The 59,846-nt window shown below is 45.4% G+C and overlaps 1 long non-coding RNA gene across 2 annotated transcripts; it reads left to right on the forward strand.

Moving 5' to 3' along the window:
• The first annotated feature begins 28,551 nt into the window (after positions 1 to 28,551).
• On the forward strand, positions 28,552 to 49,751 carry LOC309872322. 2 transcript variants are annotated; one of them, XR_014315779.1, is made up of 4 exons: positions 28,552 to 28,682; positions 29,839 to 29,962; positions 36,218 to 36,300; positions 49,643 to 49,751. It is a non-coding gene; the product is annotated as an uncharacterized lncRNA (long non-coding RNA). The 2 variants fall into 2 exon arrangements; XR_014315780.1 differs by lacking the exon at positions 49,643 to 49,751 and adding an exon at positions 36,572 to 36,688.
• The last annotated feature ends 10,095 nt before the right edge of the window (positions 49,752 to 59,846 follow it).

Consider the following 59,846-nt stretch of genomic DNA (forward strand, 5'->3'; position numbering starts at 1 on the left):
TTTTTTTTCTTATCACATGATGCTTGTACATATTTTTGTAGATATCTTTAAATAAAGATATTTATGTTTAGCACTACTTCAAAAATGCAGAAGTTATTAAATCCACTGCTAGATATGGTTCTTATTTTTTTTAATTTTTAAAAGATTTTATTTATTTATCTGAGAGAGAGAGATCACAAGCAGGGAGGAAGGGTAGAGGGCGAAACAGACTTCCCAATGAGCAGGAAACCCAACCCAGGACTTGATCGCAGGACCCTGGGTCCATGAGCTGAGCCCAAAGGCAGCCGTTCAACCACTAAGCCTCCCAGGCCCCCTAGATATGGTTCTTGAATATGTCATACTCCATCGCAAATTTGTTTTTCTTATATTTTGATGACTGTGTTTAAAATCTAAGTATTTTGTTTCATGAATCTAAAGACATTATACTGAAATAGGTATCTTAGCTTCATCAGACTACTACTGAACAAATAAGATTAAGAATTTCTCCCTAAGCTTTCCTTTCACAACTTATGTCTTTAGACCCTCAGGAGATGCATCATGGGTTCACCAGGTGCTTATATGCAACAGCAGGAGCTGTGGCCCAAAATACCTTGGACGTATGTCTTCAGTTCAATCCCTTTTATCCATATTTCAAACCCTTCCCCTTTTGATCCCTATGACTGCCCTCTGCTGAAACTCTCCCAACCCTACTCCAGTTTCTTCTTATAGTTTCCAGAAAAGCCTGTAAAAAATCTCTTCTTCACCATTCTTTTATCTCATCTTTAGTCCCCAACCACAAGGCAAGGTCAAGGTGAGTTTAACTTAGCAATACCTCCGTATTTAATTTTTTAATTTTCCTCTGGATTATGTTACATCTCTTAAGCTGTTGGCAGGGAAGTGAATTTCACCCCACTCCCTTGTCTACCAATTCTTACTTTAGAAACTATTGCCTGACTCTGATACAAAGTCTTCCTTCCATTAAGGTTGGTTCTGTCTTCTTTCCCAGATCCACTGTGAGACAGTTTCCATGACCCTTCCATAAAGTCTTTTCTCCTCTACACCAAGCAGCCATTGACTCCTCAGCCATGGCAAAGATCTGCTTGGTCTCCAGACCTCTCCTCACCCTTGTGCCCTCTATAGGCTACTGTTGGGGCCCAGATGGCAGAGTGATCCATCAGGCATCTGCCATATGCCACCCAAGTCAAGACTTTGCTCATTTCACTGAGGATACGTCATGTGTGTCTGGGCAGTCAAAGATGGGATTGTTTTATAGATGCTTCATTAATGACCAGTAGGGATGATCCTACTGGTCAACTAACCATTTATTGATTCACTTCACATTTAGGATCTTGTCCAGAATGTCCCTATCTAGACATATTTTTATCACTACATACTATGGTCTGGATGTTTATGTATCTCCTTCCCCAAATTTTATATGTTAAATTCTTAACCCCATGGGGATGGTATTAGAGATGGGGCCCTTGGAAGGTGATTAGGTTCTAAAAGTAGAGTCCAAATGAATAGGATTAGTGCCCTTATAAGAGAGCCCCCAGAAAGATCCCCCACTCCCTTCCACCATGTGAGGACACAGTGGGATGCAGTCACAACCCATAAGTGGGTCTTCACCTGAACCTTACTGTGTTAATGCCCAGATCATGGACTTCCAGACTCCAGAACCATGAGGAACACATTTCTGTTGTTTATAAGGCTTCTAGACTATGGTAATTTGTTAAAGAAGCCTGAACAAACTAAGATACTACCTGTAATGGACCCAGTAGATTCCCCATCAGAACTCACTGTCCCAGCTGCTGAGAGCATTTCTGGCTGATTGCCCTGAACTGTTTTCTCTCCCTGGAAACCATCCTTAGCTGGGAGACAGCTACCTCACCCAAGAGGACAGTCACATGCAACGACTGGTCACTGGGAAGCAATAGAGGCTCAGAACACTCCTTATGACATTAGACAACTGTTAAGGACATTTCCAGCTTCAGAGCTCTGCATCGGTCAGCGGAGGCCTCTGTTGAGACTGTGTTGCAACTCAGCTTCTCCCAGTACCTGATCATGCTTCCTTCCTTTCCACAGAGTTTGATACCCGGAGCTCCCGTAGATCATATGCTAACACCTCATCTCGACTTCCGGGTGACCCCAACCTGCAGCGCTCCTCCACCCCATTCTAGGGCCCTAACCCCACCAGACCTTAAATATACCACTTTGATCTCCTATTTACTATCATACCTCCAGTACCTTCTACAAGTCTTGGCACAGAGGAGGAATTTAATAAATGTTTAATCAATTAAATTTAATCTGCAAATTTGACCAGCCTGCCAGCAATACCCTCCTCCAAGTCTCTAGTAAGAATTTTGCCAGTCAATAGGCTAGCTGCCCGTGGACCAAACCAAACAACTTGTTACCTAAAGAGCCATCTAGCGATGCTCTTAGGCAGGTGTCTCAGGCCACACAGACAACTACCAGAAGGCCAATAGCAAGAGCCTACTTCCCTGAGGTCCTGTCACCCCAGATCCCAGGACTCAGTGAGACCAGTTTAGACTAGACAAGTGGGCACTGAGCCTAAAGCACCGCTCTTGTCCTGCACAGAGGGATTTCTCTCTGAGGCTGATTCTTAACCTCTGATCTCGCTTGCTTTATCATTAAATCTTCTGGGTTTTAACCATATTATTTTTGAGCCATGTGAATTTGTTATTGTTGTAGGTTTCACATGATCAAATATTGGGTATTTTATATACTCAACCTGAGTATTATCTCAGCTTAACTTTTTATTATAAACATTTATCCTTATTGAATCTAATTTGTCTTAAAATTTGTTTTTTTGTATATTAACTTCACCTTTTTTCATTTTTACAGTTTTATCACTTTGTTCTTTTATTTATTTTTTTAATTTTGGCTCAAGTTGCCATTTTATTATTAGCATATCCTTTTAAATTGGCTTCAGATTACAAGGCCATTTTCTGTCACCATCACAATCAAAGAGCTGAGTTCCTTAAAACCCTTGAGGACTGCTGGGAATGTGATAATCAGTCTCTCCATTAGGAAAAGACTATGTCTTCTTCCTGCCTGCCTGTGTGAGGTATTGCAATAAAGAAAAAATAAAATATTAATCCATGTGCTTCTGCTCTACTTTAAAGCACTGGTCCTCAACTTAGCTATCCATTAGAACCACTTGAACTTTTTTTTTAATTCCAGTATAGTTAACATACAGTGTTACATTTTTCAGGTGTACAACATAGTGATCCAGCAATTCCATCCATCACTCGGTGTTCATCACAATAAGTGTACTTTTAATCCCTTTCACCTATTTTACCCATCCCCCTACCCACCTCCCCTCCGGTACCCACCAGTTTGTTTTCTATAGTTAAGAGTCTATTTCTTGGTTTGTTTCTTTTCTCCCCTTTGTTCACTTGTTTTGTTCCTTATATTCCACATATAAGTGAAATCATATGGTATTTGTCTCTCTGACTGACTTATTTCGCTTAGCATTATACTCTCTAGATCCATACATATTGTTGCAAATGGCAAGATTTCATTTTTGTCGTGGCTGAATAATATCCCATTGGCTATAAATACCACATCTTCTTTGTCCATTTTCTATAAATGGATACTTGGGCTTCCATAATTCGGCTATTGTAAATAATGCTGCAGTAAACATAAGGGTGCCCGTATCCCTTTGAACTAGTGTTTTTGGATTCTTTAGGTAAATACCCAGTACTGCAATTACTAGATCATAAAGTAGTTCTATTTCTAATTTTTTGAGGAAGCTCCAGATCATTTACCATAGTGATTGCACCCATTTTCATTCCCACCAACAGTGCACAAGTGTTCTTTTTTCTCTGCATCCTCACCAATATTCTTTTCTTGTGTTTTTTATTTTAGCCATTCTTTTGGGTGTGAGGAGATATCTTATTGTGGTTTTGATTTGCATTTCCCTGATGATGAGTGATGTTAAACATCTTTTCAAGTGTCTGTGGGCCATCTGGATGTCTTCTTTGGGGAAATGTCTATTCATGTCTTTGCCCATTTTTTAATTGGATTGTTTTTTGGGTGTTGAGTTGTATAAGTTCTTTATATATTTTTGGATACTAACCCTTTATCAGATTATGTTATTTGCAAATATCTGCTCTCATTTCAGTAAGTTGCCTTTTAATTTTGTTGATTGTTTCCTTAGCTGAGCAGAAGCTTCTTATTTTGATGCAGTCCCAATATTTTATCTTTGCTTTTGTTTCCTTTCCCTCAGGGGACTTTTCTAGAAAAAAAAAAAGTTGTTACGGCTGATGTCAGAGAAGTTGCTGCCTATGCTCTCTTCTAAGCTTGTTATGGTTTCAGTTCTCACATTTAAGTCTTTAATTCATTTTGAGTTTATTTTTGTGTACAGTGTAAGAAAGTGGTCCAGTTTCATTCTTGTGCATGAAGCTGTCCAGTTTTCCCAACACCATATGTTGAAGATGGAATTCTTTTTAATAACAACATTCAGCCACTCTCAATTACATGAGAATCTTCGAGTCGAGTCCAGGCAGTAATATTTTTTAAGCTCCCCCAGATAATTCCAATAGTGGTAAGTTTGAAAACCACTGGTATATGACTGCTATTCAAAATGTGGTCCATGGACCTGCAGCACCACATCACCTAGAAGCTTATTAAAAATACAGAACCTTAGGCCCTACCGCAAACTTGCTGAACTGAAATATGCATTTAGCAAGATCTGTAGAGGATCTGGGTGCATACTGAAGCTTGAGAAGCATTTGTTTAAAACACGCTTTGATGGGGCTTCCATCTTAACCCTTTGTTTTTTGAAAAAATAATCTTTGGTCTGGAGATTTGAGAATTCTGCATCTCAAATATTTGCAAGGTCAATCATCTATATTCTCATCTCAATTCATCCTATCCCAGAGGAGATAGTGATTTGGTTAACTGAAATATTTCTTTACCAGTTGGACTAAAATATTTCTTTCCCAGTTGGACTAAATTGTTTCTAATTAAAGAGATGGAGAATGTTGAATTTGTCAGAAATTCTCTTGGGGAGAGTATCATGTTTCTTTGGAAGGTCTGCCTGGAGAAGCCTGTTGCAGTGGAACAGAGCAGCCCTGGGCAGGACCGTCAACAGGTGCCAAAACCTGAGTGGAGAAAGAAGAGCACTCGGCTACAATGAGGGGTCAGGGAGAAGGAGACACAGGCAGAGGAGAACTTTCAAGATCAGTGGAAGATGGTACATGATCCCTCAAACCTTCCATAAGGGTGATAATCTTATGGGTGTGGAGGCAATGTGGGGGAAGACTGTGAGAGGTTCTCAGTGTGCCCAGGTTGTAACAAGGAAACAGAGTATAGATTTAATGTTTGGATGCAGAAATTAGGACCAGAAGGACCATGAGGAAGGTGGCGCTCTAAGGTCAACAGAAATCACCCAGAGAATGCTTTGGGCCATCAGAGGCCATGACACTAGGTGGTTGGGTCCAGTTTATTTTGATCTATAGGAGTGGGAAGGCCTTAGCTGAGGAATGGGTTCAATATCTTACTTCCCCCCAGATCTCTGGAGACAGGATAGTTTGCCCCCACTGATAGAGGCTGCCTGGAAACTGTTTTGGAAAAGCAAGCAATTTCTGGCTTCCCACAGAAGCTCCTATCCCCGAAAGGTATTTCCAACCACATTTCTACTTCCAAGAGGGCCCTGAGGACAGCAAGAGCTCTTCCCCATCTGACTCCAGGCTTTCTAAAAGTAGGTGCCCAGTTGGCTCTTAAAGTTTGGCTAAGGGGTGGGGGGAGACAGGGCTTCCATCTATGGATAGGATGGCTGTGCTAGAAGGACTGCCATCCTAACTCCAGCTAGGAGGACCTGAGACTATTTCTTCTCATGGGGAGAAGTTTGGACCATCTCTGCAACATTGTACCCCCTCCAGTCTTTCTCACTCAACCAAACTGATTGCTCCCTTGCTGCAGGGTTTGGTAGGAAGAAGGAAGTTTTTCCCCTCCTCCCCTACTCAGTGGGACTCAGGACAAGCCTGGCCTTCATACCCAGCATGCTTGCCTTTAGACTGTTCATATACTGGCCAAAACACGTCAGCAGCAAGCACACCATCCTGGTGCCAAGGGGGTGTTTATAAAAATTGTCCAGATGCTTATTTCTCTCTTCCAGAAATTGCCTTCTGTCTGATCCAGCTTGCAGATTGGTGCCAGAATACTGGGTCTTGAAAAACTGTAAAAAAAATTTATCAACGTCCTACCCAGAAGTTTTCCCCTACCACCATCCATGCTTCAAACCACTAAGTACGTTATTCTAAATTGTTAGAGGTGAGAATTTCAATAATATATAGATATTTCCTTTCTTTTCTTTTCTTTTTTGCCTCTCTTAATTGTAGTAAAAATACGCCTAACATAAAATTTAGCATTTTTTAAGTGTATGATTCGGTGGCATTAACATTTTATTTCAATGTGGAGTCCATTTGGATGGCTGGCCATCTGCCAAGCTTTGCGGTCTCTGTTTAATTTCCAGCCTTATTTTCGCTTGTAGGACAACGACCAGAATGGTGCTCTCTGATGACAAGTTTGTCTTCTAATCTGGCTTGGGCTCCCTGATATCATATTGGTGTGTCCGGCCAGACAAGGCTGGCTGGTGGGCCCCCGGGGAAATCTGTGCATCTCAGTGAAGGACTCATTTGTCTTTGATGTGTTCTCTCTCCCTCTCCCTGTCTCCCCACCACCACCTTCGTTTGGGTTCTGCCTTGACCTGTGACTCATAGACTTAGCGTGGGCTCCTGTGATTTCTGCTTCCACCTTGATAGGCCTCTGAAGGACATCGTGTTGCTTAAGTAGAGAAGGAAAGTAAGATATCCCTTGTGAGATGTGGCAGAACACAGAGACAGTTAACTACAAATTCAACGCTCCGGACGCACTGACTGAAAGAGGACATAGAGCCCTGAAATGTAAATCTGAAGAGGGAAATTAGAGTAAAGATGAAGGTGCCAGGATAAGTGAAGTAAGTTTTGTCCTGAAGAAAACAGGGAGCCATGAAAGGTGTAGGAGTATTCTCAGTCAGTCTGGGTAGAGAAGAGCTTGTTTATAAGGAAAGTTGGCTACAGTCTGAGGTGCAGGCCTCCTGAGTCTAGATTGTACCATTAAAGCTGAAGAAGAGAGACCTAGGGAGTCGGTGGGTAAAACCCAGGAAGGACCAACCCAGAGAAGGTGACTGGTGACTGGGAGTGGGGGAGAAGAAAGGTCTCTAAGGGAGCAAGACTGAGAGAATGGAGGAGCAAGTCACAGAAAGGGACAGCGTGCTGAAGAAAGAGCTCGGGCAATGGAGCAGATATCTGTCAGTCCTTGCTCATCTCTCTTCCACAGTCACCTCTCCACAGGGAAGGGCGCGCCTCCGGAACACCTACCACTCACCAACTGTGGGCTTTTCTGACTGTGGGAGCCCACTCAGCCCACACACAGGAATGGTCTCACGGGCTCAGAAGTTAATTTACCACAGCAGCAACCCTCTATCCATGATAGACAGGAACGGGGGACAAACAGCCCAGCTCCCTCATCACTCAGGTGGGAAGACACCAAAGTGCACTGTCTCCCAGAATTCTCCAGGAGGACGGAGCCCCCGTTGCCCACTTGGGAACTGAGTCAGTGACACACCCTTCATTGGCTGTTTTCCTTCTCCTGTCAGAGTTTCTTTCACCTCCCAAATAAATTACTCACACCCTAGTCCTTGACTCTGCCCTCTTACTAGGGGAGCCCAACCCAAGGGAAGCTTCCCTCTGGCATGTAACCAAAGACCCTAGATGTCCACTCAAGGTGTGCAACACTGAGCCCTCTCTCCCCTCCACCAGCCCTTTACTGTGGCCTTCCTGGTCTGGTTATCCCAGCCAGAGGAAGATAGGGGCATGGGGGGCTCCACAGTGGCAAAGTACCTGGACCCGTGGCCCACCTCCACAACCACCGCCATGGAGGAATGCAAAGCTGAGAAAGGGCCCTGGAGGCCTGGAGCCCCCTTCACCATTCTCCAGGGAAGACAATATGGATGTGGATATCGAGGGGCTCCCACTGGGGACAGCCAGCAGATTTCTCTTACTAACCTGGCATGATGCTCAGATTGCTTTGTTTCTCTTCATCAGACTGGAGTCTTGGGGACTCTGCAAGAGTTCACCGCCTCAGCAGTGCTCCCCACTCCCAAGTCCCAGGCAGCGAAGAAAGAATTTGTTATTTTGATCAGAGAGGAAAAGCTGAGCAATACTGGGGCCTCCCCTGACAGCACTGGGGCCGCCCACTCTGGGGCCCTAGGGCCGTGAATGGCCAGGTTTAACCCATTAACTTGCCTTGGTGCCGAGGAAAGAACTGACAGGCTCTCAGACTGCTCTCCATATCCACCATTACCGGGAACTGGCACTGACCGGAAAGGAGTGTGCTGAGGGGAGGTCATCTGGATGCAAGTAAGAGATGGCAGACCGGTGAGTGGGAAACGGCCACTAAGCCCAATCTCAGTCCCTCCCAGGCTGAGTCAGGCCCTGCCACTGGGGGGCTGAGTGGCCATCTGAGCAGTCCTGGGGGCTGCAGACCCTTGGGAGACATTTACCCCTTCCCTCAACGTGGCCCCTGATACTGTGCTTCCCCTCCTCAGCTCCTAACCGGGATGATGTCAGGAAGTCCCCTTGTCCACCATCATGGAGACGCCCTGGCTGGCACGTTGCCTCTCAGTCCCCTCCCTGCCACTCTCCAGGGGCCACTGGCATGTTCCTGGATCTCCTCCAAGCCCTCCAGGGGCCCGTGGGAGGCTGGAGCAGAGCCGGGCAGGGATATCTCAGGGCCTTTCAGCATAGCTGAGCCTCACCGTTATTTGGACTTTATCATGACCTCTCCCTGTGGTGCAGGGCACTCTCCAAGGAGAGTTCCGTCCCCTCCCCCTCCCCCAGGGGGCAGCAACAAGCCCCCATCTTCTCTGGAGTTTCCAAACCTATCCTGTCAGGTCTATACAGCCCCACCCCAAGGATTTTGATCAAGGGGGAAACCAGGGAGCACATCTGAACTCTTCAGTGTCCCTTCCCCTACCCATAGCTCCTTTCCCATTGCCCCTACCAACCCCACCATGGGACGTGACCCATATGCCCCACACCATGACTTCGAGTGGGACACATTGAGCCTTCCCAGTAACGTAAGGGAAACTTTGGGAAATTTAGAAAGCCCTTTCATGTCTCAACAAAGCCCAGCTCTGGCAAGCACAGAATCCTTATCTTCTGTAATTCTTGTACTGAAGAGACTTCCTCTTCTTCCTTCCTGAAGAGACTCCTATTGAGTACGAAAGCTAAACACTGACTCCTTTGTCTTCCTCTGGGTTCTGCCTTCACCTGTGAATCACGATGAGTAGAACTGTCAGCAACAAGGATTGTATCCTTGCATGTGAAGGGTTAACATCAGATGTGGGCCCACTTAGGAGTGACCTCGGCCTCCCTCTTCCCACAGCCTTGTTTCCTGGAACCTCAGAATAAATATGAAACTTTACGTGTTGGCTTGCAGACCTTGGGCCTACCCGACTCACACGATATGAAAAGCTGATGAGAAGCTGAAGCTGCAGGTTCTGTGTCAAGGTGACCCCCAACCACCTTGGCTCCCACTGTGGCAGCCATACCCACCCCCATGTGACCCAGGAGACCAAAGGAGCTATGAATTTGGGGACCTGCTGGTCATCCTGATACGAAGATCTTAGGTATCCCGTGTCTCCATTTCTCAATCCTTCTATGAAAATAAGTGTATTGGTCAGGGTTTTCCAGAGAAACAGAACCAACAGGATGTGTGTATACATAATAGAGATTTATTTGAAGGAATTGGCTTATGTGAGTGTGGAGGCATGATGCGTCCAAAATCTGATGGGGGAAGCTGACAGGCTGGAGACTCCGGGAAGAGTTACAGTTCACTTCCAAAGGCAGCCTGCTGGCAGAATTCCTTCCTGCTCAGCGGAGGTTAGTCATTGTCCTATTAAGGCCTTCGAGTGATTGGATGAAGCCCACCCACATGAAAGGCAATGTGTTTTTCTCAGAAGCCACTGGTTTAAATGTTAATTTCATCCAAAAAAAACACCTTCACAGAAACATTCAGAATGTTTGACCAAATATCTGAACTCCAGGGTCCAGCCAAGTTGACACAAAAATTTGAACGTCATACTCAGTAACCATAGTAAATAAGGCAATTGATTACATCCCATGAATTTGACTGTCAACCTCAATTATGACCGTAATCATAACCTATAACGACTAAGGGCCATCACTGCTGGTTTTCTGAGTGCTGATCTGCTCCAGGGTCCTTGGGAGGCTCACTGGCCCAAGAGGGGACTATTTCTTCCCCACCTGACCACTAGCATCTACAGTTGTGCCTGCAACTCTGCACGCAGATTTTCCCCTACTCCTGCCCTGACGCTTGTTTTCCTTGCAGACCCCACCTGAAGCCGAGCTTGGGGATGGGCGCCCACTATCTTGCTAACTGCCCAAAAGTCGCCCCTGGCTGACCGGGTCCTTGAAAGGCCCTAAATGAAGGTCCACAGCTCTCTGATAAGACAACAAATCTTCCACTCTGGTTTTAAAATGAAAACCCCTCTCACGACACACAGCACTTTACAGTTTGCAAAGGACTTCTGCATCTGGTATCAGTTTGAGCCTTCCGAAAGAAGGTGAGAAAAGTCTCAGTTCTGGTCTGAACTGCTGCCTGGGGCAGCCAAAGATGGCCCCCACACTAACGCATAGCACTTGCTCATGCAGCCATAGCTACGTGCGAGCTCAGGGTGAGGCTCAGAGATGGCAGCCATGGAGACCCCTGTGGCACTCAGACACCCCCTAACCCCAAAGAGAGCCCAGGCTGCCAACACTGCCCTGAGGACAGAGCAGCCACCCACGACCTGGCACTCATTCAGTGGTTGTGTCCCGAAAGATCAGGATGTCTGGTTTGGCTTACAGCCTTGAGAAATGAACTTAGCTCATGTCATCAAGAAAGCTGGGCACAGGGCTGGAAGTTACAGCAGCTCTTCAGTCCCCCAGCTGGCAAGACAGCGTCTGGGAGCCCTGGGTTCTCCATCTCTAAGCCCCATCTGAGCCAAATGGACAGAAAAAGGAGTAGCAGGATACTCCTGTGGTTGTGTGTTGTGTGTGTTTGTGTGTGTGCAGCTGTGCACACAAATATATGTACTTGTGAGTGTGAATAATCATAAGCACATGGATATGTATGTGTATGGATAAGTATGTAGAAGATGTGTGTGTATGTGTGTGTGTGTGTGTGTGTGTGTGTGTGCGCGCACACATGTCCCATGAGGTCAACTTCAGGCATACCTGAGACTTGAAAACCCAGCTGAAATTACTGCTAAAGAAGATAATGGGCCCAGCCCTTGGCAAGGCCCATAGGTCCCAGGGAAGCCTGTGGTCCCTACCTTTGGAGAGCATGTGCCCCATGCGGCAAGTGGATGCACACCAAATACTCAGATTCTAGGACACTGTGGGGACTGTTCTAGTTCAGAACCAGAGTCAAGGCTATGAAAAAACTTCCACAACCAAGACTGTGCATGTGGCCCCAGAGCTGGAGGGATTGGGAGAGACTGTCCTGCCCTCTATCGGCCTTGGACTACCACTGGGTCAACCCCTGAGACAGCAAACAGAACAGCAATCAGGGGAACCAAAGGGTCCCAACCAGGGGCCTACATGAGAGTGGGAACCACCCTTGGAAGGGCTAGCCAGCAGTGTCCACAAGCTCAGTGCCACAAGGGGTGCGTGTCCAGGGCACAGAGAGCAGCTCACCAAGAGCCCAGCTTCTTGCCATCCCCCCTCAGCTCCCCATCAGTCACAACATGGCAGGAAACACCATAAGCCCAGAGGCAGGTCTGTCCCCTGACATCTGTGGGGCGGTGAGATGAAAGGACAAATGGAGGCTTCTGATTGGAGCCCATGTCCTTCTCACACCAGGCCCACACCATGCACGGCTGCTCCTGGTCCTGTGTGGACAACTGAGGCTTTGAGGCCAAACTCTGTCCATAACCCCGCCTCCCCAGGGGAGCTCACCCACAGCCCTGGCTAACCTTGGGAGGACAGACCCCAAGAAGATGCCCACACAGCAGCAGGAGGAGGCCATGTAAATAGGGAATTCCAAAGTCCTGCTTACCCTGTGACCCAGAAGTAAGGGAGGTGACAGGGTGTCAGGAACTCCTGGTGGGCAGTTGTCCTTGGCGCAGTGCAAGGGAGGAACAAGAAGGTGGCCCTCAAGCAGCACCAGAGGCTCCCGGGCTCACACAGAAGCTGAGTAAGCAGTGGAACAGGAGGCCCGGTCTCCCTATTGGATAGTCAGAGGCTTGCCCCAATCAGCCAGTCCTCCCGAGGGAGGGCAACTGGGCCTTCCAGAAAAGGCACCAGGAAGAAAGGGCTTTCATGGTGCGGACTGCACAGGTGGTATCTATGCTTCACACAGGACCCCCAGGATGTGAGTCTCTGCAGAGCCACCTGCCCACTGGGCAGCCCTGGCCAAGGCACCTTCACTCTCAGAGGCTGGTTCCTCATCCGCATAGTGATATGCCTATGAAACAGGATAAATCATAGCACATGTTCAGCCCACCCAGCATCATGAGGCTTTAAGAAGCTGTGAGCTCAGAACCAGCTTCTCCTGCTGTACTCGCACCCAGGATGGAGGGACAGATGCTGGATCGGGGAACAGACATCAATAGGCCAGACCCCAACCCAATGCCCTCTACCTAGGAACCTGACTTCCAGTGGCCCTCTGCCCTGCCAGTCTCCTGGATCCCTACAGTCACAGGGCTTGCCAGCAACTCTGCGGGGAACACTCCCACCCAGGGGAGCCAGAGACCTGTCTCCTGTGAGCCCCCCAGAGAGGCAGGAGGGTTAGCAGGAATCTAGGAGTCCCCTACGGAGGTGGACATTTAATGTTTCCCATATGGTGAGCTTGGAGTTGGAGCAACCACAGTACTAGAAATATTACTCAGCCCTGACAAGGCCCCTTACCCAGAGATGGAGTGAAGGGGCAAGGCTGAACTGGTGAGAGCCGTAAACTTGAAGGTCAGAAGATCTGGGATCCAGTTCTGACCACCTGTCTCTCAAGTTGTGTGACTTCAAGCTGTAGCAATGGAGGATTCATCTTGGGTCAGGTTTCCCGGAAGCAGAGCCTGAGGCAGGGATACCAGTGTATACCAGTTACTGGGTGGAGGGAGGGGTTCTCAGATGAGTGGAAGTCAGGGACTCAGGGGTGGGCAAGGGAGGGAGCTGAGCTGGGCTGTGGTCTGGTCTCAGCTGGAATTTAGCTTCAGCCTGACCCCACAGGGATCTCTGGAGCATGAATAGCACCACAGAGTTGCCCCTCCCAGAGGCAAGGAGCCTGAGCTATTATTTCCCCAAATCAGTAAGTCATTGACCAAAGAATGCCCACCGGTGTGGTCACACTCTCTCACGTGTCTTTCACAGGGCAGCTCCTGTCAGCCAAGACTAGTCTCCCAGAGAATATTCCAGGGTGAGCTCTCAGTAGCCAATGCTTGCAGCTCTTGGGGGTGGGTCCTGTGGCCTGGGCCCCAGGAATATCCACTGCAGAGTTGTAGGAATTCGTGAGATGCTTGATATGAGCACAGCAGTGCCCACACACACATGACCCTCATGGTGTCACAAAATCAAAATCCTAAAATCGGCTGTGCAATAGAGCTAATGTTCAATTTTGCTGATATCGGCAAACACACTCTTCTGGTACCTTCGCCAAGTCCTTTCCCCAACCCATCCCCCTTGCCTAAAGCACCCTGTAAGAGGGGCAGGGCCTCATGGTTGTGCTCTAAGGTTCCTTCCAACCCTCAAGCTCAGAATTCAAAGTTCTACATACTTCTGGGTTGAAGACCCTGTTTTAGGACCTCTTACTCTCCTAGATGTTAGCATAACAAGAAATACAATGCAAACTTTCTGATCATATGGGAGGCCTCCCAGAATGACACCCACCCCAATCTACTTGCCCCAAATTACCTACATCCTCACTGGCCACGCATGTTGTCTAATTTCCCACCATTCCAAAGAGTTTCACTCTTTCTATAAGGCCTTCCCCCTCCATGTTTATTTATATTTCAAATGCCCTTGAGAGGGGCAGTATATTTAGTATGCGATGGCTCAGTGATTTAAGAAGTAAGTTAAAAGGTGGGACCAGCAGATCCTCCACAACTGGAGGGTTCTGGGAACTAGCTGAGAGGGACTCAAAGAGGAATGGAAGGAACGCTGACAGTGGGGCCCAGGACGGGTGTCTGTGGCAGAATATAAAATGTGCAACATTCTCAGCCCAATTTCCACCAATACACCCAGACCACAGCTGTGCTGCTCTGCTGGACCCTGGACAGTACCCTGGCCTCTGCTTCTTCCCATCTCGCACACCAACACTTACTTCTCCCATGTCCCATCTCCCAATCACGCAAGCGTCTTCGCTGTCTGCCAGGGACGGAAGGTGAATAGGTAGGTCAGTTAACCCAAGACGTTGCAGGACCAGCAGCAAAGGGCAGTAACAGGACCTTGGGCACTGAACTGGGGGTCACACTCGGACTCTATTCCCTTCCGGCACATGGCCTGGTGGGCCACTGTGCTGTTTGTAACCAAGGTCGGTTGCAGAAATTAACAGAAATTTCTCCCCTCCCTGTACTTACACCCTTACAAAGTGTGCTCCTCCCATCGAGAGGTGAGGTCTTCCTCCACTCCCAGTATCCAAGTTGGCCATGTGAATTGCTCTGACTAATGAGACAAAGGTGATGCGAGCAGTGAGTTGAAAAGGGCTGGGAGGTGGCTTTGCTTCTCCTGCTGCTCTCAGGAAAACTACAGCCACCACCGTGTGAGCAAGCCTGGGCCAGCCTTCTAGAGAAGAGACCAGGGGGTTCCGGCACCCCATCCTTATACCAGCCAGTGGCTAGCCATTCGCCAGTCACGTGAGCGAGGCCACCAACCCTCACTGACTGCAGACTCACAAGTAAGTTAAGGGCAACAGAGTGGCCCAGCTGAGCCCAGCCAGAATTAGCAACTCCTAGAGATCATGAACTAGGTACATGGAGTTGTTTTAATCCACTCACTTTGGGGGCATTTTGTCACATGGCAGGAGCTAACTGACACAATAGTGAATTTGTGTGGCCAGAGAAGCAGAGAAACACGGGACTGAGTCCTTGGACCAGATATACATCTCTCTCTTGGTTGTACCACAGTCTTGGATGAGTCATCTCACACACACACACACACACACACCCCAAACCTCAGTTTCCTCATCTTTAAAATGGAGACAGGGTAAATGACCCTCTTAGAGTTGTAGTGCCTGTTCTTACATGGTCCCAGGTTACTGCCCATCCTCAACCTTCCGGGTTTCGTGTCCTCCTCACAGAAATGCCCCCCCCCCGCCGCCGGCCCTCACCCCCACTGGACCCCAGGGGACTCCTAGAGAATGTGTGACTTCCACCACAGCCTCAGTGTCCACCCTTCATGGCCGATCTAAGAAGGGTCAGAGGGGCTTGGTATCTGGTGGGTGTGAGCGTGGGAACGGTTTCTAGAAAAATTTATGAAAAGCAAAACACAAGCTTCTCCCCTGGGAAAGTAACAAGGAAACACTCAACTCTGGTTGAAAGAGAAATTTTTGAAGAAGGAAAGTTTATTTAGAGAATAACCAAGCCCCTAAATCAACAAACTGTGGCCTTATCTCTGAGTATGTTGGTCATTCTGATTCTCTCTGCTCTGTTGACCACTCTTGGACAGGCTGGACCTTGGGGCAGAGCCCTTGGGCCCAAGGTGGCTGAGGAGGCAGGGCCCTGGGGACTGAGCCTTGGGTCCTGCCATGTGCTGAGAGCCACGGGTGGGGAGGACGAGGTGCCAGCATGTGGGATGTTGTGGGCTGCTCTGCCGGCTTTTATTTTTAAATCTCCTTATCATTTCTCTGGAGATTTTTTTTTTTAACTGCCTGGGGCTGTGTGCTGAAGGAGGTCCAGGCTGTGTGCCCCTATCATCGTTCTGTGTCCCCAGGGACCTCATCCCACACAACATTGCTCTGTGAAGACGGAGAGATCCTAGGCACTGAGCCTCGTTTTAGTAGGTTTTTAGGACTGGCTGAATGCAGGCAGGACTCTTTCAAACAAACCTTATCTTTGAAAAGTTCATAGACTAAAACAGTAGATTCAAGGTAATTATTCCATTTTCTAAATAATCTGTAGTTTGACAAAAAGGACCAGATATTTATCCTCTTTCACGGGATGTAAACAAGAGCATCTTATTTCACACTGGAGACTTTACCAAAACTAATCTACTTTTTGGAGCTTACCTTGGAGTGGAAAACAAGGACCTCAGTGGGAGGCAGCATGGAAGGATGGCACCTGCAAGGCACCTGGGGTCCAGCTGTGGCCCCCCTCCAGGGACAGGTGTAGTAAGCTCTGGCAAGGACCTCTGTCTCCAAACTTCTCGCCAATCTTCTCCCCAGTCTACCCTCTCCGGGGCCTGTAGTCTTTCCTGAGACTTGCCATCTTACTGACAGGGAAGAATTCCTCTCTCCTTTGGATCTCCTCAGATGCAAACCCTACGAAGAGGATTCTAGAGCGAGTACTTTACAGGAAAGTGACTCTGGCAAACCCTGTATGGTGAGTGGGGACGTGACATGGGGAAAGGAAGAGAAAGCAGTCAATGCTGCTTATTATCATTTACACTGAATATGAATATATCTATATACTATACAAATATTGAAAGCAACGGTCCAATCCCTTTCTATCCCACTTAGATTCATTCTAGAGCATGAGGCAGGAAAGGGTGAGGGGCAGTGAAGGTAGAAATGTCACTTTGGTGCAGGAGAAATATCACTAGACTAGGAGACAAGAGTCCTGGTTCCAGGCCCGGCTGTAGCATTGGCTTGTTTTAATTTTCTTTTTGCACCTCGGTGTCCTCATCAGCAAAAAGAACTTATTACAATGAGAACCATTTGATCTCTCAATATTCTGCAAACCAAGGGGCAGTTGCAGAGAATGGAAACTACTTGAACCGAATCAAGCAAAAGTGGATTTATTGCAAGAAACTAGGTACTTAGAGAACTGTTGGGAGGGCTAAAGAAACATGACAGTGAAGACAACATGTCTGCAGCTCAGGAGAGGAACACCTTCTCATGCCGCACGCAGAGGAACACAAGACCTCACCAAGGTCTGCCTCTCAACACCCATGAAATTAGGGACTCACCATTGGAATGCCCTGCCGAAAATCCCAGCATCTCCATGGCCAAAACCTGCTGGCCAGAAGAACCTATGGAAGCAACAGAAAATTGGCCTTTGTTTCAATCTCATTCAGAACCCCTGCTTCATGGGAGTCTGGAATTTGATTTTCCAACCCCTCCGTATAAAAAGGGTTCTAGAAGGAAGTTGACGTGGACAGTGAGTCCAGTGCACTCTAACCCTCCCAGGAGCTTTGTGCCAGGCCCCCTGCAACACACCTGAGATTCAAAGAAGTAATGGACACAGTCCTGTCCCTGAAAAGCTTACCGTCCAACTCTGTAGCCTAGAAGTACAATACAATGGGGCTGTTCCCAGTTAAAAGTTGGCATTGAATGATGTGGGGAAAGAGAGGCAGGAAAGGGCCCAAGGCAGGGGGCTGGGCAGATGCCTCCAGGATGACAAGAAATAGCTCAGAGAGGAAAAGTAGCTCATATCACTCTGGGAGGGTCGGTCAGGAAGAGAGGCGATCTAAGGAGAGGTAGCAACAGAAGCAAGAGCACAATGGATGATTAGGGATTGGAGAAACAGAGCCATGTGGTACGCAGGGCCAAGGCAGGAGGTGCACAGGCTGGGGGTTGGGGTACTAGTTCAGAGTGGAGAAAGGCAGACGAAGCAAGGTGTTACAAGCCATGGAGAAGATTTTAGAAAGCATGGGACACAAGTCAAAGTTCTTCTTCTTCTTCTTCTTTTTTTCAAGATTTTATTTATTTGAGAGACACAGAGTGAGTGTGAGAAAGAGGCAGAGAGAAGGAGCAGAAGGAAGAGCAGAGGGAGAGGGAGAAGTAGACTCCCCACTGAGCAGGGAGCCTGACACAGGGCTCCATCCAAGGACTCCAAGATCATGACATGAGCCAAAGGCAGATGCTTAACCAACTGAGCCACCCAGGGGCCCCACCAGTGAAAGATTTTAAGCAGAAAAGAAATAGAAGCATAATAAGCCTGGTATCATGAGCCCTGTAAAGAGAAACCAGAATTCCAGAATTCCAAAAGACCAGACCAGGAGATTCCAGAGTTAGACATACTAAAAGAAGAGGGACAGGAATGGGGAGTGGGCAGCACCGTGGGGGAACTGAGGCCATATGGAACACCTCTAGTCCAAGGTGGTGGGGTCGGCAAGCACAGCTTGCTTAGCGCCTCATGTCCCTGGGTCAGGGTGAGAGGCCACAGGTCAAAGTCAGTGCCCAGTGCAGTTTCACTAAGCAAGAATACCCTCAGTGACATGTCCCTTCATGGAATCCCTGCCTCATCCAAAATGGATGGAAAGTTCTAGAGGTGAGGAGTGAATTGGGGAAGAGAGAGAAGGGAAGGGGGACAAAGAGAAGGCAAGAAAAACAAAAACCTGTGACTCAATGTATTCCCAAACCACGCTGACTTGTACTGGGACATAATCCCAGCTCAGAGCCCAGCCCACGTGCCTTCTTCAGAGCTGGTCTTGGTCCCTCAAATCCTAAATAGCTTTTCTGCAATCCCCTGGGACTTGCAAAGAGACCCTGTCAGTGACTTGCACCCTCAGTCTTTGGGAAACTAATTTTCATCCATGAAGAAAGAGAACTGTGCCTCCCTCCTCCACATTTCCCATCCCACTGCTCAGGAGCCTTTCACTACCCAGGAGCCTTGTCCTTCCTTCCCCAAACACTTCTGTGAGGGCACAAGGAGAATGAGTGTCCTCATGGGAACAGCATCTGAGATGGAGATCGGGATGCACGCAATCTAGTGGAGGAGGGATCTCAGGAGAATGAGAATGAGAGAAGCAAATGCAGCAGATGACAGAGCTAAGCGAGATCGTGATCTCAGCTGGAATCCAGTGGGGACTTTGGGCATGAATGGTACCACTGAGCAGACGTACCTTCAGATAAGAGGGCCAAGTTTTTAGTACCAGTTAAAAGTTGCCCTTCCCCAGCAGAGGACATATAACCTCCAAGAGGAGGTAGTTCCCACTCAGCGGAGGGCAGTTCTTGGGAGAAGGAGACCTCGTGAGCCTCTGGCCACCAACACAACAGCTCCACGGCAATGGCGAAATCATGCCCCTTCCTGGCAAAGGAGTCTGGGCAGGACACCAATAGCATCCAGTGTAGGTGAAACGCTCATTTGATCAAGGTCACTGCACTGGATCCTTTTCTCCTCACCAAACATCTCTCTTCCAGGAGATTCCTTGTAAAAGTCAAAAGAGCCCCAACTTTGAGGCAAACAGGTGAAGAGTAGAACTGGTCCTATGGGCCTCTTTCACAGGGCTGTGGGTATGCCCTGAACCCAACCAGGTCTTCTGAAACACAACTCCTCCAATTTTCCACTTTCTGGCTGAGCCCCAGTCCCAGGAACCTGTGTCCCCCAGCACAGCAGCTGCTTCACAGAAGAGTTCACTCAAGTTGCTCTGTGGTCCCACAGATACTCAGCTTGGCTGCCCCAAGCACTGGGAGAGAAGTTCCTTCCCATTTTTGAGTGTTCTTTTAGATAGTTTTACAGGAACATGGCTCTTCTGACTAAGCTGCAAAGTAACCATGTGAGCTACTTCTCCAATTCAACATATGCTATAGAGCACTGACTTTCACATTGTCTTAATCATTCAGGTCCTATTAGTAGAAGTCTATTGTCTGTCTCAAGCAGGCTCCTCCTTGCAAATATTCTAAGGAACTTGGAGCCTGAGTCAATTTAAAAGTGTTCATTCTTGCTTCTAAATACCAGAGAGAACTGGGGTCCCACCAATTTGTGGGACTTAATTTCCTGTTATTTGTCGGTGTCCGAGATGGGGCCTTTCCATCCTTGTCCACAGCTGTGGACCTCACTTGCCCAGATGCAGTAAAGGCCTCATGTTTGGGATCCAGGGCTGAGCCATCTTAGTTTCCAGCCCTGCTCACTCACCAGATGCCAGGGCTGATCACCATGACAGAGGGATCCCAGCTCTACAAACACTGAGCTGAACAAATCTTGCCTCACCAAACCCTTGGTCTTCACACTGAGTCCCTTCCTCAGCTTAGTGAATTTCAATTCTGAAAACACATTGCTCTTCCCAGCCCCTGGGCTTGGTCCACCCCCAACAGATTTCCATAACTTTGAATCTCCAGGAACAGACATTGAAATCTTTGTCCTTTTTCTCATGAAAGATCCTGAGACCATTATGCAAATAAGTTCTTCTACCAACCTAGAGCTCTGCATACCAAGGGGAAGCCTTCCCTCAGTTCTGTAAAATGAAAGATTTAGAACAGGTACTCTGTAGTCCTCTTCTGTGTTGTTCATCAAATGTTCTGGGTCTTCCCTCTTTATGGTTCAAAACAGAATTGCATTTCTTTGCCCTCTTGTGATCCAGGTGCAACATGTGATCAGTTCTGGCCAATGAGGTGTAAATATAAGCAACTCATATCACGAGGGCTGGCTACAGAGTTTAGAGCACCCAGTGCAAAATAAAAATGTAGGGCCCCGATTTTTACATTACTAAGAATTTCAACATGACGGGGCACCTGGGTGGCTCAGCTGTTTAAGCAGCTGCCTTCAGCCCAGGTCATGATCCCAGGTGCTGGGATCGAGCCCCACATCAGGCTCCCTGCTCAGTGGAGAGTCTGTTTCTCCCTCTCCCTGTGCCTGCTGCTCCCCTACTTATGTGCACACTCTCCCTCTCTCTGTCAAATAAATAAATGAATAAATAAATAAATAAATAAATAAATAAATATAATCTTTAAAAAAAAAAAAAAAGAATTTCAACATGGCAACAGCGGAGCATTAAAACAAGCATGGAGGGTTGCCTGGGTCACTCAGTTCCTTAAGCATCTGACTCTTAATTTTGGCTCCAGTCATGATCTCAGGGTTGTGAGATCAAGCCCCACATCAGGCTCCACACTCAGCTCGAGGTCTGCTGGAGATTCTCTCCATCTCCCTCTGCCCCTCCTCCTCCGTTTCTCTCTCTCTCTCTCTCTCTCTCTATCAAAAAATAAATAAATAAATAAATAATAAAAACAAAGCAGGCCTGGAACCATTCTGAGCCCGGAGTCTTATACACAGTTTACACACCCATGAAGCTGGCTTCCCATGCTACTTGTGACTTGGAGCATTTAATTACCTATGTGAAACATTCCAGAGATCTTTCTTTTCCTCCAAAAGAGCAACAACATTTAAGACTGAGGCTGCTTCAACAAGCTGGATTCCTGACAGCTATAAGGAACAGAGCTCCCTCCTCCCCAAAACACAATGGACATGTAACATAGCAATCAATAAGCCTTTGCTGTTGGAGTGTTTGTTATGGCAACGTAAGTATCCCATCCTGACTGAAGAACGCCCTAACCCAAGTAGGTTTCTCCTTGCCATATATTTACCTCAGTTACACAGCCACTCATTTACCCTTTCTAAGACCAGAAAAATAATTGTCTGTACCATCTTGTCAATCTAGTGAACAGCTAGTTCGTTCACTGAATACAAATCCATAGCTGGTTATGGACCAACCACTTGTATCACTTCAGCAGGTAAGCCCTAAATAATTGAAATTATAGACATTCTAAATACTTTAAAAATCTCTGGACTCTTGTTATACCCCACATTATAAATGCCAACACAAAGGTCCTAAATAAAATGTTTGAACTCACATACCTGGAAGTACAGATATAGATTAAGCTCTGGCTCCTTTTTGTAGAGATACTCTCAGCTCTGTCCTCCTCTGTGGGCACTTTGTTCTCAGGCTAGCTTCTCAAGGTGGCAAAGTGGTGCCTGCAAGCCTCAGGGCAGTGCACTTCTTTGTTCAAATTAATGGAAAACACCAAGAACCTTTTGTATAACCTTAAAAGCCCTTCTCTTCAGCCTCATTTGACCGAGCTAGGTCATGTGTCTATTACTAGACTAAGAAAAATTGCTAGGGGAAGGTCAAGTGCTGATTGTTTCATTCATCAACATTTATTGAACATCTGTTGAGTGTAGGGCATTACTCTAAGTTCTGTGACTACAGAAGCTTAAATCCATCTTCTGGAAATATATATTAAGAGAGGATGGACTTCCATAAGTGGCTTAGAGCAGTAAGAACCATCCCATCCTCTTCCCGTCTCCAGTGGGGCTGAGATGTGCTTTCTTTCTTTTTTTTTTTTTTTTTAAGATTATATTTATTTACTTGACATACAGAGATCACAAGTAGGCAGAGAGGCAGGCAGAGAGAGAGAGAGAGGAGGAGGAAGCAGGCTCACCGCTGAGCAGAGAGCCTGACTTGCGGCTCAATCCCAGGACCCTGAGATCATGACCTGAGCCAAAGGCAGAGGCTTTAACCCACGGAGCCACCAAGGCGCCCCTGTGATGTGCTTTCTTGATTGACATGGACTGGGGGTATGGAAGTAGGGGGCAAGCCACCAGCACAATGCTAGGGTTCTGCCAGTGAATGGAGGTAGGAGCAGATATTGGGTAGAATACCAACTGTGACTACTCCTTTTTCTGAAAAAGATTTATTTTGTCAAGCATGTTAAGACCTAACTTTTCAGTAAGATGGCCTTTGTGTAAACTGCAAACAGGAATGTCAATAGTGTGAACTCTTTTGCAACATGTTCACAATATGTAGGAAAAGCTATAAAAATTTTATGTCTACGTGATTTTATATCTAGTGATTCCAAATCCCTAAATTTGCTAAGCAGTTGCCATAACTCTCTCCCAAATCAAAGCCAAATTCCTCTCCTTAACAAGAAGTCACTCTTCACTGTTGAGCTCCCCTCATTTCTGCGAGCCAAGCCCTTAAAACTCTTCCACACTTCCTCCCTTCCTTTCTGCCTTGTCCCTAAATAATCTATTTCTTTCAAGGTTTGGCCATGACACCAACCTCAAGATCCAGGGCTCTTGCCCTCCATTTCTAAAGGGACCACTTACTGATCTTATTTACTCCATTGTGGAAATACTGCCCACTCATTATAGAAAATATGAAACAATAGAACAGCCAAATAAATAAATATAATCATCCACACCCAGCAAATATTTTGGTCTATATCCTTTCAGTCTTATTTCTGTGTATTTTTATGCAGTCGAAATCATGGTGCATAGGTAATGTTATGTCTTGACTTTTACTCTTATGTAATACTTATGCAATATAACATTCCCCATATTTTTACAGGATCTTTATAAAGATTTTATGGTTTAATGATAATCTGTCCTCAGATAGTCTGTAGTTCATTCAATCTTTTCCTTTCTGTTGAACATTTGACTTGTTTCCAGTTTGTTGCTACTATAAAGATAATGAGCATTTCATGCAAGAGAGTTTTACCAAATTGTCTCTTTGAAATAGATTCCCAGATATGGAATGACTAAATCATTAGATATAAAATTTTTATAGTTTTACCCACATATTGTGAGAATGTTGCAAAAGAGGTCACACTGTTGACATTCCCATTTACAATTTATGTGAAAAGCTGTTTCGCTGCATGCATTAGGTTCCTATTGCTGCGGTAACAAATTAGCACACATTTAGGGGCTTAAAGCAACCCAGATCTCTTCCTTTATAGTTCTGGAGGCCAGAAGGTCCAAAATCAGGTTGGAGGTTCTTGGGGGAAATCCATTTTTTCCCTTTTCCAGCTTTGGGAGGCCGCTGACATTCCTAGGCGTATGACCTGTTCCTTGAATTACTCCAGTCCCTTGCCCCGATCCACACATCTCCTACTTCTCTTTTGTAGACACCTCTCTCTCTGCCTCCCTCTTATCAGGACACCTGTGATGACACTTAAGGCCAATCTGGATAATTCAGGATAATCTCAAAATCCTTAGATTAATCACATTTGCAACACCCACTTTGCCCTAGAAGATAACATTCAAAGGTTCCAGGGCTTAGGACATGGATTTCTTTGGAGGTCATTACTCAGCTTAACCATACTACAGTCTCACCAACATTGGGTATTCCTGTTTTTCCTTTACCTGGGACTAATTTGAGAGGTGGGACATTAAAAGTACCAATGGTGAGTGAATTTGCATTTTATTAATTTAGCCATTTAAATTTCTTCTCGTGACTTGTCTGCTCACTCATGTACCTATTGAGGTATTAATATTATGCTTACCAAATTCAAAATTACTTTTACGTATTAAGAATATCAGGGGCACCTCAGTGACTCAGTTAGTTAAGCATCTGCCTTCAGCTCAAGTCATGGTCCCAGAGTCCTAGGATCAAGCCCCGTGTTGAGCTCCCTGCTCAACGGGGAGCCTGTTTCTCCCTCTCCCTCTGCTGCTCCCCCTTCTTGTGCTCTCACACTCTGTTAAATAAATAAATAAAATCTTTTTAAAAAATAATCAACCTTTGGCTTGGTGTGTGTATTGCCAATATTTTAATGTTTGTGTGTTTTCAGCAGCTATTTTTATTTTCCTTTTATATCTCTTTTGCAGTTTGTGTTTTGATTTACATAGAGAAAGGTTTTCTCTGTTGGGGGTACAGTTCTCAGTTTCAACAAAGGCACAGAGTTAATTGAACTGCCCTCTCTCTATATTGGTGATGCGTATACTCTCCAGCTATTATCTTGATTTTTGTTTAATTATGATGGGGTGGGAACAGGAGGAAATACAGACAGAAAATTTTATGTTATGTAATAAAATTTTTAGCTTTTATCACTTCCTCCAACTTTTTTAACCTTATTAAGTATTCCCCAACTAGAAATACCTTCATGCTTTTATAGTTTTTTTTGTATTATATTTGGTCCTTTAATCCATTGAAATTTATTTTGGTGTATTGTAAGATGAGACTCTAAATTGATTTTTTTCCCCAAGTTGTAAAGCTTTTGTCCTAGCACCATTTATTGAATAATCCATTTCTTCCCTACTGTTTTATGAGTCCTCCCCAGGGAGACATTTAAAGGTACAATTTCAGGAGACTAAATAAACTCTTACAGTTTTTTTTTTAATGGAATTTTCTTGTTCTAAAACACAAAAGAAACCTATGCTAAGTTAAAGAACATTTATTATTAATTTTTAACGTATCCTGGATTCCCATGCCAAAAATAAATTAAAAGCAGTTGGTTATTCTAAATCATCAGTTTTTCTTCAGCTTTATAGTGGAGTTAAGTGAAAAATGACAAGTTTAGACAACAAAACTAGAGGTTACCTGAAGGGGTCTCATATAACTTCTGGGTAAAATTTGTAATTGGTGATTGTGTGTGGGCATGCACGTGTGTGTGTGTGTGTGTGTGTGTGTGTGTGTGTGTTGTTTGCTTAAGCCCTTGGTCCTCAAACCATGATCCCCCAACCAGCAGCATCAACCTCAACAGACAGCTCTTAGGAAGTTAGGATCTCGGACCCCACCCCAGCTTAATGAATGGGAATGGGAATTTTATCAAGATGCCCAGGTGACCCGTGGGCATGGGAAAGTCTAAAAAGCACTGACTTCAGCATGGCCTTCCTGCTTCAGCTGGCTAGGGCTTCCATTATGTTATCACATTCTAGCTGCAAAGCAGGGTCTTTAAACCACAGTGAAGAAACAGAGACCCACCCAGGTAACTCCATTCAAGGGAACTGAGAAGCTCTGAGGCAACCCTAGGGACTGAGTTGCGTGGTGCTCCTCTCAACCCAAAGAGGTTCATCACTCTTGTATTTCACCACCAGTGCGTCTTGGCCACGAGCCTATCTTCTTTTTCCCCCTAATACATATTGGCAGGTTCTTTCCATAGCTTCCTGGTAAAATTCCATAAAGAGATTATCTGATTGTCCTAATTATTCACTTTACTCTATTAAGCTGAACATTCATGCCAAGCTTTCTCATGGCCAGGCTGTATTGGGCCCCTTCCTTATCATCAAGGGTGATACAATTTCCTTTAGAAGAGCCCATGGGTGTGGAATGCCTAAGTGTTGTCACACACACTCTTCTCACACTTTAAAGTGGAGGGAGGAGAGCACTGTGGTCCACCATGGCCTGAGATCTGAGCTCTGTGCCCAGAGATGAGCTGAATTTGTTGATACATTCACAGCCTCTCCCAAAAGCACTTTTGTGTGTGATTGGTAGAGACTTACCTGCCTCTAGAGTGAGAGGTTGCTGAGTACTCCGGAAACTCAGCAAATGTACTAGCCTACTGGTATTATTTTTGTATCCAAGTACAGCTGAAACGCAATGTTACATTAGTTTCAGGTGTTCAAAGTAGTGACTCCACAAGTTTATACATTGTGCTATGTTCACCACCAGATGTAACTACCACCTGTCTCAATACATTGCTGTTACAATATCATTAACTATATTCTTTGGGCTGTTTCTTTTCTTCCCATGACTTACTCATTCCGTAACTGGGAGACCATAGCTCCTACTGCCCTTGACCCATTTTGCCCAGCCCCCATCCTCTACCCCTTATCACCATCTTATCTGTAAATCAAAATCACAGTCTTGTCCACAGCCATCCATTACTTGATTACTAAAACCACCCAGATATAAACTTTTCATCTACCTCTTTTGCTCTGGTGTTTCTCTCCAGGCCCCAGGCCTTTGGTTCTTAAGCCAAGCCCATCTTGTCTTCTCTCCACATGTAAGTTAATGCCTCCGCTACTCTGAGATATTAACTTCCATATCAAGGACACAAAAGTGAGCTTTCCAGGTGGCTGGGAAGGGCAGAAGCTGGTACTTCCCAAGGGTTCATCTCAGGCCTAGCCTCTGCTCTCTCCATGCCAACATTCAGGAGTCCTTTTGGCCAAATAGGACACAATGGCTAGTGACCATTTACTGAGCATCTGCCAAGCTGAGGAAGAGACAGGAGGAGATCTAGTCTCCACTTTTGGAGAGTTCACCATCTGCTATGAGGATAAACCAATCAACAGCAAAGAGAAAAGCAATTATAGACAAACAGCAGTTTTTACTTAAAAGTAGTTAGACAGGAGAGACCGGGAAGTCTGGCCAGAGTGTTTACCCTACCATTACAATGCACACAAGTGTGCTGGCAAAGTCCAGCCCATTGCTCGCTCATTCATTTCGCCTGTTTAGTTCAGCAAACATGTGCTGAGCACTCCGTGTCATTTAATCTTCATGATACTGAGAGGCAGATATGATTATTCCCATTCTACAGATAAGGAAACTGAAGCCTGAAGAGGCAAAATGACTTGCCCATGGCCACACATTGTAACAAACCTCAGCCCAAGTCTCAACAGGGTGACAACCAGCACAGGGACAGAGGAGCTGGAGGGCCACAGAAACCCCAGTGATCGTGCTGGGTCTCAGACTTAGGGCTGCAGCCTGAATCCCAAGCTTCCACTCTCAGCTCTTGTACCCTTGGCTCTCTATCCAGCTCTGAGACTCAAAATAGCAGGAAAAAAATGCACTCCTGGAAGGAGGTGGGTTAAGAAATCTTGCTGTTGGAAAAATAGAAAGATACTTTCTCCGAATTACTGACTCCTGTACAAGAATCAGAGAGGTGATAGACACTGGGGCTATTTGTAGAGATCTGAAGTCCAAGTAAAAATGGAGAGAACTTGCTTCTGAGTGCTACCAGCATGGGGTGGGGGCCCACAAACTCCTTTAGGCTTCCTTGGGGTGGGGGTTGGGCAGAGAGGGGCCTGGGGACCCAGCCCGCACAGGTGAGCTTTGGCAGGGATGAGGGTGTCCCCACGCTGAGTCCAGTCCCTTAGCCAAGGACAAAGGGTCGGATGAAAGGCAGAGGCAAGACTGAGCTGTCCTGTAACAAACCTCAACCCAAGTGTCAGCGGGGGAAGAAATAAACAGGGGCAGAGGAGCCAGAGGGCCATAGAAAGGACTCATGCAGACCCAGAATCTTCTTCTCCAGGATTACAAAGGTTCATGAGCTCCTTGCCCCTACACCCCAATCTATCTAAGGGAGAAGAGGTGGGGTGGCTGAGGGTAAAACAATTTTATCCCAAAGATCCCAGGCATTAGTTAAAGGAGCTGGCTAAAGTATTCTATCATAGTAAGTTCTAGAATGGGAGTAGGGGAGGAACCAGCCCCTTCAACCATGACTGGTTGAGTGGGGGTTCATATGTGACAACAGCAGAGCGATTACAAACAAACCACATCTTCCCAGGTAAGTGAGTTGCTGGGAAGTGTTTTATAAATCTGCCATGCCCACAGTGGGATTACATCTAATGCAGAGGTTGGTCTCTAAAGTAAGGTGAAATTATACCCAGTGTTTGTAAATACTGCTAAAAGTCCCTTCAGAGGTCATCATGCTGGCAACCAGCCTAGTCAAACTCTGAACTGGGAAGTCAATTCTGCAATTGAGCACTGGGATGAAAAATACACATCTTTAACCCATGCACTTGCTGTCAAGCAGCTGGACCCCAGGAGAGGTCGTGAGGATCTGACGGTCACTGCAGGCCAGCAGAGCAAGTGTTCTCATTGTGACAGGGGAACGCTGTCATGGGAGATGGAGGAAGTGACATCACAGTCATGGGTGTGATATCCTCAGAGAAGATGAGCCCAGAGGTTCCTGGAACTGACACAGCTTTCCCCAGTCTGAGAAGAAAGTATCCTTGCAAGAAAGTTTCTGTTCTTCAGATATTTATAAATAAGTTCAACAGCCATCTGCCTTGACTACTTTGACCAACCTGCTGCCTGATCAAGAAGGTATGAAACAAGAGGTCCAGCCTACACTTCTCCCAGCCCACACATCACAGCTAACTTCCACATCCCTGCTGCAGGGTCTGGGCTCCCTCCAATGCCCATCCCAGCAGTAGATATAGCCTACTCTTCTTCTCCTGGAACTAAGATGCTGGAGCCCCACATTTGACACTGAAGAAGAAAGGGAAGTCAAAATGTGATTACCATTGTCCACAGATGGAAGAATCATGATCATCCCCCTTCATCAGAGTGTCTGTCTAACAAAGTCTTGCTTCAGGAAGAGTGAATTGTTGAGGGCATCGGGAAAAATGAATCTGATTCCTCAATTCTATCTGTAGGGATTCTAGAAGCAGAAGGGTTTCCATGAAACTATGTAAATATCATAGTGTAATTCAACCCAAAGAAAAATACTGGACTACCATTAATCTGGGTAGCTAAAGATGAAGGTTTAATTTAAATACAAAAGAGACATGGTCTTGTGCTCTCAGACCAAGCAATGAGTCTTACCATCATCATCTCTGTTATATTATTGCATTATCTCTGTAATCAATTCTACAGTTGAGCACTGGGTTCAATCAAAGTTCAGGAGCAACCCTGGAGCTCCACACTTTCTCAAAGTTGAAATTCATTCATTCATCAACAAATATTCTGTGTTTGGCACCAAGATTACAGTATTCAACAACAACAAATTCCTCTACCTCAAGAAGTTTATATGCTGATAGAGACAAAAAATAAATCAATAATTTTAAGTTTATATATAATTACTATATCAAGTGGATGAATAAAACAATAAGAGAGTGCCAATAGGGGGTGATATTTTATATGAATGGTCAAGGAAGGTCACTCTGAGTAAAGATTCCAAATAAATGAGGAATGACTCATGCTGAAACCTAATGAAAAACGTTCCAAGCTGAGGGAAGAGCAAATGCAAAAAGCTTGAGTTGTGACCTTCCTTGGCAAGTTCAGAAAACAGCAGGAGGGGAGTTTGGCTGGATCAGAGTGGGCAAAGAGTACAATAGAAGTTCAGGTCAAAGTGGCGATGAAGGCCAACCCCTCCCTTGTGTATCATGGAAAGACTCCATATTTTACTCTGAATGAGATGAGGAGCCTTTGGTGGGTTTTGAGCTAAGAGTTTATATACTGATGTGATCTATAATTTCAGAAAAATATATCGGCTACTAGTAAGGAAAACGAGGTTGGCAATCATGAGACATGTGGAAAGGGTATTAGACCGATCAAGAAAAGAGAAAACAGTGGCTCAAGACAGGATGTTGGCAGTGGAGAAGGTAAGAGGTGCTCATATTTTAGATGTATCATGGAAGTTAAGCCAATAAGTTTTGCCACCATATTGGATTTCAAGTATGAGAGAAAGAGGGGGCTCAAAGATAACTTCAAGATCAAACTAGACTTCAGTTTTTTAGATATTCCAGTTTCCAAAGGGCCCTGGAGAAGGTTGGACAGCCCAGCAGGCTTTCCACCAGGGAGGAAATAATCAGGACCAAGCTTGAGCCGATGACTTGGGGGCAGCATCCAATGAGAAGCGTCCTCTGGATGGAGGTAGTACTCAAGGAGATATGATCTCCACACATAGGAGATAGCTGTAAGGTGAGAGACATGATTACTTTCATAATTTTCCCTAAAATTGCCAAACTATCAAACTGTTGTGTATGATGAGATTTCTGTGGCTATGGGATTTGTGTCCAGTCTATTGTTGGGAACTTGAAAAAACGGGTAGGAACTTTGGACTGGATTCTCAGGAACCACAAAATTGAGGATTTTAGTCAAATTTAGCCAGATGCCCCCAGAGCAGGGCCCCAAGCCTGCCAACATCAGAGTTCTGAGATATATTTTTTCCAGTGTGTTATCTGGGAGTCTTATCTTCTTACCAAACTGGTAGGTTTCTTGAAGGCAGAGATGACTTTACACTTATTTAGACCCTCAGAGACTTATTCAAGCTCTATACAAAACCCTCAAACTGACCCAGATTGCATTAGATTAGCTTGGATTCCATAATTCTCATGGAAATTCTGGCTTAGAGTACAGTTCCTTTATTACCTTCGTTTCGAATCTTCCAAAAGCAGACTCTGAGACAAGAATTGCCATGCAACTGTTTATTTAGGAGGTGATCTGGGGCAGCCCCAAGAGAAAAGTGGGAAAATTAGACCAGACAGGGAAGGCAGCCCATGAAGTGGGCATCAGTGAGCCAGTCACTACAGTGAAAAGCTGAGAGTGAAAAGCTGAGAGCTCATTTCTGCTGGCAAAATTTTAGGGATTACATAGAATACATCTAGGTGTCCCACATAAGGGAGAGGATGCTAGAGTATTTATTCACCAACTGTCACCTCTCATTAGTTCAGGATTACTCCCAAGACTCCTAAGCTCCAGCATTCCAGCTTGCCCTATACAATTAGATTCCAAAGACTAGGAAACATCCTCAGTCTCAAGCACTTGTAGCAGAAAGTGAGTGGCAAAGGGATAACATGGGCAAAGCATCAGTGGCAATCACAAAACTAATTGTCTTCCTTTTAAGTGATAAAGAAAATGCTGGCTCACAGAAAAACTAAAAAGAATTGCTGTATCTACTCTCTCTTTTCCCCCTCTCCCTCTCTCATTCTCTCTCTCTTTACATTCTCTTCTCTCCTTGGTGTTGGCTTCCCTCTGAGCATCTCTTCATGTCTTCATGGATCAATGGCAACAAGATCAGAAGATCAACTTCAGTCCTAACATCATCTGACATCATCCTCACATCAAGAAATCCCAGAAGAGTTTTGCCTTCCCAATTCCTTCAACAGTGTCTCACTGGACCAGCCCGAGTCATACCCATGCCTGAGAGGGACCATGGAGATGAAATAAGCTCACTTGAAAGTCCACGATTGTGTGCTTGCCCCAAAGCCTTAGAGGTTGGAGTTAACTCCACAGTAAGAACAAAAATAATGTGAGGAATCAAAGGTCTATAGAGGGTTAGAGGTTTGCTCAAAAATCACACAGACACTGTGGGCAGTCAATATGAGAATGACGGGCCACCCAACAGAAAAATGGGTAAAAGTTTTGAACAAGCTTGTCCTGAAAGGGCACTTCACTAGAGAGGATATCCAAATGGTCAATAAACACATAAGTATGAGGTGCCCGATTAGTCATAAGGAAAATGCAAATATAATGTGATATCATTACACATATGTGATATCCATATGTGTTATTATTACACAACCATAATGTGATATGATTACACAACCACCAGGATGGTGAAGATGAAAAATGCAAAAAGTATCAAGTATCAGCAAGAATATAGAGCAATTTGAAACCTCATACATTGCTAGTGAAAGTAAGATTGCTGAAAGTATTTTGAAAAACTACTTTGTAATATCTACAATGCTAAGTAGATGCCTACTCTGTGACCCAGCAATCCCACTCCTTGGGGGATGTGCAATTGAAATGCAAACATACATCTATCAAGACACACACAAGAATGCCATAGCAGCTTTATTCATAATAACTAAAAACTGGAAACCGTTCATACATCCATCCAAAGCAGAATGAATAGACCATAGTATAGTCACAAAATGAAATACTGTACAGCAATAAAAAAGAATGGTCTGTTGTTACACACAATGTAGCTAAATTTCAAATATGTAATGCTGAAAGGAAAAAGAGACACTAAAGAATATGCACTGAATAATTCTATTGCTCTGACATTCAAGAACTGGCAAAATTATGTTATTAAAAGTCAGGGTAGTGTCTACCCTCGAGGAAGTAGTGGCTGGGAAGAGAGCACCAGGTGGGGATTTTGGAGGTGCTAATCATCTTCCATTTCTCTAACAAAGTGCCAGTTAGATGGGTGAATTCAGTTCATGAAAATTCATCAAGAAGCAGTACACTTTTATTCACTTTTCAGAATAAATGAGAGTTCAGTTTTTAATTTTATGAAAGATGAAAAATTATCTATCCTGTTAATGAAAGAACTGGAATTAATAAAAACCAAGGCCTTTCTCTCCCAATCAGAAGGTTTTCTACCAAACAAATTCTTCAGCATACCCTCAGGGTCCTTTTTAAACAACCCCAACAAAACTAATTGCTTCTGTGTTGGACTTTATTGGAGAATGGAGTCTCATTGCCTCTCTCATCCTTACCCATGTATGAAGGTAGCTTCCCAGCCTGGCCTGGATCTTTTCTTTGGGAGCTTGTACTACCCTCCTTGATCTGGGTGGGAGGTGGCTGCCAGGATTCCAGCCTCCTTTTTCACCATCTCTCTCTCTCTCTCCTGGAATTTCCTTGAGCCAAATGTTCTTTGAGTCTTTGGCTGGTCTTGCTGAGCTCTTTCCAAGTCCTGTTTAATTCCTTCAATGGGTAAAAGTGTTCCAGATTCAGGATGAACAGATGGATGCATGAGAAATGAAATTCACATAGTCATGAAGGCCTTTGGCCCTCATTGCCAAGGTCACATTATAGAATATCCTAGAATTCAGGCCACAGGAGATCCCTACCCTGTAGGAGATCTGTGCCTTCAGAGCTCCAGCTTTTGGGGGGGGGGGGGTGTGCAGCACTCAGGGAACCACTCTCTCTTTGCTGGTCTCCTTGAGCTGATAGCATCTGTTTCTGGAACAATATTTGAAATTGGACTTGTAAGTTTGTCTAATGACAGGGGTGGGAGAAATCAGTCTATGGCAAGTGTGAGCTGTTCTCTGAAGCCAGGACTAGAGGGGAGTCTGAGATAGAGTCGGAGGGTCCATCTGTGATCCCAAAGTGTAGGTCATAACCACTAACTCAGGTTTCCCTCAGCGGGGAACAGATCAAGTACTGTGTCAGGACAAAAGTAAGCAGATTCCTTGGCAAAAGGTACCCAAGCAGCCACTCAGACTCAGAAGGAAGATGTGGGTTTCAGCTGGCCAAAATGGCACTTTCTCTCTGTAACCAAACTACTTGGTAGTAAACTTTCCATTAAGAGCACATCTTTTGGTAATACTCAGGGTTTACCAAGCTTCAGGGTCACTCCAACTTCATCAACCTCTCTCCTCTTTAGCAAAGAGCTTACACTTAGAAACCCTGCTTCCCACGCCCACCTGACCCTTCCCTTGACCTCAGACTTACCTCCAAGTGCAGCACCTCAGCTCTACCTGGCCCCTAACACTCAGTGTCCCCCAGTCCTCATTATAGACACAGTGAACCCCAACAATCTCAGTATGCTTCAGGGACCCTACACCCACTGGTTCTCATGTTGAGGCCACCCACGTGGTCTAGGTGACCCTGAATGCACAAATTAAGATAAGAATTCAAGGGCAAGTTTAATCCAGTTGGAAACACTCATGGGGGAGTTGAGAACTGAAAAAATAAGGCAACTCCAAAAAGGGAGTATGTTACCTAGCAAGTCACCACTGTGGGCTACTCCTGTGAGCAAGGCTGGGAATGAGGCTGGCTGTGTGTAGGTCCGACCTTGAGGGAGCATACAGCACACCCTTCAAAGTCATCTCACCTGGGGATGAGGAAGTTGCCAACTTGTGCTGTGTCCTTCCTGCTCTGTAGCTCATTGTGCATGTGTGTGCATATACATCGCCTCTTCTTGCCCTACACACAGACCATACAACCTCCCCAGCCAAAAAAAGGAGTCCTGGGGTGGAATGGCAGTGTTCACCGTGCAGAAGGAATGCTGCAGGGATGTGGGCAGGGTGCCAAGAGCATCCACTACGGTCCCCATAATCATGTCTCCTAGCACCCATCCCTCCAGTGTTCATGGAAGACTGCCCAAGGACTTGGCCCCGTGCATGGCTATGCCATGGGGATGGAGAAGAGACTCAAGCCCCATCCTTGGGCAGACAAAGCTCACACCTGCCACAAGAGCCAACACTTAACCAGATGGCCAATAGCCACTGGCCTGATGAGTGACCCCCCGAACATGCACTGTAAAGAGCAAAGGGAGGAAGAAGACCCGACAAGGGCACAACCATAACTGGCCTTGAGTCATGCATAGGAGCTGAGCAGGCAGAAGGAGAGGAGTGGGCTGGCAGGCCCAGAAGGTTTGGAAGGGGGTGGGCAAGGCTGGGAATGAAGGTACAGCTAGCTGTGTATGGTGCTGGCAGGGCAGGCCCAAGACAATTTATTAAATCCATTAGCCAAATGTGCAGTAGCTCCCACTGCACACATGGTGTGGAAAGCAGGAATGTAGGTTTGATTATGCATTCTGTTATGGTTATAATTATTTATGGATTGGAGGGTAAAGAATTATCAGGCAGCGCTGGAATGGCAAGAATTCAGGAAGTTAGCTTGGATGAAGTAGTGACAGGGATCCTTGGAAGCTGGTTGTGTAGGGAAGTGGCGTGATGAAAGAGTCATTCCCATTCGTGACCATTCCCCCACTAGGAGGAAATCAAGCAGTTTTCAGTGCCTGTGTATTCCTGGGAGAGGGTCTCCTTCTGTCGTCCGTGAGCTCCCACTCTTGATCTCTTGCAGCTTGGGCCTGCAGGTCTACCCGAGCTCACTATCTGGCTATGCAGGGTTCCTCTGAGCACAGAGCACGCAGGAACTGCAGCCTTCCCCCAGTGAAGGGGGCCGTTGGGGGTAGTGCCCCAGCTTCCTCACCTCTCGCCCCTCTCTCGAGGAATAGTCAAGCAAGGGTCTCCAGCAAGACAGAGTTTCCTGAGGGCCCCCACCAACCCATTAATGTGCCCTCCACTGGTGTTACTCCCTTCCCTGTCTCACCTCTCCACTCCTCTGAGTGACTCTTGGGACTACCTCCCAAATAACTCCCTTGGATCCAAATTGCTCCTAAGGTTACAACCCATGGCACCAGACAGAGAAAACATGCATGTGGCGCTTATATATGAAAATTGCCTGTGAGTAGAAATGTTTAATAATCTTTCTCCGGATCTGATAGGACTGGCGGGAAATTTAAGAGCGGGTGCATCAGGGTTGAAGGCAGAGAGCTGTGGGGGTTATTTCAATATTTTCTTTTCTCTTCTTGATGAAACAGTGGTAAAATCAACTCCGAGTTAATCATAAACACCAAATTAAGGGAAGAGCATCTTAAACGGAGCACTTAAATGGTCCAGAACACCAAACCAGACTACTCATTGAGGCAGAGTGTAAATGCCAGAGGGCGATGCAGCACCTGTCCTGTCTGTCCTCAGTCTCCCTTCCTAGCTCTCTAGCACCCATCTCCACTCATGCAGTCACTCAGTTCCCTGGCACAAGACCATGGAAAGAGACCTGGCTAGTGTCCTGTTGAAGGTACCGGCCCTGGCCGCTGCCATATCCCATACCCAGCTGCGGGCACCCCCCTGCTCTCTGGCCACTAGAGTCTGCTGTGTTGTCTGCACCACAGGCTGGGCATGCCAGATGCCCCAGGGTGGACTCTCAGCCACAGTTGGAGTTGGTGGATAACTTTGCAGCATCCCCCTTGGTTGGGATAATGTTGAGGCATGTGTTCTACACTGCCTTTCAGGGGTTTCCCATGGAACTGAGCCCCTCTGCCCAAGGTGGAAACAAAACTGAAAATGCCTCCTGGATGGTCTGACTTCCCTTCTCTGTCTCATTTTCCCCTCCCTGGCCAGTGTTTCCTGGGATCACCTCCGAAGTAAGGTACTTATACTCACATGCTCACCTGGTGACTGCTTCTTGGGGAACTCCACTTAAGGTAAGAGTGGGCAGGTCATCTCTTCCCTCTGAGTCTCTAGTCCAGAGTATAATATCTTCTGTCGTCTCAAATGAGGGTGCATGAGAGAAGATGAGGTTCATTCAATGCTTGAACACAGTAGGAGAACCGTCAACATTCATTTGATGGTGATAAAAGCTAAAAACCTCATACCTATAACTTCTCCATTGCTTTGTACAAGTCAAGCATTTGTTCATATCATTTGAACTGGATGACCATCCAGTGAGGTGGGATTTATTATCTCAATTCACAGCTGAAGATGTTGAGGCTCAGAGAGTTTAAGGAACTTGCTCAAGGTCACAAAGGAAGTGATAATGCCAGGATTTAAATTCCACTTGACCCCAAACTCTGTTCTCATACCCCTATGCAAAATTCTCTCCAAATAAAAAAGTATCATCTTTATAGCTAATGTTGGTTGAATATTGAATTTGGGGGCATTACCTTCTTCTACCTTGGAAACTCCCATTCGCCTTCAACATTCAGCTCAGGCTTATTCATCATGGAACTGTTCTCTGCTCCTCTCCTCAGCAAGGCTGGGCTAAACGCTCAGGACCCCCTGGACTCTACCCACATGCCTCAAACCCTATTGTGATTCCCCATTTACTTTACCCCATTTATAGTCACCTCCCTGCGCAGCTCTATAAGCTGAGAGCATAGCTTGAAACGGGACATGGTGTCTCCCTCTTGCAAAACGGTTTCAGGAAGGTTCCCAACCACCTATGTCAAAGGTCTAGGGCTCCTCCAGGTACCACAAAGCATTACCAATGATAACTCAATAAGCAAAGAAATGACTATCATGAGGACACAATACCTCCCTTCACATCTCAGTCAGGAGAAAAAGAGAAAGTATCATTTAGTCAACATGCCCCTTAGTTTTCTGGGGCTTTGTTTCCTCATCTGATCTCAGTGACCTCCACAGCCTTTCACCTCTGACAAAGGGTGATTCTAGAGATGTTCTGGTGTCTAATGGGCATCTCAGGGGGAGATAAGGAGTGTAATATCCCCTGTACGGACTTATCCTAAATTCAGGAAGGCAAAGCTCTCAGACATGGCCCAAATGACAGTATGGGTCAGGTTCCTAACTGATTCAAACTGGGGGAAATTAGAAAAAGGAGTATGAGACAGAGATACTGTTTTGTCTTCCCCTGTGATGAGAATTCCTGTGAATGGTGGGGGAAGGGTGAGTACTGGTAGGGCCTGAGACAATGGGAGTAGGAATAGGACCAGGCAAGGGTGTGAGATCAACCAAAGTGCCAGGAGGGTAACTTTGGATCAGTACTGCAGAAGGTTCCATCAGGGACAGGGGATCTGGGGTATTGATAACCCCACAACTGTCAGTCATTAGTTAAGAGCTGCCCCCAGGGTGTAAATATCCAGCTTACTCTTGCAAGGTGGGCTCCAGCACCAGGGAGCCTGGAACTACATTTCTCTGCAATCTAGAGCAGAGAAGGGAGAAGGACAAGAAATGAATCTCTTCAGGCGTGCCTGAAGAGTTAGGAGACTCGGTCTTAAGAGTCACAATGCTTGAGATGTTGTTCCCAATTTCTGTTTCATGTTTTCAAAAGATAACTCAGAGTTACCCAGTAAGTTCTCAGAATTTCCTGAATTTAGAACCTGATTGCCTATGGTTATGAGATTCCAACATAAATGTCACCCTCTGCAACAGGACAGCTGGCTCAGCCAGGTGGTATGCACCCGGGAACATCCAGCCCCAGAATTTTCAGTTCTCTGAAGTCTCAAGGCCTGGCTTCTTGCCACTGGAAAGGGGACCAGGACAAGGTGTTTTGTGTGGAGACACAGCTAAAGAATGCAGCTGATTATTGGGGGGAGGGGCAAGTTAGACTACATTTGCAGTGACAAAAATGTAGGCCTTGCTAAAGCTTTTCTAAAAATTTTAAAAACCAAAGAAACGTCTGGGTTTCCACTGAGGTTTTTGTTTTGGGTTTTTTTTTTTTTTTTTTTTTTTTGGAGCATCAGTCTCCTCGGATGCAAAGCAACCCTGTGTCTCCACACTAAGAGCATGCTGGGAAAAGAAAAGCTATGGGTAGGAGCTAGGAAGCCAGAGGACCCTGAGCAAATCCAGGAGAGCTTAAAGTCCCTACAGGGAGCAAGGATGAGAGATCTTGCTCACCTGACATACTGGCTGCCCCTAGCAGGCCATGTTTGTCCTGAATCAGGTCATGGGATTTGGCCCCACCTGCCAAAGCACTAGCTCTGGAAAGTGATAGCAGGGCACAGCTGAAAGGCAGGGACTCCAGTACTGGATCTCTCATCTTCCCCTCCGCAGGGCCTCCCAACTGATGCCTTCAAGCAAACAGAGACCAACTGCTTTCATTCACTTCTAAACCTTGCTCAACCCAAAGTCCCAAGCCAAATTTAGGGCATTTCCTCCACCTCCCATCATTGGTAGACCCCACCCTCAGGCCTCAGAGGTCCCAAAGCTATCAACCCTTCTGCTCCACATCCTCATCCAGTCCTGTTCATTGAGAAACGGCCCAGATTTTAAACAGTTCTTCCCTCCTCCCCACCATTAAAATGCAGTGGCCCAGGAGACAAGTGTTCTATAAACTCTGTAACTGGGATGTTTGAGAGTGATAACATCTTGATATGTTCCTCCTTGCCTGGAGAGGCAAGACCTAGGCCAACGGAAATGATGTGGTAATGGCAAGACTTCAAGCATGTGACAGGCTAATGGGAGAGATATTTGGGGGTGAGGAAGGCACTCTGGAATCATCAGTCACCAGGGCCAGGGGTTCTAGAATGGAATAGTGTAGGAATTACAGCTCCATTTTTGATCTTTCACAAGCTCTCTAGACCCAGCCCAGATACTCCCTTGGCAACCAGGCATATGGAGCTATAGATGCTGAATCAGAGGGCTCTGCAAGGGAGAGGCGGGCTGGGGACCAGATGTCCAACATCATTGCCAGCTGATCAACTAGTCATTAGGGCAAAAATTCCCTTTCCTCGGTTCTTAGTGACTTTTTATTCAGACTAAAATCAAGTCAAGGCCAGTTGCAAGAATATCTATGACCCTGGAGCAGACAAGTCCCTGTAAGTGATTAGCCAGAAAAAAATGATTATCTTCATGTTCTGCTTTATAAGCCAAATGGATGTCAGGGTTCTGAATGCTTCTTCATTCAAGAAGAATAAGGCACAGATAAACTATACCTTGAATCACAAGCCATGATTGTGAGAGGACACCAGAAATCAGGCAATGAAGCTCTCTGGACTGGTTTTGGATGGTGCCTATCAGTGACCAAATTATTACCCCAGAGGCACTAAGGTCAGGTGTCTCCTATAGCCCCATTACCTCCACCCATCCTGATGGAGTCTTCTTGTACATCATTATTACCTTGATGAGCTTGACCATTTTTTCCCCTTTACAATGGCCAACATCATCACCAATGACATCAGTTATCTCCCTTATTCCACTTAACATTGAAGTTCAACTCAAGGTCATCTCCTCAGGACAACTTTCCCAGCCATCCTTTCAGGCACAATTGGTTATTCCTTCCTCATTGTCTCCAAAATAGCATATTCCTGTGGTGTTGATCTGTGGGTCTGTCTTTCCTATCAGACTGTGAGCTTTTCACAGCCTGAACTGATTTTCAATCTTTGTTTCCCTAAGATCCAGCAAGTACCTATAATACAGTAGGTTTAAAACATTCATGTATACAGTAAAAGACTGAGAAGACATTTCAACAACATGGTGCATAGTTCTGCTTCCAACTTCCACTTGCCCTGTGTACACAGCTCTAAGTGAATCCCCTCCTTCCTCCCTATAGCCCCTGCTAAAGCTGAGCACCTCAGACAAACCACTGTGCTCATCTGTCCTCACTTCTGTATCTTCCCACCCCTGGCAAGTGGTCAGTTCAAGGTATGGTCTGTGTGGGTTACTGGAGAAGAAAGGGCAGTGATAGGAGGTGTCTGCGAATAAAGAGTAACAAGGCTTGATAGAAGACTGGGTATAAAAAATGATGATGAGGGAGAAGCCAGGTGATCAAGAAAGTCACGGCTGCTGACTGACAGGAAAGTCAAAAGGAGAGCTGAGGACGGGATGGAGGAAGGGGTGAATTCAGTTGAGAACAAGTTGACTTCAGGGGAAGTCAGCAGCATTCAGTGGGAGATTCTAACAAGTCAATGGAAACACAAGACACACACCTAAGGGAAGTGATAGGGCATGAAGAGCTGGGCATGAAGAATTTGGAGTCCCCCACACAGAGATGAAAATTGAGGGCATACAAGATCATCCATTTGAGAGTTCCAAGGACAAAAGAGAACAAAGATCAAAGGAGAGGAAGAGGTCCAACCAAGACTGGGCTTTGAAAGCACCATCATGTATTGGGGAAGGTCTTGGGGATGGGGACCCCAGGAATAAGTTGACATAACGGTGCCATATTCAAGCCTAAAGCAAAAGGAAAAATCAGTGATGCTGATCCTGTCTTTAATTAATGTTTTAATATTTTATTCATCATAGATTTTGGTATTTTCATTTTTCTAAATATTTCATTAAACTGTTAGTTTGATAAGTAAGTAATGAAAATGCCTTTGAAGCCTGAATCTAAGACAAAAGATGACTAGATGTCGAGCCCGTTTACAGAATCCTCATCTGACTAACACCGGACTCCAAATGGGTTCATATATGTTAATAGAAAAAAAAGAAGAAGGTTGGGAGAAATTGCTCTGTATCACACATTAATTAAGGCAGAATGATACTGCTGTGGGAAGAGGACAAAACCAACTACAGGAACTAAACAGAGATCCAAGAAAAGACTTGTTCTTAGATCAAACTTTGGTTTGTTTTTGTTATATTCCTGTCACTTAACTTATTTTACAACTGGAAGTTTGTACCTCTTAGTCTTCTTCCACTATTTCAGTAACCACCAGGTCGTTCCCTCTATCTATGAGTCTGTTTCTATTTTTTTTTTTATTCATTTGTTCTGTTTTTAGATTGTGTATGTAAATGAAATAATATTATTTGTCAAAAAAATGTTAGCTTGAGAGATAGGATCAAATGTAACAGTCCAGGAATGTCCTTCTCAAGAAAAGGAGACCTGAGGCAGCTGAGGCCTGTGCCCAGAGCCTAAGCATTGGATCCCGCCGGTCAGGATTCAAGTTCTGGCTCTGATGTCTCTTAGGTGTGTGATCTCACACAAGTCACTTCCCTTCCCTCAACTTGGCATCCTCACCTGAAAAATACCTTCCTAGCAATGCTATCACAGTGCCTGCCTTACATGGTGATTCCTAAAGAGTTGTCCCCATCCCCCTGGGCACTTAAGATGGTGAGGAGGGAAATGAATTGGCTGGATAGGGAAGGAATGGTAGGGGTGAGGAGTCTGGGGAGGATAAAGAGACAGTGCAGCCAGGAAACCAGGCTCCTCCTTCTCTACAGTCTGACAGATGGACAGAGCCATATAGAATTGGAACACTCCATCCACCATCCACATTTTATATGTTGCATTACACTCTTTTAATATCTGCGACTTCCTTCCATTTGTGTGGGGGTTGGAGAATCACAAGGCAGAAAAGGCCCAATGCTCAGAGTGAGCTGGAGCCTGGCCACTGTCTGACCCAGTCCACTCTCCCACCCCTGTCCTCTGGAAGCATTGTCACAGACCCTTTGATCAGTACCCTCAAGGTGACAATGTACAGCCACTGCAGAGTGGTTCCCAAAGGACGGGGAAGAGGCTGGGCTGGGGAGGGGGCTCTGTCATCATTTCCTTCCCTACCCTCTTTTTTCAGCAGCCTATAACTCCCCGGCATATTTTCCCCTGGTGGAAAATGTCCATGTTTGGTGTCTGCCCAAAGGAGAATCTCTATGGAAAGTTTGAGAAAGATTCCCTCTGGCTGGGAATGTGAAAAAAAGCCTGTGCTTTTCCCATTTGGAAAAAAAGGAAAGAACATACTTGAGATGTGGTTATTTTTGTCTCCAATTCAGAAGGAACTGACTTGGACAGTGCTCACTTGGCCCGCATTCCCAACACTTTGTTGGTAAAGGCAGATGGACCAAGCCACAGGGAGGTGATGCCGACCCCAAAATACTCATGTCTCTTCTGAAGAATCTTTTTTGTTTTACTCTTTTATTAGATATAGGCTACAGATAATAAAGTGCGCAAATCTTAAGAGTCTTACGTATCCAGCTTGATGAATTTTTATGTAGGTGTATAACCACGTAACCATCACCCACGCCAAGAGCTCCAACATTTCCAGAAGGCTCCCTCCTGCCACTTTCCAGTCAATACTCACACCCTGAAGTTTACCAATTAGTTTTGCCTCTTCTTAAATCCCATAGAAATGGAATCATACTGTGTTTGCTTGACATCTCATTTCATTCACTCAACGTAACATCTATGAGATGTGCTCATATGATCACCTATTTATTAGTTTCCTAGGGCAGCTGTAATGAAGTACCAAGGACCGGGGGCCTTAAACAACAGAAATGTATTTTCTCACAGTTCTGAAGGCTGGAAGTCCAAGAGTAAGGTGTTCGCAGGATCAGTTTCATCTGAGGCTTCTCTTCTCAGCTAGTAAACTCCGACTTCTCCCTGTGTCTTCACATGACCTTCCCCCTGTGCATGTCTGTGTCCTAATTTCATCTTCTTATAAGGACCCCAGTCATATTGGATGAAGGGCTGTCCTAATAACCTCATTGTAACTTAACTGCTTCTTTAAAGACCCTGTCTCCAAATATAGCCACACAAATAAAGTCACACTCCATAGTACTGAAGTATAGGACTTCAACGTGTGGATTTGGGGAGGGGAACACAAGTCGGCCCATAATACATACAATACCGAATGTTTGGGGGAGTTTTTGTGGCTGAATTGGATTCCACTGTGTGACTCTACAACAACTTGTGTATTCATTGTTTTATCAATAAACATTTGAATTATTTCCATTTTGGGACTACTGCCAACATTGTGGCCATCACTGTCTCTAGTACGCATCTTTTAGTGAACATCGGTCCTCATTTCTGATGTGCTCCTACCCAGGAGTCTAATCGATGCCTTATAAGGTATGGGGATGAGAAGCTTCCATAGACACCACTAGACGGTTTTCCAGTCCCATTGCACAAACACTCTATGCCTTTGCCAACTCTTATATTATCACACCCTTTTATTTTAGCCTCCTCAAAGAATCTTAAAAATGATCTCAGAGCAAGTTCATCTGCAAAATCTAGGCTCCTGGGAATTGTGGAGAGCACCGACCATATACGCGTATGGATAACTGCGATTTCTTTTGGGCCAAGAACTCTGGTCTTCTGCCTCCACTCCACTCCTGCTCAGGAGTCTTGAGGTTTTAAGTGGGTTGTATCCCCAGTGGGACTGGAACAGCCTAGGATCTGAGGGCGGCCTAAGGCCAGTGAGTAACTGACCAGAGGAACAGGAGAATGAGAGAAAGTGAAGAGCAAAATGCAGTTGGAAATGTTGTTTCTGGCCACCTGGGGAATGAATGAAGGCTGTGTGTCTATCTCAGAGAGAGCTTCAAAGGAACCCTATGAGATCATTGTTTCCTCACAGTTTCAGCCAGCTTTCTCTGAAGAGAAAACTCTCAGAGTCCCTCACACCCAGGCCCCACTAGGAGGCTTCTCGAAGCTGACCCTTCAAAACGGTCTTCACCCTGAAGGTCATGGATTCGGGACAGACCTTCTACTCCCCAATTTCCTCCCCCACCTCGCCTGCCCTAGTACTGGAAATTCCCACAGAGTGCCATTCCCCTGCTTTGCAACGTTCTCTTTCCTGGTGTCTTCAAACCTCCGAAAACTGTCCAGTCAGAGAAAGACAAATGCCATATGACTTCACTCATCTGTGGAATTTAAGCAAAAATACATATGAGCAAAAGGAAGAGAGAGTGAGAGACCATCAAGAAACGGACTCTCGGGCACCTGTGTGGCTCAGTGGGTTAAGGCCTGTCTGCCTTCGGCTCAGGTCATGATCCCAGGGTCCTGGGATCGAGCCCCGCATCGGGCTCTCTGCTCAGCAGGGAGCCTGCTTCTTCTTCTCTCTCTGCCTACTTATGATCTCTGTCTGTCAAATAAGTAAATAAAATCTTAAAAAAAAATTTTTTAAAGAAAAAAAGAAACAGACTCTCAACGCTAGAGAGCAAACTGATGGGAGAGGGTGGGGAAGGGGTAAAACAGGTGGTGGGGATTAAGGAACACACTTGTTGTGATGAGCACGGGATGGTGTGTGGGAGTGTTGCATCACTATATTGTACACCTGAAACTAATATAACACCATATGTTAACTAACAGGAATTAAGATTAAACAAACAAAAAACCTCCAAAGACCTAAGACTGTCTAGATCTGAAGGGAACAGGAAGATAACTGTGACTTGCCCAGGTCCTCACATGCAAGTCTGGCTCCTCAGAACTAGCAACACAGGGCCTGTTTGGAAAAACATAAAGCAAATCCTTATCTTACTCCTTAGAGCAAAGTAAAATTCAGTTGAAGCAAATATTTAAGGGTAGAAAAGAAACCATACAAGTATTAAGAGGAAAAAAATTAGTAAATGTACTTATCATCCTAGAGGGCAAAGTCCTTTCTATTTAAGTAAGATAAAAACCCTGAAGCTATTAAGAAAATGATTGATACATATAACTACATAAAAATTAAAATTGCTTGAGGGCTGAAAAATGCCATTAAGAAAGTCAAAAGATAAACAGCCAACAGGGGAGTGGGGATAAAACTAGCAACATATTTGTCAAAGGCTCATTTTCTGAAGTCACACAAAAACACTATTTGTATTAATTAGAAAGGGCCTCACAACCCCACAGGAAAAAAAACGGAAGAATGGGTGAAAAGAGGAGGTCACAAAGGAAGGAACCCAGATGTCCAGGATACATAAGAAAAAATGCTCCACCTGCATCATAAAGAAGATAATGCAAATTGAGACAGTAAGATGCCTTTTCAAAACTGATTGGGTCAGGAATGCAAACACTGAACAACAGGTATTTGGTGAGAGTTTGGGGAAACAGACGTGCATGGGCACTGTTAGTGGGTGTGTATGTCAATGGAGCCTTTCTGCAGGATGATTTAGAAATACCACTGAATTCCACAGCTCACATAGCATTTGATCCAGCAATTCCACCATCAGCAATTTAACTTCTGGTTATACTGACAAAAGGGTCCAATATGTATGTTCAAGATGTTCATTACAGCTCTGCTCTGAAGCGAAAACTAGATTTCAACCAAGGGGCAATAAATTGTAGTATATTTATTGTAATGGAATATTATATGCTTATAAAAAAAGAAACCACTTAGGCAGACCTGCGTGTAGATTTAAATAAATCACCAGGCTCTATTAAGTGAAGAATGCAATTAACTGTATAATGAGTGAGGCTTTGTGTAAATAAAAAATCCGAGAGTGTAACAGGAATGTTTTTAGCTACAAATACTTGGCAACATAAGTAAAAGTGGCTTAAACAATAAAGACAGTTCATTATCTCACATAATAAGAAATCTGAAGGTTGGGAGACCAGGGCTGATAACAAAGTCATAAAAGACCAATCTTTCTGCTCCTCCATTCTCTGGCTATCTGATCTCTTGTTGCCACTTGCTTTTGCAAGATGGCCGCCTCTGTTCTACCTAACCTCCACATTTAAAGCAAGGAGGTAGAAGACTTAACGCTCTTCTCATGCGTGTCTCTTATACTCATTGGCCAGAACGGTGTCACGTGAGACCCCTCCCCCACCCTGTTGCAAGGGTTTCTGGGAAAGTGAGTATCTAGCCAAAAAGGAACCTATTACCATGATTGCCTTAGCCGACCATGATTTGTCTTTAGAGGCTGGGCACATTACCTCCCTAAATTAACTCCAGAGCAGGGATTATTTTGGTAATAATATTTTATTATATTATATATATATATATTACTTATATTTTATTATAATAATAATAAATTATCTTAAGCCTAATTACAAAATGTTTTCAATGAGTAGGTAATTACATCATCAAAAAAGCTAGACATATGGCTATCTGGTTGGCTTTATTGAGAGCCAAAATAGATGGTAATACATACGTTAGTGACGTCAGATGGGGGCAATTTAGAGCATGGGCCATGAAAGAGAATGGAACATAATTCTCTAAATGGCACTGGGTCTGCTCTAAGTTCCAAGACCACTCCCAGAGGGCTACTGACAGAACCCAAGATATTTAGCAATACCCTGATTGTTTTTGAGATCATAAATTGGATTTCTCTTCCTTCCCGGAGCCTGAGGACTCCACGCAGGACCCAGGGAAGTTGTTTTGCCTAAGGTGCTGACTGACAGACTGGTGAGTTCTACTTAACCCGAGGTACTCACTAGCGCCCCTGCTGGAGAAAGGAGTGATCCCACAAAATGCCCTGAAACCCAGCAGGGTCTGGGTTCTTAAAAAGCCGTCCCATTTTCTGCCATGTTTCTTCATTTTAATGGTATTCAGTTCCCTCACTAGTTAAAGGGGCAAGTGGACCCATAATCTCAAAGGCCCTTTCCAGGTCTTTAAGGCAGCAGTTCTAAACAAATCTTCTCTCTCCACCACAACCTCTATGGGTGTTATAATCAGAGATCCTGGAAGTCCAACAACAGGGACTCAAATCCCAGCTCCCCGCCTTACAAGCTCTGTAAGCCTTAAGCAAGTTATTTAACCCCTCTGAATTCATTTACTCATCTAAAAACATATTTTTAAGAAATACTTTGCAGGAAAGGGGTTCACTGGGTTTCTACTCCAGCTAAGCCAGCTGGGGTCCCTTCTAGGGTCCCAAGTGACCCCTATGTTGTCATACCCAATGGGCATTCTTTTGTCCTTATTTTTACTTTTTGCAACATCTGGTAGTGTCCTTCCACCCTCCACCCATCCTCCTCCCATCTTTGAAGCTCCTCTCTCCCCTTCTGTGAGCCCAGCTTCTCCTGCTTTTCTTCTTCCCCAGTCCATGCTTCTCATTCTCCCTTATGGGATTTTCTTCTCCTCTCAATGCCAATATTTTTAACATAGACAATGATCTACCTCACTCACAGCAAAAGGAATGCAAATTAAAACAATGAGAGATCATTTTTTGCCCATCAGATTAGCAAAACATAAAGAGTTTGGCAACAGTCTGTGGGCCATGATGTAGGGAAATAGGCACTCTTGCACATTGTAGAGATGCAATTGGGGGGGAAAAAACCCTTTGGAGGGCGATTTGGCATAATCAAAATTTTAAATGCATAGGAGGATTTAATCCAGCAATTCCATTTATAAGAATTTGTACTAGAGATAAAATTTACCAGACATCTACCCCGTGCCCATTCTCTCCTTCTTTATAGCAGAACCTGATTTTGTTGGCAGAACAATGAGCCAAACTAAAAGATATTTCCCAGCCTCCCTTGAGATAGGGATAGTTGCTTGACACAGGTCTGGCCAATGAGATGTAAGAAGAAAAAAAAATGTTTGGAAGCCTCTAGAAAATTCCCTTAAAAGGATAACAGACTTAGCCAACAACACAACCAACTTCCCTTTGTTGTCTTTTTTCCCACCTCCTGCCTGGAAAGGGGATACAGTGGCGGGATCTGGAGCAGCCACCTTATAACCACAGGAAATGAACATGGAGACTTTGCTGTGATATCATTGCACCACTAAACCAATGCCAGCATTTGCCCACCCCAGATTTCTCACAACTTAAGAAAAAAATAAGTCCTTGCATTGCTTAAATCTCTGTTGTTTGAGTTCACTCTTCATGCAGCCAAACTTAATCCCTAAATAATGTTTGTATGTTCCAGGATATTTTTGCTGTATTGTTTATAGAGCCTCAGCCTGAAAATTCTCATTTAAAAGGTACTGGTTAATTAAATCAGGGAACAGGTTCATGGTGGAATAGTATGCAGCTGTACAAAAGAATGAGATAGCTTTTTAGTGCTGATAAGGAATAATTGCCAAGATATTTAGTTAAGTTTTAAAAGGAAGATAGAAAGTAAATATGATGTGCATTATAGGCATTACAATTATAAAATTGCATTACAGGCTTAGAATATTTCCAGAATACATTAAGAAACTGGAGGGCCTCCAGAGGTGGGATTGTTAGAGATCCTAACTGGGTTGTTAGGAATCAAGAGGAGAAATCCCCATTCACTGTATACCCTCTTGAACTGTTTGAATGTTCATCACGTGCAGATTTTAATCTTCCCAAAAAGTTAATTAAAATTGTATTGCTTTAACAAACAGGAGAGAGAGAGGGAAGAGGAAAAGCCAATTATTTCCATGACTCATTCATTTCTCTTCCTTCTTTTTATTGAATGACACTTCACCCCCAGTCCCTTGGGCTCAACTGTTACATATATGTGAATGGACTCCAACCTCAATTATTCAGCCATGGGCTCTCAAATGAATGCCATACTTCCTTATTGGACCACCCTTTAGACATCACCCCACGGAGGCCCCATAGGCACCCAAATTCAGCTTGTCCACACCCGCAATGCTGCTCCTGCACCAGTGTTCTCAGTAAAGTGACCAGAGTTACACATTCAGTGGCCCTGCCATCTGGGAAAGGAGGAATGTCTCCAAGTCCTGCTTTCCCTGTTCTGTCTCAAATCTACCCCTTCTCCCATCTGGCTTCATTGGTCTCCCTAGAGGTGCTGCACTAGTCAGAACTTTCCAAGAGCATAGCCAGATGTCCAAACCCTCTTTTTTGCCCCTCTTTACATGAACCACTCTGTTTACTTCTTGTTCACTGTCTTCCTTCCTGGGCTAGCATTCCCATGAAAAGAGGGACCATGTCTGTGTCTTTCTCTACTGAATTCCACATATGGATGGCAGGCTCTCACAGCAGTGACTGCATGAGCCAAAAGATGTGGCCAGCATCTCACCCTCCCCTTCCAATCCTGTCCCATCTGTCCATCTTCCCCAGCAGCCCCCAAACCACCCGCTTCTCTCCATCTCTGAAACCATCATCCTAATACCAGCTTTTCCACTGCTCACCACCCCCAGTCATGGCCACACCCCTCAATGGGACTCCCTATGTCCAGCATGACCCCACAGACATAATTGAGTATATAAAATGGCATTGTCATGTCGCCCACCAGTAAATAATAATAAATAAGTATTGCAAAGCTTTTGTGTTCAGACCCTATTGTAGCTCCTGGACCTCCAAAAGGCCCTCCATCCCTGCATCACACCTCTGAGCCCATCTCCAAGCCTTGGCCTCAGTCACAGGGAACCATTTACACTTCCTTGAAAATGTTAATGCTTCAAATCTCTGTGCCTGCACACACATTCCTACTTCCACATGGAATACCACCACCACTTCCCACCACCACTCTTTAATTTTTCTTTTAGTTAAGACCTTCAAACTCAAATCAAATGTTACCTCCTCCAGGAAGCCACCCTGGACTACCCAGCCTGATGGAAGGGCCCTCCCATCTGGACTGTGAGCTGTTGAGAGAGGGGCCAGACCCTGTTTCATTTGACTTTCATCTCCGGTGCCTAAAAAGGTATCTAACGTATGGAAAGCTCTCAATAAATGTTTGTTGGATGATTAAATAAATAAGTGAATGAATCAATGGGTTTTGCTGGAATGAAATAAAGCATGTGTGATTTACCTAATAACCATGCCAGGTACATAGCTGCCAAGCAATGTACCTGGCATTTCCATTCCTTCCTTCCCCTCTCCTGTTGCTCAGTTTTCCCTGGTCTTCCCCAGCCCATGCCATGTACACCAATGGAGTCCCCTTGGCAGGGAGGCCGGGCTTGGCCCCGCCTGCTCATGAAGGACACCCACTCGCACCTGGCCTGCTCCATGATTCTGACAGGCTCCAGAAGATCTTAGAAACTAACCCATCAGCTACCTTCACTGCCTCACACCTGCCATGTGTGTCCGCCCTTGCCCCAATCCCACCTCCCGGACCCACGGAGCCAGTCTTCGGGGCTCCGTGCAGGCTGCTATGTCTCTGCTCCTTCGTGTCTACTCACAGCCCCTCACTCTACCAGGTTCAGCTGGTGGGAGGCCCTCTGACCACACTGCCCTCTCCACCCCGCCTTCCCCATTCCCCGGAGTAGGTTCCTCCCTTTCACCCTCACTGCGGGGCTACCCTCCCCTCTGGCTCTCCCCAGCAGAGGCAGCCCCCCTCCTTCCCCTCCAGATTCCAGGGGCCCACTGGGGCCTCTCAGAGTTCATGCTTGCCTCTCGAGCCGGGCCTCGCTGCTGGCCCGGACTGCACAGCTGGGAGCTGGATCCTGACAGCCACCAACAGGCCAGAATGGACCTAGTTGATTCCCATCATTGCCTCTCTCTAAATATGAACCGTGACCAAAAGGAAAAAAAAAAAAAAAAAAACCAGGAAAGAGATGAAAAACCATAGGAACAGGACGTCCTTTTCAGTTGCCTCCCCAATTCTGTCAGGGGCTTAGTCCAACAGAGGCTTTAATTGGTCAAACTATGTGTTTTTCACTGAAAGAAAATGCCGTAAATGAAATATGATTCACATTTGGCATGGGTGGCTGGGGGGGGAAAGAGACCTCATCTTTGTCAGGCCCTTTTGAAGGAATTTGGGGTGGGGAGGGGTGGGGAGGGCCCAGAACCCCCCAAGGTCCCCAGGGGCAAGGACATGTCCCCAGGGACGCCCTGGAGTCTGTGTCCTCCGTCAGGCCATAGTGGGCCTCGCTTCCCGGCAGGGCGCCCAGCACTGACCTCACACCGGCTGCTGCCTGCACCCTGAGTGTGTGGGAGGGGAGGGGGCTGCAGCCTGAGAGCCTGTGGCCCATGAGCAGAGGAGGCCACAAGGGAGCTACAGGCCCCAAGCAAGTGAGGCACCCGGAGGCCCAGGCGGCGTGCACAGACAGGAACAGCAGCCTCTCCTCTGCCCACACCCGATTCCTTCTCCCCCTTCTCCTATGCCCACACGTGACAGCATCCCATTTACACAATCCCAAGAAGACCCAGCAAGATATGGGAGTGGCTCCTCGCCACTGCAAGACAAGAATTAGAACTAAGATATGTGCAAATGACAGAAAAAGGAGTCACTTCAGGGCCAGTCACAAACTCGAGGCCCCCTCCCTCTAGTAAGTTTCAGGAGTCCCAAGGTAAACTCAGCACCTCACCCAAACCCTTTCCAACAGAGGCCTGGAGTTTCATTAGAGCTTCCTTTGGCCACCTTGAGATCTGAAAAACCTCAGGGAAGGATATAGCAGTTCCCTGGAAGATATCCGTGAACTGATCACAAAGACACAGGAAATCCACCGTGTGTGATGACAGGGATGAGAGGAAGGGGAGAGAGAGGGCAGGGAAGGGGGAAGGAGGAAGGAGAACTCCAAAGAAGTAGAAGGGTTTGGGGGGAGCTGGGCTGATCAAGCCAGCTTCCCAGGTCTCAGCTGCCCAGGATCAGAGTGGAGGGGAGCAGCCAAGAAAGCCTTCCTGGAGCAAGCCAGGTTTACCCTTGACCCCTCACTCACAGCCAGTCTTAGGCCAGTGGGTTGTCTTCTGTTGGCAGGGTAACCTTCTCCAGCTGAGGAGCAACAGGAAGGTCCCCCCACATGAATTAGGAAGAAAGAAGGAGATGCCCTCAGCAAAGGGGCTGGTACCTCCAAGGGAAGGTCAGCGGGAAGCAGACATCCCCAAGCTGATTAGCTTGGACCAAGGCAAGAAGAGGGGAGTGCTGTCCCAAGAAGGCTCCTGTAAAAATAAGTGCATTTCACCTGAGGAGAGAGAGGACCACACAGGTGTTCTCCCATAAGGAGTTTGTTAGATCCGTGAGCGAACAGAGCTGGAGCCTAGAAAGGGGGAGGGGGGGCAGGGAATTTCCCTGAGGTTGAGAAGGCTGGAAATAGTGAAGCAAGGGAAAGGAAAAGCCAGAAAATGAAGCCAGGGGAAGTAAGGGGGTGGGAGGAGGAGCAAAATTGTGCGCAGAGGCCAATGGGAGCTATTAGAAAGGTTTACACGGTAGAGCTGGGAGCCCTGAAGGCCGAGTGTGCTCACCTCACAGCTGTGCCTGGCACCAGCCCCAGGAGATGAGCAGGCAAAGTGCCCTGTGGACTTGTTAACATACCCAGTGTCTTAGGTCTCCTGCAAGTCCTGGGACTAGCTCAGACCTCCTCAGGGCCTGCCCCAAGATGGTGTCCAGTGCCCGGATGTGTGTTTTCCTCCTTGGAATCTGATTCCCTGAGTCCTAACTAGCCCTACTCTCCAAGCAAACATTCTGAAGAGGCCTTGCCCAACCCCTTGCCATGTAGACCCCACCAGGCAGGTTTTTTTTTTCTCTTTCTCTCTCTCTTTCTTCCCCCCAACATAGAAAGAGCCCCAGACAAGGGATCCAGGTCTGGTCAGGTCAGGGGGGTAAGCTGGGCCCCACATCTGGGCCTCCATGTCTTCCGTGAGGAAAATGGGAACCATACTCCCAGCCCTGCCTGTGTCCCAGGGCACTTCAGGATGGAACGAGGTAAAGGCACGGGAAAGCTCTTTGGAAATTTTCAAATGTTGTGAAGGTTTATTATGATTATTATTCATGTCTGATTTCACCGCCTCTGTGGAGCCCCGGCTCAAGTTTGTGCCTCCTCGATGCCAAAACAACCAGTCAAATCCATCAAAAAGTCACTCAATTGAGTGGGAAAAAATGCAGGCGTCTCTGGAGCGAGCTATCAAAAAATAAAGCCACCAGCACATCACTGGTGTTTTGGGGGACGTGCAGTGGGTTGTTCTAGGCACTGTTTTTGAGTTTTTCTAAGGCTCTCACCTTCTGTGAACCAAAAAAAAAAAAAAAATCAAGTCCCTCATTTGTTTCCCAGGAGTGAGGTTGGCTTCAAGGCGCCAGGCTCAGAGAAGGGGGGAGGCAGAAATATTCACAGGGATGGACTTATGTCACCCTTGTCACCCTTAGTCCCAGCAGGTCTTATGCCAGTGGGTTGTCTTTGATTGGTGAGGTCACCTTCTCCAGCTGAGAAGCGACTTTGGAAGGTTCCCCACATGGGTTAGGAAGAACGAAGGAGGTACCTGGATGGTTAGCCAAACTAGCAAAGGCTGAAGGAGCCCTGGACCCAAGCACAGGGGCCGGCACCCAGGAGACAGAGACCAAGAGGCCAAGGAGTGGTTGGCATCTGGGGGTAGAGAAGATTCTGAGATAAGAGGGTGTTTTGAAATCAGGAATGTCCCGAGAGGGTAGCTTCAGAGTGGCATGTAACTCAAGCCGGTCTGTTTTGCTCCGTGTGAGCAGTTCCGCTAAGCACTTTACTGGGACAAAAAGATGGAATCCAGCTTGGCTATCAGCCGTGAGTTTTCTATAAGGACCCCATTCTCATCAGAGGGTGTCTTCTGCTTCTAAAATGGAGTTTCTAGGGGACACCTGGGTGGCTCAGTTGGTTAAGCGTTAACTGAGTTGGTTAAGCATGACTCAGGTCATGATCCTGGAGCCCGGGATCGAGCCCTGCATCGGGCTCCCTGATCATCGGGGAGTCTGCTTCTCCCTCTGACCCTCCCCTGCTTCTCATGCTCTTTCTCTCATTCTCTCTCCTTCTCTCTTGAATAAATCAATAAATAAGCTTTTTAAAAAATAAATAAAATGAAAATAAATAAATAAATAAATAAAATGAAGTTTCTGGATGGAAGGGGAATCCATATGAGTTTAAGACCCAAGTCGCATCCTGGAATTATTCCCATCAGTTAACAAGTCCTTCCCAAGCATCTGTGCATTCCCACTCCCTTGCTACAGGCCGGGGGTGGGGGGCGGAGGAGGGGAACAAGAGGAGGATGTCATGGAAGATGAGACCCACAAGAAAGAAGGGCCATACCGTGGGGTGGTAGGAGTCCAGAGGCAAGTATAAGCTGGAGCTGTCCCCACAAAGTAGGTCTTGAGATAATATTCAGGAAAGAGATTTGGGGAAATATTTCCAAATATGTATTTCGATCATTTTTAGCATAGTGCTTGAAATGGAACTTGAAAGATGACTAACATAGTAGATGCTGTTGGAGCTCCACCTGCATCCCGTTGGAAACATCCATTTCCAGAACTTCACCTGCCAGCAACTGCAACTCTCTTCCCAGGGGCTCCCATGGGCTGCTGGAGCATGAGTAGGGGGCAGGCTACAAATAATAGCAAATTAACCCCCAAACCCCGCAGCCACACTGACTGATGGGAACAGGTGTGTAGATACCCCACCTCCCTCACCCCACGGATGGGATAACCTGAGGTCCTTGTTCTTCACAGTGTCCAAGAGCTCCCGGAGGGATTGAGCCCCAGGTCCCTACAGTGGTGACTGACTTGAGAACTCATCTTTATGGGATGCTTTCCCTTCTCTGTCCCACTTCCCTATTCCTCAACAAGTGCTTCCCAGGATCACCTCCCTGATAAATTATTTGTACATGAATCCTTATCTCAGAGTCTACTTTGGGGGGAACTCTAATTGAAATTATGCATATGTTATTATCACCCTTTCAAGTTAAATTTCATAAGTTTTATCCTATTTAATCCTAAGAAAATGGAATTACTCTTTAGATGATGGATTAAGATCCTGAAAGTTAACATAACCAGCTGAAGATTACATAATGAGTAACTGACACACCTTGGGCTAGGTTTAATATCCGATATGCTGACTCCTGGCCTGGTACTCTCTCCATTACAGTCCACCACCATGGTCATTCCCATCTCTAAGTGAACTCTGCACAGTAATGTAGCCCAAGTTCAGGTTGGCAGTGTCCTTACAGGAGAGGGGTGTGGAATGATACATTTTCTAAGACTTTGCATATCTCGGCTGTAAATAATATATTCCTGATACCTCTACATATGAACAACAACTTAGTGGAGCCAAGAATTTTTGGATCACAATCCTAGAACCCTGCTGATAAATAATTCCCAAAGTACTGTGGTGGGAATTATCTATGGATATTAGCAGAGGCATAACATTTGTTTTTGATTTAAAGACCCTTTTTATTTATTTGAGAGAGAGAGAATGTGAGTGTGAGAGCAGGAGCAGGGGCAGCGGGTAGAGGCAGAGGAGAGGGAGAAGCAGGGTCCCTGCTGAACAAGGAGCCCAATGCGGGGGCTTGATCCCAAGACCCTGAGATCAGGACCTGAGTGGAAGGCAGATGCTTAACCTGAGGCACCCAGGCGCCCCAAGGCATAACATTTGCTATTGGGAAATACGGGTAAACAAAGATAAACAAAGATAAACCCTTTTTTTTATTACTAAATTAATGTTTGTAAATATATATATATATATATATATATATATATTCCATAGTACTCCCTAAGCATGTGTCTTTCAGAGCATACCCATCACAGTCTCCCACAACAGTGATGGATATAACATCTGCTTAAGAAATGGTTTCCTAGAGGCACCTGGGTGGCACAGCCAGTTAAGCCTCCATCTCTTGGTTTTGGCTCAGGTCCTGATCTCAGAATCATGAGATCAAGCCCTGCATCAGGCTCTGCGCTCATCGTGGAATCTGCTTGAGATTCTCACTCCTTCTCCCTCTGCCCCTCCTGCTCTCTCTTACTCTCTAAAATAAATAAATAAATATTTAAAATAAAAAAAGAAAAAAATGATTTTCTGACATTTACTCCACTGTCTTTATCAGGGAGAAATCTGAGTCCACACTGAATTACGTTTCTTAATATCCCAAAGTATGAAATCTTCACCAGGATACACTGAAATACCAGGTTCTTTATTATTATTCTTTTATTGAAATACATTCAGTTCTTCTTTTTCACTGTAGTTCTCTCACTTTATTTAAATTTTTATAGAAACTGTTTTCCAAAACTACGAGTCACTAAGAAAATTATTCAATAATTAGAAAATTTGATTTTATATCGCACGGTCTCTGGCCCCCAAGATTCTCCAACTTTCTTATCTTTTTTTTTTCCTCAGAAAGGTACATATTATTTTATTGTATGAAAACACCTACAAATATTTGACACCTTTGAAAGTGTCTGTTGGGTTAAAAAAAAAGATACATCTATATTCAGTCTAGTTATATTTTATTGGACTTTGTGATATTGTCTAATCACAATTCTTTTTTTTTTTTAAGATTTATTTATTTATTTATTTATTTGACAGAAAGAGGGAGAGATCACAACTAGACAGGGAGGCAGGCAGAGAGAGAGAGGGAAGCAGGCTCCCCACGGAGGAGAGAGCCCGATGCGGGACTTGATCCCAGGACCCTGAGACCATGACCCAAGCTGAAGGCAGCTGCTCAACCCACTGAACCACCCAGGCGCCCCATAATCACAATTCTTAATAATAGAGAAAGAAATGAGGAGATAGATGACCTCTAATAATAAAATTCTTACTTTTTTTCCTACCACTATGTTGAAAACTATTTTCTCTTGCACATTATTATAAGGGTGTACAATTTGGTTTTTTGATCTTCATCATTTCTGATCTCAGAAAAGCATCCTATTTGCCTCTAATTCTTTCTTCTGTTCCATTTTTGTGGTGGGCTCTATGCTTTCTCTTCAGAGTTGTCATCTTCTCTCTCATCAAGTTCATCTCTTGACCTGTTGCATGGCATTCTAGATTATCTTTAGTTTGCTGATCCATCACTAATTTTATTTTCTACAATGTCATTTAGGTTCTTTGCAACTTTCAATGCATATTTTATGCTATTGAGTTCTTGCCTTACTTGAATGAATAATGCATGTATAAGATGCAAAATAGAAAAGGAAAAGGCAAACCGTGAAAAGTATCTCCCTTCCAACCTTGCCCCTGAGGCATTTCTCTCCACAAAGGTAAACACTGCTATCAATTTCACAGAATCCTTTGAGAAATAATCTATACACACACACACACACACACACACACACACACCCCTATCAACATATCTATTTCTTAACATGTTTTTAGTGACCAATCCCTATATTGTTGGGAATAGTAATATGTCTTGACAAATAAGTACATTTCCCAACCTCTTCACACCACGTGTTAACATTTTGACATTTATGGGTGAAAAAAGAAGAAGAAGAAGAGGAAGATAAAAAGATACATAGCCCAACTCAAAGTAGCCTATGAGGAAACTGATAGTTTCCTCATAAGTTCAAGGCACGAAACTAAGAGTTTCCAATGACAACATGGCAACTTCCAGGCTGGTTGATTCAGCAGCTCATACAGTCATCAAAAACCCAGATTCCTGGGGCGCCTGGGTGGCTCGGTGGGTTAAGCCTCTGCCTTCTGCTCAGGTCATGATCTCGGGGACTTGGGATCAAGCCCCATGTCGGGCTGTCTGCTCAGTGGGGAGCCTGCTTCCCCCTCTCCCTCTCTGCCTGCCTCTCTGCCTACTTGGGATATCTGTTTGTCAAATAAATAAATAAGATCTTTAAAAAAAAAAAAAAGAAAGAACCCAGATTCCTTCAATCATTTTGTTGTGCCAGCCCTAGCATATCACCTTGCTAATCGGTGTCTTTGTGGTCCCAGGATGGCTGCAGGATTTCCAAACACTCTACCAGAAACAATAACTTCTAGAAGCAGAAGAGTGGTTATCTTTTCCTTGTGTCTTTTATGAAGAACTAGAAAATCATTCCCAGAAGATTCTGGAATACATCCTCTTGCTCCCATTTAACAGAATTTCATCCCTTGTCAATGCCTAAACCAAACCTTGGGTCTAAGAACAGGATTTCCGGGATGGCTTTAACCAATTAAGACCCATTTCCTAAGAATAGGGAAGGAACATGCACAAGGCTTGAAGATAGATAGCTAAACCACCACAAAGCTCTATCAGGAAGGAAGAATGGCAGGGAGGCACAATGAAGGATGGATGTTGGGCGAGCAGTCAACTATATCTACACTGCACATTCTTTTTTTTTTAATATTTTTTTATTTATTTAACAGACAGATATCACAAGTAGGTGGAGAGGCAGGCAGAGATAGAGGGGGTTCTCTGCTCAGCAGGGAGCCCGATGTGGGGCTCGATCCCAGGACCCTGAGACCATGACCTGAGCCGAAGGCAGAGGCTTAACCCACTGAGCCACCCAGGCGCCCCTACACCGCACATTCTTGATCATCTCAGTTAGCGTCTGTCTTCCACCAGCTCCCACATCCCTAGTTCAACAACTTCCTGGGTCTCCTTTTTAATGATGCAAATAACCACCTCTCCCTGCCTTTCCAAACACACCCAGTGTGTCCTCCCACTCCATAAGAAGCACTCCTGCACTGTGAAATTCCTCTCGGGGCATTCCACTCCCCTCCTGCTTAACAAATCTAGCATCCCCTAGAACGCTCTTTCCCCAAGGCCCTCTCTAGTAGTTCCCTGTTTCATCTCTAACACCTCCAGCATCTCAGGATTGGGTAATTGCTATGGACTGAAGATGTGTGTTGGCCCACCCCCAAATTCCTATGTTCGAATCCTAATTCTCAATGGGATGGTATTAGGAGGTGGTGATTAGGTGATGAAGGTAGAGTCCTCATGAATGGGATTAGCACCCTTAAGAGAAAAAACAAGAGGGAGCTTCCTTCCCCCCCTCCTCTCCTCTCTAGTCGGAGGATACAACAAGAAGATAACCATCTGCAGACCAGGAAGGGGTCTCTCAGCAGACACCAGATATGTCAGCACCTTGACCTTAGGCTTCGCAGCCTCCAGAGTGTGATAAATAAATATTTGTTGTTTAGGCCACACAGTCTGCGGTAATTTGTTATTGTAGCCCAAACTGACAAAGACAGCTATCCTCCTCCTAGTGTTTCCCGACTCTGCTCTCCCCACTAGCTAGTTGAAACTCCAGATCCTTTGAGACTTTGGGTCCAATGGTTTTGTCACCCCTCACTTCTCCCCACTGCTGCCATCCATCTACCTCCTAGTCATTCCTCTCATTTGCTAATAATCATAACACCTATTGACAGCATTCCTCTCATGTACTGCTCTCATGTATTTGTTGTGAATTTAGCATCCTCAGGTCTATCCCCACTCAAAACCCTACTCTTCGTGGTGACACTTCCTCTCCCTTCCTCTTCTTCAACCAACTATTGTCACATTCTGGACCTGGGCATCACACAGGTAATTCTGGACAGCTATCTATTTTTTTTAAAAAGCTCTTTCCCTGACAATACCCAGGAAAATTCACGTATGTGTTAACTTCTTTGTTGCAGCTATCTCACTGCTAGGAATCTATCCCAATAGAGCAAAAATATAACAAAATGTTATACAGCTAGCAAAAATATAGCAAGATGTAGGAATAAAGCTAGTCATAAAACAGCATTATTTGTAATGGTGAAAGACCAGAAATAAGCTAAATATACAATAGGGGCGTGACTAAATGAATTACAGTCTATCTGTACAATGGGGTGCTATGTCCCTATAAAAAGCAACAAGGAAGACCTGCATCTCCAATAAAAAAATGATCTCTGAAATATTTTATGTTAAAAAAAAAAAAGAAGAAGAAGGAAGGTACAAGATAATGTGTATTGTTTGCAGGGTGTGTGTAAGAAAGGAAAGAATGTGTCACTGGTAGTAGTTTGTGTGTGTGTGTGTTTATCTGAAAAGAAGGTATCTTAGTTTAGGCTCTTTTAACAAAATCATCCACTGGATGGCTTAAGCAACAAGCATCTATTCTTCACAGTTCTGGAGGCTGGAAAAGTCCAAATTCAAGGTACTAGTAGATCCAGCCTGT

Source organism: Mustela nivalis (assembly GCF_964662115.1).
Source record: "Mustela nivalis genome assembly, chromosome: 8".
NCBI lineage: Eukaryota > Metazoa > Chordata > Mammalia > Carnivora > Mustelidae > Mustela > Mustela nivalis.